At 32.2% G+C, this 71896-nt stretch overlaps 5 protein-coding genes and 1 long non-coding RNA gene across 19 annotated transcripts in view; 4 read left to right on the top strand and 2 right to left on the bottom strand.

The window, feature by feature from the left end:
- The window catches only part of LOC133669731 (septin and tuftelin-interacting protein 1 homolog 1), a 4652-nt gene extending 2056 nt beyond the window's left edge, over positions 1 to 2596 (top strand). For 2 of the 7 annotated variants that reach the window (XR_009833961.1, XR_009833962.1), the window contains exons 3-4: positions 1 to 1055; positions 1734 to 2596. The exon at positions 1 to 1055 is cut by the window's left edge and continues 1406 nt beyond it. Coding sequence is in view for 1 of the 7 variants with exons in the window: in XM_062089974.1 (XP_061945958.1) it covers positions 1 to 948 (948 nt within the window). In the remaining 6 variants the exon portion in view is untranslated. Of the gene's footprint in view, positions 1250 to 1733 lie in introns of those variants that run through there. The other 5 variants (XR_009833966.1, XR_009833963.1, XR_009833965.1 and 2 more) reach the window with 5 other exon arrangements.
- An 8719-nt stretch (positions 2597 to 11315) lies between these two features.
- LOC133669616 (uncharacterized) lies at positions 11316 to 14872 on the top strand. 6 transcript variants are annotated; one of them, XR_009833922.1, is made up of 4 exons: positions 11316 to 12132; positions 12571 to 12649; positions 13233 to 14324; positions 14420 to 14872. It is a non-coding gene; the product is annotated as an uncharacterized LOC133669616 (long non-coding RNA). The 6 variants fall into 6 exon arrangements; XR_009833923.1 differs by having other exon boundaries at positions 11316 to 12259; XR_009833921.1 differs by having other exon boundaries at positions 11316 to 12312.
- Positions 14873 to 20926: 6054 nt separating this feature from the next.
- LOC133669665 (cytochrome P450 94C1-like) lies at positions 20927 to 23048 on the top strand. The gene has a single exon (XM_062089890.1). The coding sequence runs from the start codon at positions 21125 to 21127 to the stop codon at positions 22625 to 22627; it is 1503 nt and encodes a 500-aa protein (XP_061945874.1). The 5' UTR covers positions 20927 to 21124; the 3' UTR covers positions 22628 to 23048.
- A 9281-nt stretch (positions 23049 to 32329) lies between these two features.
- Positions 32330 to 35114, top strand: LOC133669051 (uncharacterized). Its single transcript, XM_062089058.1, has 5 exons — positions 32330 to 32461; positions 32533 to 32677; positions 34002 to 34072; positions 34201 to 34299; positions 34385 to 35114. The coding sequence occupies exons 2-5, from the start codon at positions 32569 to 32571 to the stop codon at positions 34694 to 34696; spliced, it is 591 nt and encodes a 196-aa protein (XP_061945042.1). The 5' UTR covers positions 32330 to 32461; positions 32533 to 32568; the 3' UTR covers positions 34697 to 35114.
- Positions 35115 to 37260: 2146 nt separating this feature from the next.
- On the bottom strand, positions 37261 to 41867 carry LOC133669096 (RNA polymerase sigma factor sigA-like). Of its 3 annotated transcripts, none has more exons than XM_062089115.1 (10): positions 41659 to 41867; positions 39950 to 40783; positions 39387 to 39585; positions 39178 to 39270; positions 38747 to 38875; positions 38471 to 38524; positions 38314 to 38391; positions 38161 to 38223; positions 37716 to 37828; positions 37261 to 37612 (listed from the first exon to the last, which is right to left on the bottom strand). In XM_062089115.1, the coding sequence occupies exons 2-10, from the start codon at positions 40627 to 40629 to the stop codon at positions 37504 to 37506; spliced, it is 1518 nt and encodes a 505-aa protein (XP_061945099.1). In that variant the 5' UTR covers positions 40630 to 40783; positions 41659 to 41867; the 3' UTR covers positions 37261 to 37503. The 3 variants fall into 3 exon arrangements, with proteins under 3 accessions (XP_061945099.1, XP_061945100.1, XP_061945101.1); XM_062089116.1 differs by having other exon boundaries at positions 39950 to 40780; positions 41659 to 41841; XM_062089117.1 differs by lacking the exon at positions 37261 to 37612 and having other exon boundaries at positions 37783 to 37840.
- A 1443-nt stretch (positions 41868 to 43310) lies between these two features.
- Positions 43311 to 56879, bottom strand: LOC133669199 (dual specificity protein kinase YAK1 homolog). The gene is made up of 19 exons (XM_062089250.1): positions 56353 to 56879; positions 56096 to 56250; positions 52731 to 52930; positions 51536 to 51689; positions 51333 to 51442; positions 51105 to 51174; positions 50936 to 51018; positions 50768 to 50846; positions 50641 to 50681; positions 50399 to 50521; positions 48015 to 48165; positions 47705 to 47819; positions 47519 to 47601; positions 47347 to 47421; positions 46727 to 46801; positions 45739 to 46547; positions 44383 to 44535; positions 43639 to 43934; positions 43311 to 43555 (listed from the first exon to the last, which is right to left on the bottom strand). The coding sequence occupies exons 1-19, from the start codon at positions 56408 to 56410 to the stop codon at positions 43485 to 43487; spliced, it is 2901 nt and encodes a 966-aa protein (XP_061945234.1). The 5' UTR covers positions 56411 to 56879; the 3' UTR covers positions 43311 to 43484.
- Positions 56880 to 71896: the final 15017 nt, after the last annotated feature.

The following is a 71896-nucleotide window of genomic DNA, read 5'->3' as shown; positions in this document are numbered from 1 at the left end:
GCTGTGGACTCATGGGACCCTCGTCGGGAAACCGTTCCCATACATGTTTGGGTACATCCATGGCTGCTGCAGTTGGGATTGAAATTGGAGGGCTTGTACCAGATGATACGAATGAAGTTAAGTATGGTTCTTGATGCGTGGCACCCTAGTGACGCATCTGCTTACACCATCTTATCACCTTGGAAAACTGTGTTTGATGCAGCCAGTTGGGAAAATCTTATGCGCAGATTTATAGTTCCCAAGTTGCAGGTTGCATTGCAGGAGTTCCAAATAAACCCGGCTAATCAGAAGCTTGATCAGTTCTATTGGGTTATGTCATGGGCTTCAGCTATTCCAATTCATCTCATGGTTGACTTGATGGAGAGGTTTTTCTTTTCGAAATGGCTGCAGGTTTTGTATCACTGGCTCTGTTCAAATCCTAACTTACAAGAGGTTCATAAATGGTACATTGGTTGGAAGGGACTTCTTCCACAAGAGCTTCAGGCACATGAAAATATTCGTTATCAGTTTACTCTTGGACTCAACATGATTGATCGGGCTATTGAAGGTATGGAAGTGGTCCAACCTGGTCTGAGGGAGAACCTCAGTTATATTAGGGCACAGGAGCAGAGGCAGTTTGAGGCCCAGCAAAGAGCTGCAATGCATTCTCAGTATCAAACTGCCGCTGGCATGGGTAGCACAACGCAAATGGGTGGTTTTGGTGGTGGTGCAGTTGAGATGACTTTGAAAGAGGTTGTTGAGGCCCATGCACAACATCACAGCTTGCTCTTTAAGCCAAAACCTGGCAGGATGCATGATGGTCACCAGATATATGGGTATGGTAACATGAGCATATATGTCGATTCAATACATGAAAGGTTATATGTCCAGAAGGAGGAAGATTGGTTACTGACAAACCTTGATAATTTGCTTGAGATGCATAATAATTCTCTTAAAAAGAGACGGTGAGTAGTAGAGCCTCGATGATGTGTTAGGATGTGGGGGTTAACGCCGGACTGGGAAGCCATTCCTTAAGTTCATAGGTTGTATGTTTTATGCATAAAGGCATTGAAGAGGTTAGCTATTTCTTATTCTTTGAGCTTGTCAGTGACTGAGATGGCTTTGTTGTAAGAAATTATATCATTTTTTCCTGACATTATTGTGATGCAATACTGCTTAACTTATCTTAACTGTTGCATTTTCATGTTAGCTGGTCTTGTAAATATTTTGTGCCATGATATTCTTAATGATAATAGGTCTTTTCTATTCACTTAGCTTGCAGCGGATGTTCTTTGTTTCTTTGCTTTTTAAGCCTCTCTTACTTTTTCCCATGGATTTCTTTATCATTCTTTTATCTCTGTTTTTTTTTTCTATGTTGTTTTGGGGATTGGCATTTTTTGTTTTTATCTATAATCCTGAATTTATGCAAATTTGGGTTAATAGATGTAAAGATGGAAGATATTGTTCTTGTATAGTAACTTTTTTGACTCATTTGTGAGTTTGAAGTGTGTTGTGGTTTGAACAAATATTTTGAAGCTTAGAGCTTGAGAAAATTATTTAGAGAGGAAATTCTGCTGTTTGAGCTGTCATGTTTTCCTAAACCGGAAAGGAGGACCCTTTAGTAGCAGTTGGAATATTTAACAGTCTAGGTCTCGTGTTAACATACTTGGTAATGCGAGCTTTTCCAGAATCTTTTTTCTGCTCTATTTTTACTGTCTTGCTTATGTTTTTGTACTTGTGTTTTTATAAACTAGATAGAATAGAATGCAGAATTCTCATTTGAATATAAAAGAAGATATTTCACTGGTGCCTGAATTGGGATTCAGCTCTACCATGAAACATGGATGAAGTATATATGAAAGCTTCATCTGATGGGCTACTGTTGTGTCACTGGAATAAAAGAGAGGGAATAAGGAGCATCCATTGCTTTGTTCTCTATAAGGTACTCTGTTCTTGTCTCGGTGCACGAGCCTTGGACAGTTTTAAGGGAGATGATATGGACTAAGTAACTTCCAATGATGTCATAAAACATGCCGATATATTATCTGGTTTTGTTGTTGTCTCTCCTCTCTGATGATACTCTCTCCCTTGAGGTTATAACTGCTTTTCATTATTTACTTCGATTATTGGTTATTTGTTGTGGACTTGGTGTGCAACTTGAGATATGTTTAAATTTGACTGATGAATGTTTTAGAATGCATGTAGTTCTACTCTCTAGAGTTTTTGATGAGGAATGGGCAGTTGAAGAGACGATGCAGGAATTTGATGACAGGGTTTCCAATGCAGTATGTGTGGAAGTGGAAGGAGCGAAGGGGTTTTGAAGCTCCAAAGATTTATTCGTGAAGCTCCACGAGGGAAATTCCAAGTTTAAATCACTTGAATCATCCATGTTCGGTTTTTGTATTCCTATGCTGGTTCTCCTGGCCTTTCTCTAATTTGGTTTCAGATTCTTTTTTCGTACATATACTTGCGCAGGTGCCGGCTTCAGATTGACTTTACTGAGCTCATATCAGACTTCTGGGTGTATTAGTGACCAGTTCAACGAACACCTTTTTTTTGTAATCATGGCTCTAAGATCAAAATAGATACGTAAATAGAAGAATCCTTTTACATGGCATATTAGAACTGGAAAAGCAACAGATTCCGGAGGCTGCTTTTGGGGCGGGCGGGGCGGGGCGGGGCGGGCGGGCGGGCTTGTTTTCAGCAAAGCTGTGCACCTTGGTAGGCAAATAAAAAAACTCGTTGCAAATCCAAAATAAAGGGCTACACCTTACTCTATAAAAATACACGGGAAGCCCTTTTTTTTCTCTAAAACATTTTGGTATGCCAGTTCGCTTGCGTTCTGTAGAACATTAGAAGCCAATTCTCTTGAGCTGCTTTCTTAGATCACATTTCAATTTCTAGCGTTACACTTAATATAGATCCAGTTATAATCTTAGCAGCTTTGAGCTGATTCTGTAACTTAAAAAAGAGTTCATGTTCTTCCTCTTCTGGTGTAAAAAATAAAATAGAAGTAGAGCTATATCTCCCTCTTTATATAGCTAAATTGTCCCACGAGATTCCAAAAGAAAAGAGATAGTCGGCCTTCTTTCTTATTAATTTAGATTTTCTACCTTCTATTTTTATATATTTTTCTTTTCTAATTCAAGCAGTTACGTCTACCAATTAGAAATAAGGGTGTATTGAAATTTCATAATTTCTTATTTACCGAAATGGAGTAGTTTTCATTTCATTTCCCATAACAGAAACTTGTGCCATATAAGCGCTGAAAATGACATGCAGATTAAAAAATCAGAAAGATTAATATGGATTTTGATTAATATGGATTTTTCATGACATGTAGATTAAAAAATCAGAAAGATTAATATGGATTTTGATTAATATGGATTTTTCATGACGGAAAATAAAGTCTTTGGTTGTTTAGTGCATCTTCAATATGCACCTGAGGAGGGTGCTAGTTGTTAATGTTGTCTCATTTTGTAGTGATGATGTCACAAAATATCAATGCAATTTAGGAGCTTAAGTGTTGTTTTTTTAAAAAAGAAAAAGTACGATGATATTTTAGAGAAAAATTCTGAAAATATATATACTATAAAATATTGAGAATAAAGAGATTGTCCACCTTGCATCTAAAGGGTTCACGGGGTATTTATATCCCATGAATCTTATTCTTTTATGAAGAGAAGGGGTTGAGGTGTTATTTTGCTCTGATAGCATTTAGCGAGAGATAAACATCTCTTACACATCATTAATGAGAGATAAACATCTCTTACACATTATTATTATTGATGAAAATATGGTAGGTCCTTAAAAGGATTTTTATACACTTAGAGGTGTTGAAAGATGAACATTTTTTACCTCAACATTTTATGTTAATGATGATAACAATAAACAAATGAAGTTTTATAACCTAATAAGAGGCATAAAAAGATTGTCAGTTCTATCTATTTGGGCTTAGCACGTTACTAAGTCTAGACATGTTGGGTTTAACAGCTCACCAAACTCACATATACTTGGGCTCAATACGTAGCCAAGCCCAGGTATGTTAAGTTATCACCCTGCCTTTACCCCTTTCAACCATGGGCTTATTGAGCAAATAGATCATGTATGAAATACGTTGATACATTAGTAGTCTCTAAGTCTTTATGTATTAAATATACAAAGATCTAAAAGGTTTGATTTTAGTGAGAGTTGTTTTTTACTTGAGAGTTGTTTCTCTTACCAATAAGAGATTTTTTACCTTCTCATGAGATTTGTCTGCCTCACGTAAAACTGTTAGGATTCTTTGTGGCTAGGTTGCTTGTTCTTATTGAAAGAGATGGCTAGGTAGCCTCTTTTGTAACATCCCCAACATTTGGGTACAAATTTTTTTATAATAAATCTACAAACAATGTAATTTTTTTTCATTACTTGAAAAAATGTTTAATTACTTTATTTGGAAACTCAATTGGTCAACCGGATATATCAGGACCTTACTCTTAAGTTTTGATTAGTATCTATCTTAGGTATTACGCCAAATTAACAATATTTTTATTAAAATTTTAGCAGAGTTTCCTTTGTATTTTAAGCATTTCAAGTGTGAACATCAATAAAAAAAATAATAAAAAAAGAAACTTGATAACCGCATGTTCATGCGAAACCCATCAATCTATTCCTATTCCTGATCCAATCATCGTGGATCTCAATATAATTAATCCACAATACCACTAAAAACTATTAATCTTCACATTATCAATAATGTTACTAAACCATAGTGATGATTATAATAAAATCTACATTAACAATATACAAGTTAAATTAGTTGTATTATTTCTACACAAAATGCAATGTCATGCATAACATACATTTACAACTTTAGTTTTACGAGTTTCGGGTAATTAGTTACATAATAAAATAAAATATCTATAATTACAACCCTAAAAGTTAGATTATACATCATGCTAGTCCATATTTCCTAGATCTAAATCAAGGTAGCAACTATTAGCTATTCTTGACGAGCATGTGAATTACTTGTAACAAAATAAATGTCATTATTTAAGTCTCAAGTTAAAGTTTATCAGAACATTAAGGAATTTCATTTATACAATATTTTAAACTATTCTTATGATCATTTTAAACTTCTCATTACATTTACTCATTCATTCCCCAAACAATCTCATAAGGTTCACTACAAAATTAATAATTTAGGTATCCCCGTATGAAAACCAACAATTCAATATTTTTTCATGACCATCAATTACTCAAATAACCCATCCTGGTTACTAAGTAATCCGATATTACCATTCGGAAGCCAATAATCCGGTATTTCTTAATGAATATCAATCAATTCAGTCAACCCATTTTGGTTGCCAATTAACCCGGCGTTTCCATTCGGAAGCCAATAATTTAGTATTCCTTAATGAATACCGATCAATTTGGTTAACCCATCTTGGTTACCAGTCAATCTGGCATTACCATTTAGAAACCAATAATTCGGTATTCCTTAACGAATACCAATCAATCTAGTTAACCCATCTTGGTTGCAAATCAATACGGTGTTCCCATTCGAAAGCCAATAATCTGGTATTCTTTAATGAATACCAATCAATCCGGTCAACCCATCTTGGTTGTAAATCAATTCAACGTTCCCATTTGAAAGCCAATAATTTAGTATTTCTTAATGAATACCAATCAATCCGGTCAATCCATTTTGGTTGCTAATCAATCCTTACTTCATGTGTGTGTGAGTGAGTGTGTGTGTATATATCTTTCTATATCTATTAACAATATCACAATCCATTTTTTTTTGTAGATCAACTAATTTTACACGTAAAAGTAGCAAAAAAAATAAAATTAAAGAAGAAATTCTACAAGGTACTGAGTACCTACCTGCAGTCTGACTATGAGCGGCTCCACCAGCATGTTAAATCACCCCAACAATCTCCCCTGTATTGACATGTTTTTCAATTAATCATTATTTTCACATAAAAACACACTCCTTATTCATTGTAGCATTCATTATAATTATATTCGAGTTTTTCATCCATAGTTTTGAATCATTAAATACACAAGAAAATCAACTTAATTACAAAAAATTTCATGATTCCTTCAACTCTTACCAACTTTACACAATTCCATGAAATTGCAAAAATTACAATTTCTCTAAAATTTTGCAATTTCATCCTTGTAGGCCCCAACCATTCAATTACTCAATATTTTATCATTTCATTACTTCAACTCAATCAAAATCAATATTCACATAACTTATAGCCCAATGAATCAATACACATATTTATAGCACAATGAATGGACAATATCATAAATGCATAATTTCCTATTTAATTCTTTCTATGGTCGGCCCCTATAGGCTTCATAACTATAGATGAACTCTTTGTTCTTGAGGACATTGTTCCGGAGGAAACAATGGTAAGAGTCAATACACCTATAAAAATGAAAGTTGGGGGAAACTGTTCTTTTTTGGCTAGGGGTCAGACAAATCTGACTCTTTCTAAAGTAATTGCGGGTGCTATTGCCCGTTTCAAGAGAAAAAAAGTCTTTATCCCTGTGGAGACTGGTATGTTATCCTTATTTATGGAGGCTACTATGATGAAAATTCCTTTACCCCCTCCCCAATCTCGATTATATAGGTTGTAGATGTTGGGACCTATACCTAGGGTATTTTTGAGGGAGCTGAATAAAGGTTTGAAGATGCTTTTGCTGCCTTTATCATTAGTCAAGCTCTATTTACTTTCCTCGCCCTAATTGAGGAGGAGAGGGAGGCCATGGAAGCTTTCATTGGTAGGAAGTCTGGCTTGGGGGAGACTGGACTTGAGGTGGTGAGGTAGTCATAGAGAATTCTCACTAACCTTTTAGATATTTTGATGATGTCTAATGGGAACTACAACCACTATTTATCTTTGACTGGACAAATGGCTTTCAATATAAGAAAATTTTTTATCTGACTCCTTTATTTTTATGGTTTATTATTGTTGTTTTTAACAATTTTTTTGATAAACTTTTACGACGTATGTCAATTCAAAGAGGCATTGAATATCTGAAAGAAACTAGATGAGGGATGTCATCGCCAAGCACATGACAAACCAGACTACCTTTTAAAGGCTAAGAGATGAGAAGGTTGTCATGGAGGTAAAATTTGCAGCCTTAAATGCAACCTTTGGGAAGTAGAAAGAAGATATAAAAGGTGTTGTCCTTCAACTTAGCTTTATTGAAAATCAGCTTTCTTTGGCTTACAAGGAAGAAAACACCCTAAAGTAGAGGATGATGGAGTTAAAGGCATCTAAAGATGCTCTGCGGGTTGAGCTCTAAGCTGCTAGATATGAAGTGCAAAGCTCTTATACGAGATTGGAAGCTTAGAGGAACTCTCTCTCATCTGAGATTAAAGGCTTGAAAGAACTCTCCTAAAGAGTTTTAAGAGGTTTTTGGAGGGTTTGCAACTTTATCTGAGATGGTTGGGGATAAAATATTCCTTGCCAAGTCCAACTTGTACTTCTTTAACTAGTCAAGAGGAATGCTGATGGACTTCAATGCTACCTTTTATAGAGTCTCAGTGCCTAATTTTATTGACGTGTTTCTTGTTAGGGTTGCAGTTGCCTACCATAAGGAATACCTTGTTGAAGAGCCAATCCTATAAATCTAAGCTTCAACCCCAAACTCCTTTAGCCATGTAAACAACCTCGGTCATATGGGGTTTATTCTTGTAATGTTTCTCATTTTATGAATATTCTTCTATTTCATTTCTATATTAATTTGTATATTTTGTAGTAAAAATCATACTTATAAGAATCTTTAAAAGTTTGTATAAGTCTAACACTAATACTTGAAAAAATATTTAGAAGGAGATGCTCTAGATATATTATGTTGGTCCAACACCTATATTTGGAAAAAATCTTGAAAGTATTTCTATTCAAGTCTGGGCAATATTTGAACTTTCTAAACTTAGTAGGATTTGCCCTTGCCTAGAAATGAAAAGAAATCCAGGTTGCATTTATATCTTTACTTGTTTGAATAAATTCTAAATGGATCATTAAGATGCCTCTAGGATCACATGGAGATTGGTGCTATTGCAATGTAGAGATGAATTCAAATCTTTTAGGGAGTTATGGGGTTGTCGTCATATAGAGATTGTGTCAATCTCATCCTTAGAAAGTGTGAAATCATACTAAAAAGACCATGTCAACCACTTCTAATATAAATTTTACAATCGCACTAGGGTGACAAAGTTGATTCCTTCCAAGGTAAACTGTGCAATCGCACTAGGAAGATTAAATCCATCCTATTCTTGGAAGGTTGTGAGGTTGTGGCCCTTAAATATTATATGGAGAAAATAGAAATATTGTTATTTTGAACAAGTTGATTCATATACAAGAAACTTACAATCTTAGCCAATGACTATGGTATATTTTTATTTCCTTTTGAGGTATAATCAAATCGATGACTTGGATATCCAATTTATGTTGAGATCCTGGTCCTAATTTTAAGTGAGGAGAAATTGAAGTTTCTCCACTAGGTGTCTTTTAAGTAAATGATTCCATTTTCATTGGACAGTTGCCAAAGGGACTTCACATGTTTTTTGATTTGTACCACCACTCCATTTGAACTCGTTGAAGGCTTTCAAGCTCTCGAGGTTTCTATAATGTTCATGAGTCGATAAAAAGTATAGCCTAAATTTGCCTATCTCACCACGTCCTCGAGCAAATAAGAGAAATCATTTCGACTTAGAGCAACAAACATGCTGCATAGCCTTATGAATTTCTTGAACGAGATCATAAAAATGCTCACCATTCTTATGGTTAAGTGATGTTATAGCTTTGCAGAGCTTTTATTGGCTGATATACTGGTGCAAAAACAAGATACAAATTTAACAGTGAGGTCATTAACAACCATGTTAGAGGCTAGTTCTAGGTTATTTTACTAGCTCGTTGGGCTTGACTATTCCTTTGAATGGCTAGCACTACCTTAATGAGATGTCAAACATGATTGAAGGGTTGATAATGTTCTGATAGAATAGTCGTGTCATGATTGTCTATCATTGATAGTGATTAAAAATGTCAAAAACCACCACTAGAAGGACAGTTGATGACTTTTTTATTAGGTTTTAATAGACGGTTATATGTTGGATAATCGGTTAGTTTCTTGATTCTAACAATCTGATCCATTCTTCTTAGCCAAGATGGCTTGACTATTCTAGCCTGATAAGCCAAGATGGTAGGTGATGTTATAACCTAATTTGCTTTTAATTTAATTTTACAGGGATTAAAATTTAAAATTAAAAGATTAGAGATTTATTTCGATGAAAAATGTGATTTGTTAACTTGTGGGAAAACTGGAACTACAGTGCATTTTCGTCATTTTCTCTTTATCATCAAGATAATGATGGTTATTATTTTTTTCAAATTTGATTCTTAATCAAATTTCAATTTTTTTTAAAATGAATTTATTTGAGACTTTGTTTCTCATATGCTATAGAACTTTTATATTATAAATACAAATTCTGATACATAAAAAAATAATAATAAGAGGAGACATTATCATAAAACCTAATAGAGCACACGACACAATATAAAAAACCTAAACCTATTTTTTATCTAGTGTGTCAGCTCCCCCCTACAAGCTACAACTCTCTATCATTGGGAAAGAGCGAAAAAAGACTAGAGCCCATCTTTTTTCTCTCCTAGCCACCAGCCACCAGCAAAGGAAACTAGTGACCAAGCCTCCCTCAGCCAACTACCAACAACAACAAAGAAGCAGCACCCGAAGACCCAACAGTTCCAATCGCATATAGCTTCAAAACAGAGAATAGTTTTCCTTAGAACTCAGCTGCAGCAACAACCTCTTCTCTTCGGTCCAACACTTAAAGCAACACCAATATTGCAGTGCAGCAATAGCAGTAGCCAAATCTGTCCTCTCAGAGCAACAATAACAGTGGTAGCACGGAAGTCAGACACTTTCTCGGCCTCCATTGAAGCAACGTCTGGAAGTTCTTACTCGCGCGAGCAACCCTGTCTCCACCGTGAATAGCAAGTTGGATTCTCAACCTATGACCAACATCTCCATTCCCTTTCCATAATGACGAGGAGCAACATAAACCAAAAAGGAAAAAAGGAGAGAAAATAGAGACAAAAAAAGGAGATCAGGGAGAAAGGTGAAAAAACAGAAGAACAAAGGGAAGGTTGAGATGTTTGCCCAACCATCGGTCTCTAACGTCATCTGGTCATCTCCCTCGACTTTGCTTCCAGCAGCAGCACGCCCAGGTAAGCTTCCTTCCCTGCTTGCTAAAATAATTAACATGTTATTGTTGCATGCATGCGTGCAATAGTGGTTAGCCGGGTCACTGGCTTGGGCCAGTGACCAGGCTGGGCTGCAGGATCTAGCCTAACCCGCAAGACTAGGCTTGCGGGTAAGCTAGACCCAGCCCCTAAAAAAAAATAAAAATAAAAAATAAAAAATAGTTTTTTTTAATCCAAATTTTATGGGTTTACTCACTGACAAGAATACTATACTTTTTGGGTTACGTAATATTTACCAACGTCTAAGTTGAAAATATTTGTAGTCAAGTATTTACTGACGCTAGAGTCAGGAATATCCTAGGCAGGCTATGAAAAACATAAAACTACAAACTCTTAGCAATTTAAGACAAAACTAGTAATGCAACCTGCCTTAGATAGGACGCTAAAGATGTGATAATATCTTTGTTTTCGCGTAACCAATCCTGTACCATAGAATCTCTGTTGACCAGTTAGGGTTTCTAGTGACCATAATACTAGGTGACGACTCTTTAAACTAGACATTTTCCCCCAAAGAACAAGATGCTAGATATTTATTCCTTTTCAAACAAGAAACTTTTAATCTATCGCCGCGATATTCGAGTGTGATAAGTGACTTGTGCTTGCAAAAATCTTTTTTGATAGCTTTGAGGACTCTCCAATATTTATGTAAATATTATTTTTTAAAAAATATAATAATATTTTAAAGATAAAAACTTTAAAAATATACATGCTAAAAAAATATTATAAATAAAAAGGTTATTACCATATAACTGACATTTAACTAGTATAAAATATAGTGTAACAATCTCAGGTGCAACTATATAGCACATATTCATAGCAATTAGAAGAGGTAAATCAGTTGCTCATGGAACAATTAGTGTAACTAATATGGATAGCTTTGGTTGGAGGCAAATTGACTCGTCAATGATTAGTTTTCCCCTAAAAGACTAGGGATTATGGAGCAATCTATAACTGCTTGATTTTAGCTAAACAACCAAGCACATTTTTTTTTTGAAGGTGGTAATATTTAAAGAAGATATTATTAGTTTTATTTTTCATTTTTGTCTTCATCATATTGATGTCGACATGTGATAGATTAAGCTTCCGATAGAAAGATATGTTTTCAACAGCACTAGTTTCCTGAATATGATTTTGTATGGATGGGTGATCTCTACCATCTCCTGTGATCGATGGTGGAAGCTCTATTTATGGTCAAATTAAGCTCTCATGTTAAGCGTTTAATAATAATGGTGGAAGCTCTATTTATGGTCAAATTAAGCTGTCATGTTAAGCGTTTAATAATAAGAATTGATTGGGAACATCTTCTTGAATAGAGGTACCAATATGGCCTTAAGCCAGTTGATACGTCTCAGGTCGGTATCAGTATTAGAAGGTGGAAGCTCATGAGGAACTAGTTTAACATGCGTATTTCCAATTGAGTTAGTTGATCTATTGTAAGGAAGGGTTGTTGATCCCGAATAACCCACCTGAGTATGAGCATCAGAAACCATGAAGTTGTCTTTTTTCCATAGTATTGTTCTTAGTAGCGCGCGTCCCTTCTTTGGTTAGTTGTCTTATAGGGATTCTTACTAGAAACTACATTTGAGTCCCAATTTATATGTTAGACTCGGTAGCCATCAACGACATTTAATGCATCAAGTACTGTTTAGCGTTGGGAGAGCTGTCGACGCCTGTTTAGTTGGGTTCTAACTAATCTGGTCATTTTTGGACGGTGCTGGGAAAGAAATATGACTAGATAAATGCTTTTCTTCCATTTCATCTGATCTGGTGTTTGTTTGGTTCCTTTTCTAATGATTAAGTCGTATGTTAAGATGCCATGCTGTTGTGTGGGGATTGGGTTCTCATCTAATCCAATAGAAATGCCTTTGTAAGACACCCATGGTGTTCTGCTCTCTTTTATCTTTAGTTATTGTGTCGACTGTTCTTCTATATGGAATCAACTGAGTTCATGCTTCATTTCTTTGAAAAAAAGCTTCTGAACAGCCCCTTCTCAGGTCTGGTTTAGATGTGGGTTTTCACTTATCCTGTTAGGTTTTCATGTAAACAGGTGCTGGATTTTAAATTCTCTTAAAGCTTTCTTTATGAATTTGAACATATTTCCTTCTGTATTATCTGGATTGCATTTTTTTTTTCTTTTGAAAGGACTGTTGAGCTAGCCTTTCGATCATCTACTGTCTAGATTGGTTTCTGGTTTCGTCCCTTTTCATTTCCTTTCAAATAGGTGCTTGATTCTATTGTTTGCTTCTGTATTGCATTATGAGTTTAGAATTATGGGCTTACTGTTTTTTTGTTTTCTCTTCTTTAGTTGAGGTCTATGGTTGTGGGTTCTTACTCCTGCACTTTGCTTGCGCTGGAAAGCCTTCTCAGACTTTGGTTCATGGCAGGTACCATTTGACTCTCTATCTGATTCCGGTGAACTTCATTGCATTGTCCCAATGTTTTTTCTTATCATTTTTGTTGCAGCAATTTACATTTAGTTCTTTTGTTTTTCTGTGGGTTGGTATACGCTTGATTCTGCTTGCCTTTTTTTGTTTGTTATGATATCTGGTTGATGTTTTCAATTCATTATTGTGTTGTACTGGCCTTTCACGCTTGGTTAGGATATTGAAGTGTCTTGGTCACTCCTCTTTGTTGCTCTTGAATATATGATATATCTTTGCTTCTGCGTATCTGTTTTTGTGTTCTCTCTTCATGTCATGAATCTTTCAGACTCCCTTGGCTCTTTTTAAGGACTTGCAATCTTCATGGACATAAAGGAAAGAAAGAGAAGCTTCTTAATCACATTTTTTATAGTATAGATAGTTTCTTGGAATTGTTTTGTCATTGGTTAGCTTTCTTGCTTTGCTTGCCTCTTGATTTCCTGTTATGTGATTGCTGTGCGGGGAGGTGGTGTCTTTGCTTTTTCCTTGCAGTCTTTGGCATTGGTTATATCTTGACTCTCTTACTGTCATTTTTCCTTGCCTTTAGGTGCAATACAAATCGTGGGCTTCATGGGAGCATTTGGAGCATATAAATTAGTCCCAATTGTTCCGTCGTTTGCTTTGCACTTATCCTTTTCTTCTTCTTCTTCTTTTTTTTTTTTAATTTTTCTTAGCATGTTTTATATTTTTTTGTTTTAAGCATGTGAATTTCGATTCTTATGTGATAGAAATTAATTTGCCAATGCAGTTCATTTTATTTGTTTTTAGTTTCTTTGATTTTGTATTCCTATTTCATTTGTTTAAAACATTTCCTAGAATTAGTAAAAAAATGTAATTTTATTTTTCAATTTATACAAGTTGTGCAGCAAGTGCATTTCTTAGAGGAATGAGATGAGTTTAATCAAGAGATGATTAAAAACGATGAGGCTCGATATAAACTTGGTCCAAAAAAGAAAAAAAAAATACAACCTTAGCATTGGGTAAGAAACACTATCTTCATTGTTTTGGTCTTTTAACATGTTTTTCCGTATGTGTTTCTTTGTGACTCTCTGGTATCTGTCCTTTGTCTCTATGTTGCTTCCCTTTTTATTTCTATTTTTCCTCGCATGCTTTTCTGCTTATGAGTATTCAAAGGCTTAAATTGGCTCATGTTTTAGCATGGTTTGGCCTGAAGGATTCTGTTGAATGTGTTTGCTGTTGTTGCAAACAACCTTTTCCAGGTTTGTCTTTGGTCACCTGTTTTTTTTTATTGCCACGTTGGTTATTGGTTTTTTTCCTCTGGAAATATAAATTATGTTTGCCTTTTCTGCTTTTCATCGGTTACTATTGCTCTTTGCCTTTTCTACTCTCCATCAGTTACCATTTTCCTTTCCATTTTAGCTTTGTTGCTTCAATCGCAATTTGTTTAGTGGTTCTCACCTTTATTGGTGTTCACTTGCACTAACTTCTTGGTTTGCTTGAATAAATCTTTTCCTCCTTGCTTTACTTGCAGAGCTATTTTCCCTGCCCTTTTCACTTGCTTTTTACTCTTTGTCCAGATTTTCTTGCAGACGACTGCTCGCTTTTTAGGTTGTCCAGCCCCTCCCCTTGTAGCATCAAAGATTCAATGTGCCCAAACATTTCTCCTTAAGGTTTAAAGGTTCTTTCTTCTTCTTCGTCATCATCTTCTTCTTCTTTTATATATTTTTGTCTAATGCACTCTGCACTGTATCTTTATACTGCTGTTTGAAACAGATTGAGAAGTGCAACCTCAAAAAACTTCATCAACTATGTTAATGAGACATGAGCATTAGGGTGCGCAAGGATTTTAATCATGACATTATAAGCTCATAAGTTATGGTATGCAGTGATAGCGTTTGCCACCCTGTGATGTGCAGTTACTTCTGTGTAAACACATGAAAGAAATAGAGCAGCTTTATTTTTTCCTTCAGAACCAGTTTCCCGTGATGGTTATTTATCTAAGCTGGAAGTTTGGAAACTAGTAGTGTAATTTCTTGCATTATGTCATTTGGTGCCCTTCATTTCATAGCAAGGTGTCGGAGAGAACTGTACATGTGTTATCGAACTCAATTTTTTAGCTTTGTCATATGGGGATTAGATAGATTTGCACATTTTCTGATACTTTGATTCTTTGCACTCTTGAATCTTTGGCATACAAGGTTTTTAAGATTGTTTGTTCCAACCTAAGTCAGCCTCATGCCCTGCTCCAGCAATTCTGAACTTCTCATTTTCCCATATGTTTAGAAGTATTTGCTTAATGGGGCCAAGTTTTTTCGTTGGCTGACAAGACAAATATGTCATTAACTCCAAACCCAGTTTAGAACGACCCAAATTGATAGAGAGGTTGAGCTACTTTTTTCAGGCATTTTTTTGTCTGAATTATTTAATTTCTTTTTTGCTTGGTATCAATATGTATATATAAATAAAAAGTGAATTTTTGTTTCTCATATCCTTGTGCTCTAAAAGACACAAGAAAAGGAGCGCAAGAAACGTTTATGTTCTTGAGATGTCCTTGGCCATGATCTGAAACTCTTTATGCCTACCTGCACCATACTGCTCATTGCCAAAGGCTACAACACCTCATGCCTGGATAAATAGAGAGCCTGTCTCTCCTCTCTAAGTACATTGGTGGGCTTTGCCGCCTCTTGTCTTATCGTGCAGCATACTTATCAATTGATAACTTGATTTGAGGATTTATCCGATTAAGGAGTTGGGTTTAGAATTTTATGAATTAACTTGGAAAAATTAAAAAATATATTTAAAATTTTAATAATTTATATGAAAAAATTAAAAAATAATCTATGTTAATATAGACTATATATATTGTAAATAATAAAGTTTAAAAGAATATTTTAAAAAGTTTTTTATTTCACATTGAAAAGATATTATGTTATCTTTTTAAATTGAAGTATTTAAATCAAATTTTTTTTATCCCACATTAAAAAAATATAATTTTTTTTTTATGAACATAGAGTATATATATATATATATATATATATATATATATATATATATATATATATATATATATGAAAGGACTTTAAATTCTATATTAAAAAAAATAACTTCTTTCTTATGAACATAGAGTTTATATATTAAAGAGCTTCAAATCCCGTATCAAAAATGTATTATATTATCTTTTTAATTTGAAGTATTTAAACAAAAATTTTTTTTATCCAACATTAAAAAAACAAAAAACTTAACTTTTTTCTTATGAACATAGAGTATATATACGAAAGAGTTTCAAATCCTACATTGAAAAAATAATTTTTTTCTTAGAAATACAGAGTATATATACTAAAAGGTTTCAAATCCCATATTGAAAAAATAAAATATTTTTCTAGTATTTATATAGTGAACTTTAAAAAGTGTTAATACTCAACTAAAAATATATATAAAAAAAAGGGTATTGGAAAATAACAATATTTGAAAAAAAAAACATCGGATCTCGTCCGGGTTCACCCTAGTCGCTCGAGTCATGGGGCGACCAGCTGGGTTGACCCGGTTTTAACGGGTTGTTGCACTGGCCGATCTTTTGTCTTACCCGGACCGGTCTAGCCATCGGGTCGATCGAGTTCCAAGTCGACCCGCCGGGCCGGGCCGGTCCGAGTTTAATAAGAGTAATGTGTAGAGCTCTCTTCTTTCCGTTTTTGTTTTTCTTTTACAATATACAAATTGCTTATTATGAGCTTAGTTTGTTGATAAGCGTAGATTCATAAATCTGTATTAATAAAGATGAAAATCTGAAATACGTACATTGGATCTACGTCGAGATTGTCTCTTAAAGATGAAGTATGATCATTAGTCGCCAAAATATAATGAGTTGGCAAAGACCCGAGAATAGATTTCTTGGTGTGAATCATCTAAAAACTAAAAGACTGATCTTCATATTTATTATAAAATTATATTTTATAATATCATCTTTAGCTTACTTTCTTTCTTTCTGTGAAATAATATGCCTTTGAAAAATCATGAAACCGAAGGATTGTTCACACGATATGATATTTAATGGTAACTGATATTATTATTTTCCTTGTAAAATTTACAATGGCTCATGAAGATTACTGTAGTTTTTTTTTTAAATGTTAATATGCTCATTGGCTTCTAATTTTTATTTTGTTAATTTTATTGTTTAATATTTGATTGGTTAAGAATTAATCTTTATAATTTTTTTGATTTACTTTTCATGGGAGTATTCTAGTGTCAGAACTTTAGTCATATGTTCATTCGAGTTTATTTCAGTTAGCTTTTTCTTTTGTCATTTTTATTAACTATTTTTTTCAATTTCATTATTTTATATTGAGTTTTTTGTTAATTAGGCTTTATAATTTGTTTTGATTTATTTTTTTATTACGTTATCCGATCTTATGACCTTGGTTATAGATTCAGCAGACTAACTTGTGTTGACTTGAAATTGTTTTTTTAATATTTTTTTAAAATCCTTGTCCTTCATTATTAGGTTGGTTGAGAATCAGACATCATAATTTTTTTTGTTTAGTTTGATTTTTTTAACCACGATTGTCTTCTTTTTTATCATTATTATTATTATCATATAATTGAATGAAACAAGCTTATTGAACTCAACTTAGATTTATAACTTGAGTTGTATTTTTTTTTACTTTTTTAAAAACACACTAACTTTACATAAACCTTCTTTTTATATTGAAAATTATTTTGATATGGCCTTCGGCGTAACGCGGCCCACCAATCTTGAAGCTAAGAGAGTTGGAGGTTGCCTTACATGCCTCTACCTTTAGCACCTCCTTCCTAACTCTCATGCATGGGTAAAAGTCTTCCTCCATAATCTCTCCAATAAATACGAATACATATATATCTTCATTGATGCAACTATATTATTTAATAGTTTTACCTATATTTACCTAGTATTTTATCCATGTTTTATATATAAAATGTTTTGATAATCTTTGTTTTATATTTTGAAGGTACTTTTGGATATAAGATTACAAAGAAGAGTAAATTGAAGATAAAATTTAGACCATATTCCAACTTGTGTCGAATATTGACAGATTTGATCTCTGATAAATGATTTATATAGAACCTGAATTGTAGAGGTCGAAATAAAGTGATTATAGTGGCATTAGAAAACTAGCATCCATACCTTTCTATACACATATGACAAAAAAAAACATAAAAAGAAAGGGTATGGAAATTACAGTCTTCAAAGACAAGTCTCGTTTTTTGCTAATTTTGACCTTCGACCATTCCGACTTGAATATCTTGAGTTAGAAAAGTCCATTTGATGTAAACTTAATTTTTTTGGATTCCTGACTCAGACCTATCAACCTACCAAATATTAGCAGAAAAGGAGCTCATATGAGAGATATGATTTTTCTAAAACAACCCATAAATTTTATCAGTAGATAAGTTTTGTGAAGAAACAAGTTCAACTTATTTAAATGTAAATTCTCTACTTTGAAAATAACTATTTTTATTTTTTAGGAGGATCAAACGGATTAGAGGGATACATGGATTAGGGTTTTCTATCAAATAAAAAGAAAGAGAGAAAGAAACAAAAAGAGGAGGCAGCCATAAAAAAAAAAAAAAACTCCACCATTTTCTCCTATACCCAAAATTAATGATGTTCTCATCTGTTCTCTTCATTAGTTTTTTTTATAGACATGCAAGGCTAAATCATTTTTCTTAGTTGAAAGGATATAGAAATCTTTAGATTTCAAAAACTACGAGATCTATTCTATCTTTTCCTTTTAGTTTATATGATGAATATGAATGTTTTTCTATACTTATTTTTTATGATTGTTTAGTTTAATTGTTAGAGTGGACTCTAAATTATTATTCTAAACCAATCTACTACTAAGTTTGCTATCAAAACCAGAGTTGTGATATTTAAACTTGTGAAGTGACTAGGTTTAATAATCATGACGATTGTTAATCTCAGAGAAAATATTCAATTAAATCAAACATAGACTGCAAATAGTTATGTTGTCTAGATTTACTAACCTATTTAATTCTTAAGACTGTCATTAAATTAAATTACTAGTGTGAACACTGTAGTTGTTTAATGGTTAGAGTTAGTTACACTGCGGATCGGTTAACTGACTAATATTAAAAAAAAGATAGATATTCAGAATATAAATTAATGTATCATTTGAATAATCAATTTTGATTTCTGTATGTTGATGTTTACTTGAGACCAATGTTTTTCTCTTGATAAGTTTCAAATTTATTTAATTTAGCTTGATTATTTTATTATGTTTACCTTAGCATAACTTAAATAACTTTAATACCTTCAACTTTGAATCATTTAGTATAAAGACCCGAACTAGATCTTTTTTGTGAGATCGACTCCTTACTTACTCTATATTATTTTATTTATTTAAGTTAAAATAATTAATTTATATGAATACGAGATCATGACATCGCAACGTTTATCAACCAAGATCTCCATTGACATCCCTGAAGCTTGCAGATGCAGGAGTGTTTGATTACAATATTGAGGTCAGAATTTTTCATGTTTGGTACGGATAAGAATAAAAACACGTGGGTCAATTTTTGCAAGTTAGTGATTAGCGATCATGTGACGTGGAAGATGACTCTAGTGGACTTGCATACTTTGTTATTTGGGGGTTTTCATAAATTTTCACTTAGACGTGTATAATTAGGATATAAATCATGGTAAAAACATTTCATAAACCTTATATTTTCGAATTAATAGCCTAAAACCATTATTCACAGTATCAGGAAAAAAAATTCTTACCTGTGTTCTTCAGTTACAGGTGAGGGAGATGGATCAACACGACAGAATAACACCTGAGATTGGGAAAGCTAGGTTAGAACTGTTTAGTGTAACTTAAATTGAAACAAAGAAAACAAAAACCATAAATTAATTACATGAGCCATCGAAGAAAACAGTGCAAAACTTAACCCGTTTACAGAGAAGGGGTAAAACAGGATGTTCGATGGTGAAATCGATGGATCTGGTGCGATGTTGCCATGTGTCTCTGTTTTTGTTGGTTTGCAGAGAAATATTGAAACTGTTACGATGAAGGAGAAGAAGATGAAGAAAAAAAATAGGGTTGCTGAAGACGAGTGCGAAGATGTTGAACTGTTTCGGGTAAAGGAAGATGAAATCGATGAAGAGAGGGTGATTTTTGAACAGTTAGGAATCGATGTTATTAGGGACGAAGAAGGATACTGGAAGAGTGGAAGTAAATTAATTTTCAGCGTAAATGGTTGTTGGATCTGTATTTCGGTGTGGGGGGAGAGAGTGAAAATAAACGGTTCAGATTTAATGCAATCAACGGTCTACATAATTTTAGTTTTATATTAACATTTTAATTTTTTTTTCAATTAGCAATGGAAAATCCGTTGCTAAATTCAACGTAAATTTTGCAACAGATTATCCGTTGCTAAAGTCCGTTGCTAATATTAAAAAAATAATATATGTGTAATCCGTTGCAAATCCGTTACTGAATTTAGCAACGGAATTATCCGTTGCTAAATTCAGATGCAAATACCCCTTGTTTTTAGTAGTGTAAATAACTTTAATACCTCCAACTTTGAATTATTTAGTATAAAGACCCGAACTAGATTTTTTTATGAGATCGACTCCTTACTTACTCTATATTATTTTATTTATTTAAGTTAAAATAATTAATTTATATGAATACGAGATCATGACATCGCAACGTTTATCAACCAAGATCTCCATTGACATCCCTGAAGCTTGCAGATGCAGGAGTGTTTGATTACAATATTGGGGTCGGAATTTTTCATGTTTGGTACGGATAAGAATAAAAACACGTGGGTCAATTTTTGCAAGTTAGTGATTAGCGATCAGGTGACGTGGAAGATGACTCTAGTGGACTTGCATGCTTTGTTATTTAGCGCACGAGATCTTCATGTTATTCTGTCTTCGCTTTTCTGTTTTCTTTTTATTTATTTAATATGATAGTTATTTGTTTTAATAATTAAGCAGAGGGAGCCTTGCTAGGGTAGGGTGTCTTGGGATTTCTCGAAGAAAAATCAAGATCAAGTTTTTTGCCAGTTCATAACTGCAACCATTTCTACATGTAAGTTTTTTCAAAAATTACTTGGGAATAATCATGATGTGGAATCACTCTCCTTTGATGAAGTGTTTTTCTTTTTGGTATTCACACATTTTTAATGGAAAAAATCAAGACCACCCAAAAAAGGAAATATTAAAATATTGTTTTATAAATCTTATTCCAAATGAAAATACAGAGGAAAAGGCTCTGGAAAACTGTTTTTACCAATATTGATTTTTTTAAAAAAAAACACTTCAATTTCTGGCTTGTCTTTCTCATTGGTCTCTTCCCATTCGGTTTGATTCTACCCTCTCCCTATCCCTCTTCTTCTTCTTCTTCTTCTTCTCCTTCTTCTCCTCCTCCTCCTCCTCCCTCACCTTCTTCACCGCTTTTGTTTGATCATTATCCATCCATGGAGCTTGAATCTTCCTGGCTCTTGCACACTCTTTATGCCTTTTGTTTCATCCTTGTCTTCATCATCATCGTTTCTCCTCGTTTTGCTCTCTTTCTCTACTTGCTGCTACTAAAGCTGTGGTGCAACTGTGAGATATGTGATGCTTATCTAAACTTGAGCTGGGCCGAAAGTTTTGATAATCTTTGTGATTGGTATGCTCATCTCTTGAAACATTCTCCGACAAAAACTATTCCCATACATGTTCTTGGCAACATCATTACAGCTAATCCAGAAAACATTAAGTATATGCTTAAAACGAGATTTGATAATTACCCCAAAGGGAAGCCTTTCTCTTTGATACTGGGCGACTTTTTGGGTCGAGGCATATTCAACGTTGATGGTGACATGTGGAGGTTCCAGAAGAACATGGCAAGTCTAGAGCTCGACAGGCTCTCAATAAGATCAAATGCTTTTGAGATCGTTCGATGTGAGATTGAGAAACGCCTCCTTCCTCTACTAGTCTCCTTCTCGGGCAAAGAAGATGGGATTTTGGACCTGCAAGATGTTTTCCGAAGATTTTCATTCGATAGCATATGCCAATTTTCATTTGGGCTAGACCCCAAGTGCTTGCAGCTGTCTTTACCCATGTCAGAATTCGCTGTTGCTTTTGACCTAGCTTCCAAATTTTCGGCCGAGAGAGCCATGGCTGTGTCTCCCCTTGTGTGGAAGATCAAGCGGAAGTTGAATATCGGTTCTGAGAAGAAAATGAAAGAGGCTATCAAGATCATCGACATTTTAGCACAAGAGGTAATGAGGCAAAAGCGTGTCAAGGGGTTTTCAACTCATAAAGATCTTCTGTCTCGGTTTATGCGTACTGTAGATGATGAAACATTCTTGAGAGATATTGTCATAAGTTTCCTCTTAGCAGGCCGTGACACTGTTGCTTCAGCTTTAACCAGCTTCTTCTGGTTACTGGCGAAGCACCCAGAAATCGGTTCAGCAATCCAGGTGGAGGCAGATAGAGTTCTAGGTCCGAATCAGGAGCCCAGAAGTTTTGAGGAAATTCAACAGCTTCACTATTTGCAAGCAGCAGTGCACGAGAGTATGAGACTTTACCCTCCTATCCAATTTGATTCAAAGTTTTGTCAGCAAGATGATGTCTTGCCCGATGGGACTTTTGTGAAGAGAGGAACTCGGGTTACATATCATCCCTACGCAATGGGAAGGATGGAAGAGATATGGGGTCCGGATTGCCTAGAATTCAAGCCAGAGAGGTGGTTAAGAGATGGCGTCTTCTTCTCTGAAAACCCTTATAAGTATCCAATATTCCAAGGTGGATTTAGGGTGTGTTTGGGGAAGGAAATGGCCTTGATGGAGATCAAGAGTGTCTGCCTCTCACTGCTCCAACGTTTCCACTTTAAATTAGTGTTTCCATGCCACAGTACCCCACGATTCTCTCCCGGCCTCACCTCTACTTTTAGAGATGGGCTCCTGGTTCTGGTACGAGAAAAGGTAACTTAACCCTCCCATCGCAATTATATGGTGCACGTTGATTAGCAACTATCCAAGGGCGCTATTCGCCAATGGGGGTGAAGGCGTGTATTTCATGCGGATGTGACGTGCAGGTATAATGGCCTACATGTGCTCGAGCACCATAACCAGAATGACTGGTTACTGTCGGCAGAAATAAGAATTTATCTCGTTCCAATCAATGGTCAAGCTTGTTTTATTTCCACTGAAGATGCGTAAATAATGTAGTGTTGTAAGAAGACGTATACATACATACATACATACATACCTGCAGTAGCCTGATCTGCTTATATTTAGGGCACACAAGAAGCTTAAACCTTCCATTAATTATCTGTAAGATTAAGTATGGAAGCATGTAATGTTGATTTCTGGTATCCATTATCACTTGGCTAATTATATTGTATTTCTTAAACTCCTGTGTTAGTGATTCAACGCCTTCGTTTGGGATTAATTCAAGCTAGGGCTCCAGAGTCCCCGCCACATAGAGCATGTAAGCAGCTGCTTTGCCCTTTAATATCCTACGTACGTGTAGCGTTCTGTGACCTCTCCTTGTTGGCGTTGGTCTTATGCGCGCCAAGGCCATCATGTGAGGGGTTGGAGGCTGGTGAAGAGAAGATGGAAAAAATATTTATGATGTTTTGCCTAATTAAACCCTCCTTTAATCACTGTTAATTACTTGGTTTAGTTAACTTAATTTGTTTGCACGATGGAAACCCTATCGAGTGAGTTTACAACTTGAAGGAAGTCTTTTTAATTTTGATCTGGGAATTAATCCACTGCTATATTCTCAATCAAGAGGTTTTTTTTTTTTTTTTTGCGTTCTAAGGATTTTTTTAATAAATTTGAATTTTTTAATACATTTTTTATATTTTTAAATAATTTTGATATATAAATATTAAAAATAAAAATAATACTTATAATTTCATTTTGTATACAACTTCCAAATTAAGTTAAAATTAAAGTACTTCTGGCCCCTGTATTTTTAACTTAAATAATATAATAAAATTAAAAATTCATCTCAGCCAGTTAATTTAATAGTCTTCTTCGTTAAATAAGTCGTCATCATCAACTTTCCTTTTTTATTTTTGTTAATGTCATCACGCACTCTCACCATGCCCCGCCAGTAGTGACAAATTATATATAATTGGCTTTAAAAGGGGCTTTTTGATAAATTTTAAAACTGTGTTTCTTCAATAATTTTTAAAATTAATTTTAATTTTTTTTAATCTTACTCATGTATCCTCACAGCTTTTTAAAGAGTAAAACTAGTATCGTTCGGGATTTGTGGCTGCCTCTCCCGATAAATACCTTTTTTAAAGATCGAACTTGTGTTCTCACCCTTGCAGGGATATAGCAGTGCCTTAACCGCTAGACCAACACTCCATTAGTAATTTTAATTACCTTTAACCCTTCAAAATTCTCAATTAAAATTTTCATATATTTTCAAGGCTTTTCATCCATATATATTTCTATCAAAATATAAGAGCTAAATGCATAATTAATAAAGGTATTATTATATATACCATACATTTATTTTATCCTGTGACAATAATTCTCTTATGGAAATTATGAAGCATTGATCTTGTCATGAAGAACATATCGTAGATTGATCAAGTGAGTAAGCTAGAAAAGAAGCAACCGAGTTTCAAACAAGTAGAGCTACTTATTTATTATTGTTTTTAAGGATTTTAATATTGTTGTTGATGTTAACGTTGTTATGTTCTTCATCATTATTATTATTATGAAAATAATATTTTATTAGGATTTTTATTTCTAGGATAGTACTAGCTAGGGTTTCTTGGTATCTACTTAAATTGATTATAAACACCATATATATATCAGAATAAAACCTGTTTCGATCTTTTGCATATTTAAACCCTCTCCCATAACTTTTATTTCAAATTCTTCAACCTTCTCTCTATAGAGATTTACCCTCTTTTATAAGATTTTTTTATTGCTCGATTTTAGGCTTTAAATATGATTAATATATAATGTTTGATTCACGACGAAGAAGAACTTTAATGTAATGATACCAAAGAAGTATATATAGAAACCATATTATTGATCAAAGTGTAATTCCTGCAATCACACTATTTTTAACACCATTATAATATTATTAAAAAATAATATAAATCATGAAAATTTATTTAAAAACTTAATTTTTTTGGAATAAAGTAATTCTTTAATATGATATCTTAACTTTAATGATTAAATGATCACGAATTAAAATCTTACAATCTCTATTTATTTGATAAAAATTAAATATAAAATAATATAAACTTATGTAAGTTTTAAATTTAAAATACTTTTATTTATAAAAATATATATTAAAAAATAATATAAATTATATTTTTAATCTCACTCGGCATCTTATTTGTAGATAACTGAAGAGCCATCACCGTGGTTCTGTTTACAATAACTTTGGTTGAATTCATCTTTGAACTACTCGTTCAGATTCTGCATCAAGAGCACTAGTTGCTTCATTTAGCAGTAATATCTTTGGAGCCTTTCCTCGTGCTATTGCCACTCGTTGCTTCAGTCCACCTGACAATTGGATCGATGTCTCAGGATTTATGACTTCCATAAGCATTTATGAACTAATTAATGTCTTTACAAATGCAACTAAATCAAATATAAGCTTTAGAAATGCTGACAAGAACTTATTATAGTCTGCTGCTAAGATTTCTGTCTCCGTAGCATTTCCTTCCTTTCCAAATGAAACAACGTTGGCTTGGATGGTGTCATTAAATAGCAAAGGTTCCTGGCTTCTGGATCTTGATTCCATCTTGTGTTATAACCTGAATTAGAATCATAAAATATTTGTCAAGCATATATATAGATCCCAGAAAATCTGGACATCAGGTTTTGTGGGATACTTGAAACTGACATGTTGAAACTCAATTTCTTCTTTAAAATTTTATATTGTTCATCACTAGAGTCTATTTTGTGAGTTTCAGTCCAGAATTGCAAATACAGATCCTTTGCTTTCATGAGATCAGGACAAAGGGAATACTTGTTTGAGACATCCTAAATGATGTCATAGTGAGATCGATTTTAAAATACCTGCGAAACAACAAGGAGGAGATAATTTATAATTCGGAACTTAAGGAATCATTTTACTTCTCGTGTGCTGATCAGTTAGGCGAATGTTTGAACAGAAACTTTTAGAGACTTACAAGGCAGGGAAGAGACTTACGCGAAATACCTCAGAAAAAGCTTTGTCGCCGGAATTGACGACAAGACAGGATCCAGTGTAGAAACCGGTAGCACAGGAAGATAAGTGCAAGAAAAAAGATAGTCGAAATCCCATCCCACTTACCAGCCATTGCCTTTTTTCCTGTCTGCGTGGGGCCTTGACGAGACTAGTGGTAAAGTTCCATCACTTTCTCTTCTGCACAGAAAGATGCGACTGTTGTAATAAATTTCGTACTGCATCACTGCCTATAAAAATGGCAAGGTTGGAAAACTCCTTGCAAACCCTGAGGCATATGTAAGCTGATTAATCCCTTACATGACAGAAGAATGGAAAGAATGTGCATGTTAGATAACTTTGTTCAACCAGCCATTAATTCCTCGCTTCGATGGTGATCATGATTATTAGAGCATGTCAATGGAGAATTCTTTAAGGTTTAAAAAGTATTGGCAAGTCATTTCTTGAACCACAATCAGAATCAATAATAACATATATGCAAAAAACTGAGATATAGGGCAACAATTGAAGATTTTTAAGGCAAAGAATCATCTTTTCCAATCAATATTGAATGATTAATTTTAGAAAACCTCCAAAGATATTTGAGATTCGGGATTCAAGAAAAAAAAAATACCAAATAACAACTAGAATAATAAGAGGCAACAACTTCAAGCACTTTAAATAGAATTTGAATTACTTAGAATGAATATAAAAAAATAAATAAAATAAATTATTTTTCACGAATGATAAAAATCATTAACAAGATGTGAATTTATAGTGATAATATTTATCACCATCATTTAGAAATTTTTTTTTATTATTGATGCTAAAATTCAATTTTATTATGTGATCAATAGAAGAATCTACATATATTGATAAACTTTTTATTGATAAATTGCAAATTTCCTTATTAATTATTAAGCAAAAATTGAATTAACAAAAAAAATACAAGTTTTACAAATTTTATCTAATAATTTTTTTTCTACCTCACAAATAGAAAGGTGATCAAGAAAGAGAAAAAACCACAAACAATAAATTGTAGATTTTCACATCATAAAAAAGTTGCTACAAGTGCTTAATGCTTTTAACAATTGATGTCAAAACTTTTCAACAATTGGTTGCTTAACTTACGTCAATTAGGAGAGCAACATAGCAAGGAAAAGAACTCAACAACAACTCATTTTTGAATAAAAATACCACAACGCAGCAGCACCCACGGCAGCAACGCCATCAACTCATGTAGCAGCTTTTTTCTCCCTTAATGAACCTCAGCAAGGGGGTGTCCAAGATATTGATGGGTCAGCGTGGGAGATTTTCAGGGGCGAATTAGTGAAGATTGATCAAATCAGGATCACCAAAGTGAAAGGAATGTCAAGATCAGTTTATTATTTGTCTGCAGGCAAAAATAGACTCTCATCTACCTAAAAAAAATCATGGTTGAAGAAATAAAGCTTGGGGCGATGAGCAAAAAATTAATGGGTGTCTGCACTACAGAAAAACTTGTTTAAAGAAGAGTATCTTATTGCTAAACCGAGTGTTTAAAAATATCATTTGAAAAGAGAAATGATTAGATATTAGTTGAATCTTAATTTAAGTAAGAATCATTGATTAAAAAAAAAAGGTTGTGCTTAGAATCCTTGTTTTAACTAGTTAATTAGAATTATTATTAGATTATACTTTTTTATATATAAATATAAAGATTATGTATATAGAATTTAAGAATGTTAAATCAATCGATAAACATTGAAAGGGTCAAAGAGTTATGTGTTTAGTTTCTAATATAATGAATTTAAATATATTTTTTATACATTAAGGTAATGTTTTACATTGTGATATTAGTTATTTTTTAAAATATATTTTATTTGAAGATATATTAAAATAATATTTTATAATATATTTTTAAAATTTTATTTTTAATATTTACGTCAAAACATATAAAAAATAAATTAATTTATAAAAAAGTTAATCCTTTAAAAACACACACACGAAGCCACCATAAAAACAACCACGATATAAAACAACAAAGGCCCCCCAGTTTCAATGTCATCCATGAGTACCGCTCCACTCAACCTGGGCCCTAAGAATATAGCAGGTCTGGGACTGCAAAGACAGTTTTTGAGCTGGGTAGGTTTCCAAGATTGAAGGGATCATAGCTTATACGAGGAATAATGTATACAAAAGTGTAAAATATCAGAAATCGACCACATCCTTTGTCTTCATCCATGTTATTCTGGCAATGGCTGGAAAGATTTAACTCAAGCACTCTTCCAGCTGGCTTCATATTGCTGTCTAAATGCTTCTAGCTCCATATCTAGCTTGCTAGGGGACCGCATGATATTTGTTGTTGATTGTCATCCAGCCTGAAGATTGTTCTTGCTATTAATATTAGTTGATTAAGGGTATGATTAACATAAAATTAATAAGAGGCACAGAGTGGAAATCATATTAGAGAAGTATTGATTAGTCATAGATAATGTTTGTGAGGAAAGAAATACGCCACTGATGAGGCCTGCAGAATCGGAACTGGGATTATTCAACTAATTTACTTTTAAAGCACGTTTGATTCCCTGATTACAGTTTTTTTTTTAACATTAAAAACTACCAACGTTGTTAACATTTTTATTATCCATCAACGAATTTTTTTTACTGCAACTGTTTAAAGTTGATATGTGATGAGAATACAAAAATCATAGTGAATATTCTAAAAGGAATTATTTCTAAAGATTTTATATATTATTTACAGTGTGTTCTACAACCTTCACTTAAAAACTGTATTGATTTTTTTTTTAATGGATCTTTTTAGGGGATGTGAATCTTCTCTTGAATAAATACCTGCACAATGTCTTTTATAAACCCTTGTGAATGTTGATGAGGGGCCCTCTGAAGATCAAATCGGTACGAGGTATTTTTATGTGGTAAAAAGATATTAATAAAGGTATTAATGAGTTTTTATGAAGATAAAGAGAAAGAAGGAGAAGAAAATATAGAAGTTAGAGAAGAAGAAAGATGTTGTTTATGTCTCAGAGTATATAAGGCTTCGAACCTTTTTACTATATATTCATGTTTCCTTTTATATTACCCGGCTTAACCTGTTTCATACAACGTTGGAGGGATAGAGATGTAATCTCGTAATAGTAAAATAATATTATTTTATTGTCCATGCCATTACATTTAATTAATATAAATATGGACCACTTATTTGTATTTAATCGGATGCGATGAATATCATAATTACTAGCCCAGATCCGAGGTATGAGAGGCTTAGTGTGAAGTTACGTTTTAGCTATATACTAAACTTGAAAGGAGTTGGGTTCAACTCATACGCTGAACTCAAGGGGAGTTGGGTTCAACTTATAATTGCATCCAAGAATGGTCAGGCACAAATGCACCATGACCCAACATGGGTTTGGGCGCGAACACATCCCGACTCAATGTGGAGTTGGGCGCAGACGCGTCCAGACCCCATGTGGAGTTGGGAGCGGAATCGTCCTGCGCCCAACTTGGAGTTGGACAGAGACGCGTCACGATTCAAATTAGAGTTGAGCGCGAACGTACCCCTGCCTAATTTAGAGTTGGGCGAGGGCACGCCATGGCCCAACACGAAGTCGGACGCCAAGAAATACATAATCTTATTTTGGGTTGTGACTTTTGTGTGATGACCTTCAATTGAGGAAGTTTTTTTAGAAAACCATGGCCCGTTAATATGTTTATCTAATAAATTAAATTAAAAATATATGTGTTTTATTGATTTTAATCAAACATTGAGACAAGAATTTGAAATAAAAATATATATTAAGATTTTTTTTAATCTCAGGTTGCAGGGAGCATTAATATTTTTTATTTAATTATATAACATTATTTTTTTATTAGAAAATAAATAATTTAAACTCCATTGAAAAAAAATTATAGTATAATTCCTCTTTTTTATTAATATATATATATATATATATATATATATATATATATATATTTAAAAAAACATATTTTCATGAGTTTTTAATTTAATAAGAAACAAAAACCATGTGGTGGGTAGGGCACAAACATAAAAAAAAATGACATAGCCTTGTAAATGGGAATATTCTCTTTCAAATAGTGGTGGTTGGCGCCCTTGAAATAATCGGGAATATTACATTTATTCATTTAAAAGTGACATACTAATCATCTTTTGTCTTTTGAGAAAAATGATAAACAGAGATAAGCAACGTGCCACTTAGTTTTTTCATTAAAAACAAGTGACAAGTCATATGCAACCTAAAAATTAGGGATTTTTAATTGGGATTTTGTAAATTTTGATTTGGTCCTTGTTTTTTTCAATTCAACGTGCATACCCTTAATTGACTCTGAAACTTCTCAATTGTTGCAATTTCACCCCTGAAAACATAGATTTAAATCCTTTAAGTTGAGTGTCTTTTGCTCTTTGGTCATTGGTTTTCAGATTATGTAATTTGACCTCAATTAACCATTAAATTTTTAATTTTTTTCAAGTATACTCTTGATTTGATTAATTTCAGTCCTTGAACTCACACACCTTATGTACTTTAATTCTTAGTTTAGAAATTCTTCAATCTGATTCTCAATAAGCTTTTAATCTATAAATTTTTTTCAATTGAACTCCTGATTGTATCAAATTTGCCTTTTCAAATTTTAATTGTTTCTAATCTGAATTACGCTTCCAAACTTTATTTTTTTTCAATTGAGTCCTTGATTGTATCTGATTAAGCTTGTAAAAATTAAATTTGATCCTCCAAAGTTCTAATCTTCTCAATTAAACCAAAACTAGGCTTCTAAACTTAATTTATAACCAATTAAGTCTTTAATAAAATTAATTTGACATGTTAAAAGTCTAATTAAGTTTGTGCACTTAATTAATATTTTTATTTTGACCTTAATTGATTTTCAAACTTAATTAAGTCTTTTGATTAGGCCTATGATTAAATCAAATCAACCTATTAAAATCTAATTATGTTCTTAGACTTATTTTTTTTTGCAAATTCATCTAATATTCATTTAAAATAACTTTGAATTTGCATTGTCTTTCACATTTAGATCCTTCAATGGTGCAATTGAGTTTCCAATATTATCAATGATCCATTTGTCCCTCCATCTCTCATTTATGCATTTAGATCCCTCTTTAATATGTTTTTGTCAACCAAGTCGCTTGCCTCCTATATATTTTTTTATTTTTATTTTTCAAACTCTTTTCTTTTGTATTATTTAATTTAATAAAATAATAATAATTTTAGGGAACCATAAATTGGGCTATGACAAACCTCAACAGAAAAATTTATAGCCTTAAAATATATGAAAAAAATTCTCTTAGAGAAAAAAAAAAACTCAAAATCACAAATTGCCAAGCCTCTTTTTGGCAAGATGAAAACTAAAAATCATCAGCATCAAACTCATCTAATTGAAAGGAACCTATAAACACCAAAATAGTTGTTTTTTATTATTAGAATTTTGACAACCAACAACTCTCTCTCTTTTTTTGTTTTTAAATGAGTTTTTCTCTCCTCTCTCAACCCAGAATAAAAAAATGAACAAAATGAACTTTTGGATAAGAAAATGCTTCATGAATTTTCTTTGTATTTTACATTTTTTGTCTATTAATCCCTCTCTAATTTTATCATCATACTTTTAGTTATTTTCAATTAAAATATTTTTGGACCTAATTCCATTTTATAAAGTTAAAGATTGTATTAGAAATACAAAAATAAAAAAGAAAGGACAAAAATTGTAAAACACACACACATATATTATGATGCTTCATTGTTCATATAAATAATAAAATATCTTTTAAAAAAACCTCAAATGTTTTAGTATTTATTTTTTTTAATTTAATTTAATGTCTATACAACCAATAATGTTTATACCTTTCTAGGATCACCAATATGCCATTCCAGCATCACCCAAATACGCATGTATTACCGTAGAATGTTATTCAAATAAAATCAAAATAGTTTTTTATATATATTTTTAATTTAGTAATTTATATATATTTATATAATGACTTGGTAATTTTACCTTGAAATATTTAAGTTACAAATTTGCAATTGGACTCTTCCTTTCCATCATTCTTTGGAATAATTTAGAAGCCAATTTAGAACCGTATATTGGGCCTTTTAAAAAATTAATTGGGCCCCAAATTTATATATTCACTCTCAATTGAACTCCAAATCAATTAATTTGATCAATAAAATCATAAATATTTAATAAATTCTTAGCCAAGTCTTTTTGTGATGTTCATCAACATTTTTCAAATTAATGTTGTTTTAGTGCATAAATATGCAAATTATACTAGAAATATTAATGCTCATTATTTTTTTTTTTAAAATCAACACCATTGTAATGCAAAAAAACATGCATTAGACAAATTATTAAAATAAAATTAATAAGAGGACACAGTTGAGAAATATTGAGATATTTGGGGTCTAATTGATAAAACTAATAAGTTTGGGATGCAATTCAGAATGAGTATATAGATTTAGGACTAAGTTGAGGTTTCCTCTATTATATCTTCTTTGCTTCTGGCTGTCTGTACTTATCTAACCCTAAACGCACAAAATAAAAACTCTCAGGCATCAAACATCAAATTGGTTTTAAAAGCCCACTTTAAACCCTAAAATCTAAATTCGCAGGTACATATCTGAGTTTATGTATGCAGTTATGCTCTGGTAGGGTTTTTGACCTATTTTCTTTCTTTTTGCAGCTAAACCAAGTAAGAAAGAGAGAGAATAAAAAAGCTATGAAGAAGAAAAATCAAACAAGTGGAAGTGGAAGTGGAAGTGGCAACATGGATGACAAGGATCAAGAATGGGACATCAAGAAGATTATGAAAGACATCGAGTTCTTCAGTAATTACCTTTTTTTATTCCTTTCTTTATTCTCACCGTTTTTTATAACAATTTTGTTCTTCAGTGTTTGCTATCTGCTGCATTATAATTATACTTTATGTATCTACGAGAAAGTTGTGTGATGATGGATTGTAGGATGAGTTAGGGGCTATCGAGGAATTGTGGGTTTGAGGTTAGGAATTTCTAGCAAGCAAGGAGATGAGATGAGATTGAAGAGTGCTCATGTGGAAGAGTGCAATGATTTGTTTTGAAGTTGCTTTTGGGTGTTTAAACTACTGCCTTGTGATTTTCCACAATGCTATTACAGTGCATCAATTGATTAAACTGGATTTCAAGGTTTCGAGAATATATTTACAATGGCAACGGTTTTTTTGAGAATACAGTGTAAAACTTATGGAAAAAGAGGTTGGAAACGTAGAGTTATATGGTGTCATAGGCTACCCTATTACACCTTTGTAGTAGCATTTGGCAATGTGAGAGTTTTGAGCTTCCTAACATCAAAGCCCACATCTTCTGATCAGAATTTTATTTCCCTTCCCCTCTCGTGGTGGAATCCCTTTCCCTACATGTTTTTTTATTTAAAATGCATAATGTTCTGTATTTTTTTTCCGGCAACATTGGAGTTGTGTGCTGTTTTTGAAGCAGCTAGTTTCAGGCTCCAAGTCTATTTGTTTTTTCTATTGAGACTTTTTTTGCTCTTAATAAAAGCCAAATTGGATGAAGGAGCTAATAAGATGGAGCTCCTTTCTGTTTTGTAGAACCTGGAATAATGTCGTTTCATTGGGTTCGGTTGCATAATTTGATGATTGAGATGATTGATCTGTTATTCATGTGTGACAAGAAGCAAAGAGGATCTTTCATCACATGCTAATTTTTTTAACTTGCTTGTTCTACTGTTCAGACCCAAAGGATGGGCTACAGCTTCCAGTTTTAAACATGCCACAAGGAATACAATATTTTCTTAAACAATGCACTGTATTCTTTTGCCACCATTTGTCATAATTGTATGGGTTCTTCTGTTGGGCATATAAAATGGACTCCGTGCATTGTGAAATTTTTTTTTTTCTAGTTTATAGCCAGAGGAAAATTAGGTTGCATCATTTGGTAAAAGTTGCTGAATCTGGCTTTGATTGTGGACATGTTTCTGCTGTTAATTCAAACTTGGAAGCAATAAATATTGATCTGTTTGAGTTTGTTCCATTCATTGGGATGCTGCTTCTATCTTTTTGGTTCTTCATTTGCATCTTATTGTGATTGTTTGAATTTGTATTTACAACCAAGAAACTTTGTAGTATTTTTTTCACTTTAATGTTTTGTCTCCCAGGTGCCTCGCATATGACATGGAAAGAGAGGAAAGAATTAGAAAACCAGAAAGTAGTCTCTCTTGGTGGAAAGGTAAAATCTCTATGAGAACCAATCACGTCGCTTTGTAGTTAATGCAGTAGATATTTTTAATTATGGAGTCTATGCTTCTTCCATATGGTGCTTGATGAATATAGTCCTGCGCATTGTCCTAAACACAGCCTCCTAAGAAGCAAAGACTACCTTTAAGTGTAGCCCGTGTGCAAATGAAGAAACAAAAGGAAAGAGAACAGAAAATGCTTGAAATGAGGGAACAAGAGGTGGATTCTCCATGACCTTTCTAATTCATGATTGATCTGATTGTAGAAATCTTGTTGCTCTGACTGTAACTATTCTACATTTTAGAATATCGTTCTTGGAAGATTTGGAGGTGGTAGTGGTGCTAGACGAACAGTGGAGAAGCGCAAACTTGAGGACAGGGTGCTGAGGTCAACTGAAGGTCATTTTAAAAATGGCATACTTGATGTGAAGCATTTGTTGAGTCGAACGCCATCTAGAGATGATGGTTCTAGCAGTCATATGGTCAACAAAGGGAAGAAGCACAGTGGCAAAAGGAGAGATGATGGTTCTAGCAGTCATATGGTCACCAAAGGGAAGAAGCACAGTGGCAAAAAGAACAAGGGAAAGAAAAAAGGTGGTGGGAAGAAGCGCCATTGAAAGCGGGCCTACTTTGAGCTATTTCAATAACAGCAGTGATAGAATCTCAGTGTTGCTAATATCATCTTTCAAAACCTGGATCTTGAAGGGTCCTTACAAGATCCTTGATTCGGTATTGGCACAATGTATGATGCAGAATATGCAGTTTATGGTACAAGCATCGCTGAGCATTTTTTCTTCTATTTTAAAGATGAAAACAAAAATTTCGAGCGGTTGCGTTTTGTTTTGGTTGTTTATAAATAGCCTTCTCTAATTGCTGGGTTCAATTTCTCGAGGATAGCCTTCTATGTAGCATCTGTTCTTTGGACTCAGACCATCCGTTTTGCATTTCTTCACACTCTTGTTAAACACAAGACCGATATTGAAGATCTTGAGACCATGCTTCACTTATATATGCATGGGGTATGATTTCTTGCTATTTGTTGTATTTAAATATTTCAGTTCATCATTGTTGCCTTTTGTTTCAATCTAAAAAAGCTTACACGTGTCAGTTGAATCAAGAAAAAATGACTTGGAGATTTGAAGTAGTCGATCAAACTAGGAGCCATAATCGGTGAAGAACTAACTAGAAGTCTCCGAATGCCTCTTCATGGAGAAAGTCTCATTAAATTAAAAAATATTACCATAATTACATGTAGAATCACTTTGTATTATAATTACAATCTCTCTAAATAAAATAAATATTAAATGAAAAACACAGATGATGCGCACAATATTTTCAATTTTTTTGGTCTTTAATTTTTTTTAATGTTTTGTTCATGGAAATGATTTTTTTAAAATTTTATTTTTTAATACTATGTTGATTGGTAATTGAGCTTGATAATTTGTTTTGTGATATAATTTATCGGGTTATTCTTGTTTCAAATAAATATCCTGATATTGATATTAGATTAGTTCTTGATTTAAAAAAAACAAATAATTAATATATGTGATGTTAGGATTCTAATTAATGATATGTTGTTTATTTTTTTAAAAAATAATCAAGGAGATGACATGTAGCCTATTCAAATTAAAAAAATAGACGTGGGAACCTAAGGCGCTCCTAGGTTTATTTTTAGTGGGTAGACGTGCTGGGTTTTCAAGCTTGCATAACTGGCCCTTTATTTTTTGTTTCCTTTCCCACCAATTTAGCTTGAATTCTTAAAAATAAAATAATTTAAAATATATTTGGTTTATACTTTTCAATTATTAGATTAATTAAGAATATATTTAATATATTATTTTATTAAATTTCATTTAATTTTTACCTTGTTGTTAAATAAGATTATAGAAATCTCTTTAAACTATAAATAAGTGTTTTTTTTTACAGCTCATCATAATTAATTTTTTTAAAAAATTTAATTTAATTTGTTTGTTGATATTGTCTTTTTTTATCATATAACTAAATAAAAAATAGTTTAAAAAAGTAAACTTATTAAAGCTAAAATGATTCATGATCTAGGCCACATGTTTAATAGCTTGATTCAAATTAATCTAATATATTATCGCCTCAATGCTTATAAAAATAGGATGTCATACTAAATTTTATTTTAGTGAAGCCATTTTTTCTAATTCACCAAGTCGACTAGGTCACATTAAATCAATCTCCACATAGTTTGATTTGAAACTTAAGCTAAGCAAAGGTTTGTGTCAAGCAATTTTCCTATAACAATGCACAAGCATGGTACTATTCTCATGCTTTTTAATACACCTACATTAACATTATTAGGTTTTTTCTAAATAAAAACTATAGAATTAATTGCATCAAAATAAGCATGAATACATGGACTTGGACACCTAAAAGACATACCAAGGCATTTCTTAGTATATTAAACATAACAAAAAACACAACATAACTTCAATGTGATAGTCTTCAACATGCAAACGGCTCCATGAATATAAACAACCATAAGCTTATTACTTGGCCCATATAATTTATATCTATTTTCATAATTTTTTATTGGGAAATTTTATCTCCCACAAATCATGTTACAGTAAAAAAAATCTCAATTCCTTTATACAACAACCCTCTATTGGTGATAATAGAATGGAAGAACAGATAAAGTTGAATTATCTTAACGCTTAAGAAAGATATGGATAGAAATGGGACGAACAACAATCTTCCATACCTTTAATGGGTTGACAAAATATATGTAATTCCTAGAGAAATAAAAGTACAGATTTTAAGCAATTTTTTTTAAAAAACAACCAACCAATCAATTTTTGTTTATAAGCAATTATATATTATTTATTAACTGAAGTAAAACACCATTAAATAATTTTATTTATAATATATAATTTTATTATCATGACCAATATATATAATTGCGGACAAGGTACAGGTATGACATCTTCAATGAGTTGTTCATGCCACTACAGGTAGGTAGACTACTTCCGAACTCAGTCCTTCGTCTTGCTAAAACAGTTCCATGAAAAAAAGTCTTTTGTTCCTACGAAACTTGTACAGTATACCAAGTGCAAAATTCTCAAGATCTTTCATGGAGAAGAGATTTCAAGGAAAGGAGAAAGCCAATAATAAAAAAAAAATACAAGAAAAGGATTGTAACTTTCTACTAAAGAACGACTGATAAGAAAATGATTTTGATTTGACATACAGAACTTTTTTCTCCTTGTGATGAATACACTTTTTCTTAAAAGAATCTGCTTCGGCTTACAAGCTCTTAATCAATGTCTGAACTCTACAGAAAGTTCAGGGTTATAGGCATTGGAACATGACCTCCTATACTTCAGATTTATAAAAAAGAAAAAAACAAAAGAGTATGAAATGGAAGATAGAGTTTTCCTTTCTGTATGTATACACACAAAACTTAATGTTTGACTAACATGGCCTCCAGCTTCCCCTTCCTCGCAGCATGTTTCAGTTTCTCAAGTGCAACGAGTCCGACCTGCCTAACTCTTTCTCTGGACAACCCCATGCTGATAATAGCAAGAATCAACAAACTATAAATTTCATGGCACTCAAATCTAGTCCTCATTTATACAAAGTCAGCAAGCAGAAGCAGTGCAAAAATTTACTCACCGCTTGCTAATGTCCTCCCATGTGAGGCATTCTTTATCTAAACCATGGTAAAGACGTATAATCTCTCTTTCTCGTTCTTGAAGAGCTGAATCGATAAGCTTGTTTACTTCCTCCTGTCAAATACACTACTCAACAAATTAGCCTTTTTTCTCTTACAATCATCTGGAATCCGAATACAGGAGGATGAGTTATATATATATATATATATATATATATATATATATATATATATATATATAATTGTGCCTCTCAAAAAACTCAACCATCCTTTTGAAACTCTACACAAAATATCTCACTTAGTATGGTTCATGTTTTTTGAGTTTCTATGCTGTCTACAGCATCACCTCATGGTAAACCTAAGCTGTATAAGTTAATTGCGGGTTTGTTCTTCCATTCAAAAGTTTTTCCTTCTCATTACAAATTCTTGTTTTCTTGTTCTTTTTACCTTGAGTGCCCACTCATCTACTCCATGCCATGGGTTGTTCTCGAGGCGATTATCTGCAATGTACTTTGAAAAAAGAGAGAAAGAAAATAAGTCAATGATGAAAAATAGACACATGAGAAGGATTTGCAGGACGGAGAGTTGAGCTTCACTTACACTATGGTGTGTTTCTCCTGGAAGACCATTCAAAGAGGGGAACGCTTCCCTATCAAGTGAGAAGACCTTACTGATAGCCTGCGTATGATGACATTGTTTGGTAGGCAGAAAGAGAGACTGAAAGGCTATAGAACAAGCAGATTCATAAATTTAGTACCTCAGTAGCATTCCTAACTTTCCTTTGGGACATATTCAAGCTTTCTGCAATTCTCTGAAGATAATAATGAAATAAGAAGATTCGTATGGGAAACAAGAACAAAACAGAATAAACAAAATTAAATATCTCCTCATCAAAGAAAAAGGGATTAAGAACGTTCACAAATGGTCAACTTTTTGGAAATTGAATGATGCACCAGCACTCAATTCTTATACACAGGAAAAATTAAGAAACTAAATTTCTGTGATTTTGATCCTGGTAAAATAATGCACTTACATCAATTGATGGAGTCACTCCTTTCTCTTCTAGTCTAATCTTCGCATTCCGAATTAGGCCTAACCTTTCATGCAAGTGATTAGGCAATCTCAAGGTTCTTGAATTCTCAACTAAAGCTCTTGAGACACCCTGTGTCCAAACAAAGATGTAAAAATGCATTAGTTTTGTAATATCACTGATGACTAGCTGGCATTATTATCGCAGCAAACTCAATTTTCAGGTACGAATTCCTTTGGGATAAAAAACACGGGCCGTGAATGCTAAACTTCATAGGAAGACAAGTTTTCGAATATAGGTTATTAGAATGTAATGATGCAAAAGATTTGTGTGGTTATTATCTATTGTGGGATATGCATACAACTGCTGGTGGTAATATCTGATGTTCCAATATATGAAGTTGTCTACAATCTAAAAGGAAAAATCAGCCTTACCTGACGTATCCACCAATAAACATAAGTTGAGATTTTGAACCCTTTGGAAGAATCAAATTTCTCAATACCTCGCAATAGCCCAATTAAACCTGCCTGCATGAGAAATATTACAAACATTACATGTAAGAGGTCGGCCACAACTCTATCCAAGCTACTCAGATACATGGATACCGGCATTTCATACTTGAAGTGAAGCAAAAGAAAGTAACCTGAACAAGGTCAGCCATTTCAGCACCCATGTTATCATTTTTTTGAGCAATGGACATAACCAGACGAACATTGCTCATGGCCAGCTTCTCTCTTGCCAAGGAGCATTGAATCAATTGTGACTGTAAGTCAGCACGAGAAATCCTCAAGGAATCCGCAAGTTGTTCATCTGAGGGCTCACAACCTAATCTCTCCTTCAGACTGAAATTTCCAGATTCGAATATATTGATCATACAGCAATGGAATGAAACAAAAATGAAAGACATGGATCGCATGTTTTATAAATGAGTGTTCAGCACTCTAAAGAAAATTAAATCATGATTTCTCTTCACATAAAATTGTCCCAAGTTTCGAGAACACGGAGCAAGGTGTGAATGATAAAGAAAGAAAAAATCATTGCCATCCATACCGTTGCCCTCAATTATATCTGCCTTTGTCACATTCAAAATCTATTTTACGTCAGAAAAATGCAATAAAGCTGCTTATCATAGATTCAACAAGGTGTGCAAACAAATAACTACACTGAACTACAAAACTTCTCTTATCATTAATATTGTATTCTCACCTGGATTTATGGTCCTCTAAGGAAAGACCAGCTCTAATTATCCTTGACAGACGCACAACTTCTGTATGGGGAAGCACCTCATCACTTACTACACCCTTCACATAACCTTTCAAACGATTCAGCAGTAGATCTGGACTAATATCCGACCTCAGCAGCTTAAAGTCACTACTACGTGACATGAATTTGCTTTGGTTCTGATTTTTTCTCTTGTTATTCAACCTTCGTTGTCGAGCAGACACCCCAGAACAAGTGACAGGTATCTTCTTGTTACTTCTTTTAATTTTTGAGTCACTTGAGTTTATCCTCTCAAAAGAAAGATTCCATTGCTTTTCTAGCATAGACTTCTGCAGCAAAATGAGAGCTTCTACTGAATAGTCGAGAACAGAACTTTCTTCTTCGAAGTCATCTAATGTCTTGAACCATGTTGCCAAAGTTGAAGAAGCAGAAGCAGTATCAATAAGTTCTTTAAGGGCTTTATTGGAGTAGGACGAGGGGAAGCTGGGGCCATATTTTGATGACTTTTTTGCAACAATCACACTCTTTGTTGTTGTAATTTGATGGTGGGCTATTCCATGATCATTGACATTGGAAAGCTTTTCTGTGAGGTCTGAATAATAAAAGGAGGAACTCAAGAGCCTCTTTCCTGTGGCGAGTCCAATAAATGAAGCTGTGGCCATCATATGGATACTTTCAGGTTTGTACAATAATCATCACAAGCTTTTAGAAAATTGATGAACCAGTCTACCGCTCTTCAAGCCTACTCTATTCACAAGGCTCCGTGCATGTACATATTGTTTAGGATAAATCTCCCTAAAGCTCACTTTGATAGCCCTTCTGGAATTAAAATCGAAGGAAATTGGGGGAAAAAAACAAATATTAGGCTCCTCAATAGGTAAAAAAAAAAAAAGAAGAGCAACTATATGTTTGGTAGATTGTAAAAAAATGTATGGAGACAATAATGATCCTCGTCGCATCACATTCCATAACAATCTACCAAATTTCGTGTAAGTTCATTGTATTCAAACTATCCAAAATAAACAACTACATGAGTATCAGGGAATGGGGTCACAGATATGGATATGCAGAGGATCAGTATCCAGAAACCAAGTAAATAGAGTTGAACCAAGAATTTCTAAAAACATCAATCTCCAATCATATAGGAAATGGAAAGAAATATAACAGTGAAGTTAAAAACAAAGATCCCATCAAATACTAAATACAAAACTAATATGATGCAAATTAAGTATTAAACCATAGTTTAATTTTCTTTACTGCATTAATAACAATTGAGATATATTACCATGCCCGAAACAGGTATGTGTTATATAACATCTTGAAATCAAGCTTTAGCCAATAAAGTGAGACTTTGATGTTAAACCATGAATGAGTGGAGGTCAGATACATTAACTCAGTCCCAATACTCCAAGTGTTGAAGTAGAAGCCCATATCGTTTGCAGAGCTAATGATCACAAATGGTGTTTACAGTTGTGGGTTATTCTTCATATTTACTACTATATTTTCAAATTATGAGCTATGCAAGCTCTTCTCTGTCTAAACTGTCCCCCAGAAATTGGGTTCCAAGATCCAAACAAAGTGGCCAAAAGAACAAGAATAATTCAGTTTACAGCAGAAGAATAAGGAAACGCAAAAGAAAATTTAGAGAGTTTTGAAAGAAGAGAAATGGTGTATAAAGTTGAAGAGCTGCATACCTGGAAAACAACAGTTTGTTAGGAAAACAAGAGAAGCAGAAGGTGATAGGGAAGAGGTGAGGATTCCAAAGTGAGCAAGGGGCAGAGTGGTTGTAAACTGCACCTAGCCTTGTTCCAACCTTATTTGTCTGAACGAATGATTTTTTTTTTTTATTATTATTTTCAATTTTATCCTGTTTTGATAATCTTACAACTATAATACGATGATTTCAGTAAAGAAAATGGAGGGTAAAAGCTTATATATATATATATATATATATATATATATATATATATATATATATATACATATAAATATATATATATATATATATATTTGTTTTTGCATTAAAAAATTATTTTTAAAAAAATATTATGCTAATATATTTTCAATTAATAAATACTTTAAAAAACAATCAAACATCTTCTTCTAAAATGTCACCACCTCACTTATTTTAACACTAAAACCAAACACTCTTAATTATATATATATTTCTTAATATTTTTATTTAATTTTATGCTAATATAAAAAATAAAATTTTAAAAAAATATTAATTCAATATATTTTTAAACTAGAAATACCTTCACAGCACTATACTGTTTCAAAGGTGGTAGAAGATATGGGAAGGGGAGTTGCTATTGGCCATTAGAGATATTGGATCCATGTTTGAGTGGCGTAGAGATTGCCATTTTGCCTCTTTCCTTTTCTTCTCTGTTTTGTTCTTTTCCTTGTTTTAATTCGAGAAATGGGAACTGAGCAAGAAATCGATGGGTCTGCTACAAATCCATGTGTCCCCGCTTCAATAAACTATGTGCTTCACACACGCTCTCTCCCTCATCTTTACACTTGCAGATATTTTGTAATTTTAATTTCATTATTATTATTATTATTATTATTATTATTATTTTGGGTTTCTAAATCTAAACCAGTCACACACCACAAACATTGTTTAATCTCAGAAGGTTGAAAATTACATAACTTCATGCTCGATGCGACTTGGACAGATTGGTTTGAACAAGTAGTATTTATTTTAATCTCAAAAGACAAAGTCCTTGATTCGTTCATGCCACCTTTCTTCCTTGAGTGAATCGTTTTTTCACAGCACAGACTCCTCACTTCTTGATTAGCCAACACCATTGGCCCAAGAGGAAGTATATCCTTATAGCTTCCTGCTTCACCTGTTTTCTCAGTGCCAAATTTGCCACTTCACAGCATGAAACTTGTGGGCTTGAAGAGGTTGTTCTCTTCAGGGTTTTGCCAGGCAAGAAGATGAATCCCTAAACATTACATCCAACTAAGGACTCGGAATCTTGTATTTGAAAAGTCCAATTTACACCAGCAATGTAAAAACTCTTCACTGCCAGCGAGCTGGGAATCATAAAATACCTCTATTTACCCCCAACAATCCACCAAATTCATTGTAGAGCTTACAGCAATCTGAGTAAATACGATTCAATTTACACTTGGAAACAGTTGACTCAACCTTCACATCTTGACTCCCAGTTGAATTCTTCCTCTGGCCTTAAACCTCGTTGATAAACTTAATCCTTCACATGCATCAAATGCAGTCACGATTGAGATGCATAAAATGAAAACCTGAGAAAGGGGTGTTCGGGGCCACATAATTGATGGAACCAAGAAACAAAAAGATTGCATGTCAAAAATCAGGGCATGAAAGAAACCACAATGATGAATTATATTTTATGCAAGCATAATGAATGAGCATGTTTCAGATGAGGATTTTCGAAGCAACAGCCCACTAAGTATGTGAACTAATAATGGGGAACAACTTTCTTCCAACACAATAACAAAATCATCACAGTAAGAAATTCAGGTGGCTACGAAACTAGGCAATCCTTTCAAAGTCTTTTCTTCCTCGGGATGGTGGTGGAATGCTATTGAAATTGGCCCTACGCCCTACAAAAGATTTCCAATAGTAGTTAATAAATTTCAATTCATGTGGATCTAACAAACAATTAAGCAACTCAGTCAGAAAGTACCCCATGGCATGCTGTTGTTCAATGAACTACTTCCTGGAGAACGTTGCCCCCCGGAATTGAAGCTGGAAGAAGGGGGCTGGACCTTGATATGATTCCATTCACTACCCCGAACAGTGGGCCTTCCATGACTAAACCGCTGAGGGGGTTGCTGTCCTAAACGGCTTGGAGAATTTTGTGAGATATGAGGTGTAAAGTATGAAGGCTTTGACATTGAACGACCATATCCAGCATGAAGATCATGTGCTGAAGGCGGGCTTCCCGCGTCAACATGTGAAAATGCATGAAAAGGCCCATTTCTGACATAATCATAATACAACCACAAAGGAGAGAAGAATAGTAAGAAATATTTAATAGTAAACACATAACACCCACTGGTCCCTTCTCGAGAAATAAGAAGGAAAAAAGAAAAATAAATGGTAGAAAACACGAATTATATATATAATAGATAACATGAAGCAACAATTTCAGCATTATCTTAATTTACGCTGATCAAATTTCAAATTTTGAAGTTTCATATATACAATCAGTCAATCAACAGTTTCTACATTTTCTTCTACGTTGAAATTTCGTTTGCTTGAATAGTGAAAGTTCTTGCTGCCCATTTTGCCCAATGTTTGATTTATGTTAGACACCACCGCTTGGGCAATAGTTAAAAAATAATAGTAATAATCATAACTTGAAAAAATTCAGGCAACCATGTAAATTGAGAGAAACTGTATACTTTTTACTCAACAAAAAGCATACCTTTGGTTTAATGAGCTGGAGCTTGCATTTGAGGCTCGGTTCGATCTTCCAACACCTACCACTGGAACACCAGAACCAAGATGCATGCTATTGCTAAACTCCGTGCTTATGGAACTCACATCAGAACCATCCTCTTGAAGAAGAAGTTCATCACTGGAAAATGAATAACAGATGCCACACTAAGAGATTAAACAAACACATGGTAGAAAATACAAGTGCATACTATTTTAAATTGCCCTTGAAATATTCTTTGGAGATGTGGTGACAGTTGCATTGCCACCCATGGCTCCACCAGTTAGTGTTCAGAAAAGAGAAGCAGTCAATGAAAAAGTAAAATAGCCAAAACAACTGTTATCTGATGTTTTTTATGCTTTTTAAATGTGCTTATTATTTCTTCATGAAATAGAAAAATAGCCTTCTACTTTTCATATGTAATATTTATTATGATTTTTACTTTTAGCACAACTCTCGCCCAAAATCTTTTCTTGCCACAATTATTTAGAAATAGCCACAAAAATGCCAAAAGTACTGTCAAAACAGATTATAAGCAATGTATTTATTGAAACTTTATTAACTGATCATGAACACTAATACCAAAGTCAAAATGCTTTGAGCTTACATCCTATTTAAACCTTGAATTAAGCAAATACATTAGCATGATGAAGAAAATACAGCTCCAAATTTAGCACTGGCTTACTCCTAAACGAGTTACATTATGAAATGTGATGTGAATAAACCTACCAATAAAAGATGAAGTCATACACATGACTGAATCCCAACATACAAGCAGACAGGCACCAACAGCCTAAAAATGGTTTAACAGGGGCAGTATGCTACATGGGGCAGATAAGAACCCTAAGGATGAAGTGCTGGTTTTAGTCATCTAAGGTTAACAGCTAAAGAAAAGCCTGAGGTTCCATTTAATGAAAAGATTGGTTTCTAACAGTAATAACGTTAGGGAAAAAAAAAGGACAACCATGAACTGCTTTCATCAAAGGCTAGCAATAGAGCAAATAAAGACCTTAAGCGGTGTGAATATCTCATAAAAACAACAGGGCGAATCATAGTCACATCTAGCTAAATAACAACTTTTATAACATGTCAATACACACAAAGTTAAATTTTTTAACATATTTGATTCAATAAATTCTTCTTTTTTACTGAAAAGAAAAAAATAATCCTAAGCAGTGGATGGACAACTCTCTTTTTTATGCTATGTTCAATAAAACCATCAAAATCTGTTCCTTCCAATGTTATTTTGTTTGCAAGTATATGTGAAGGTAATATGCAAGGTATCAATGTAACTCAAAAGAACATATGATAGAAACTAACAATATAAATAACTCTCATTGTTACCTGTAATTGGGATCCCAGTCCCCTGGATCCGGCAGTGAAAGGCTAGCCTCGGGCTTATCATGAATAGGCCCTGCACTTTGAGGACATTTCATATTTGGAGCAGGCTTAAACGAGCCTGGAATACTCTGAATGGTTGAGGGACCTGCTGCACTTCCACTGCCTCCTTGTTGCTGCATCCAGCTTGACTGCCGATGTGAGGGTGAACTACCAAGTACTGAAGGATTTTCCTCAGATTGGTTAGAGCAAGCACCATCAGTGGATTGTCCTTGCCAATTTGAAGATGTACAATCTTGAGATTGATAACTTCCAGAATGCCCCCAACTTTTTCTTCTATTAAATTGTGTAACTGCAGCCATTTTTCCTAGAGGCGATCCATGACTGCAGCTTCTTGCAGGGGAAGTGGGACCATAATGTCCAGGAGAACCAGCTGAAGCTTGACTGTAGGAGCTTGGTGGAGTAAACTGTGAAGGACTGGTTCCAAGGGGAAGTGGTGCAAAATTTCCTGCTGATGGACTCATACCAAGACCATTTCCATGTGAATATTGAATAAACCTCCATCTTGCATCTGGACTACTTCCAAGCAATGCCAGACCAGCCTGTGGATGCATGTTCATGCCAGATGGAGCAACTGGTGAATAATATGCAAACATATTACTGCCATCTCCATAGCTTCCATAGCTGCTTCCAAGGCCAATGCCATCATTATAGCTACCATGGCTTCCTACACTACCATAACTAGTACCATGACCATATGGAACCGCCTGGAAATGTGGGCTATTATGCAAGGAAACTCTGGCCCTTCCATGATTCTACATAAGAAAGAGAAGTTATGATTATATATTTTCCCCTTTTTTCTTATTCCCCAATTTTTTCATGCGTTTGCAGTGATGTAATGCATCTTTCTTATTTTGAAGGTAAGTTGTGGAGGAAAAGTGTTCAATCCTGGCTAGTTAAAAAATAATGGGAAAAAAAAAACATGTGAGCTCACATTAGGAGAGAGACCAGCAGCAAACCAATGCCCTCCACCTGGGTGATGGTCCACCTTGATATTTTGGGAAACAGGCTACAACCATAGAGAGAGATGAGTACACTATCAAAAGAATAATAATCATTAAATACACCTAAACTCCCAGAAAACTATTAGTACAACATATGATGCGAATAATAAAACAAGAAGTCTGACCTTTAGAAGGACAAAATAGGTAAAGGAGATAGAAAAACATGCATAGACAGAATAAAATCAACATTTTTTATGGAACATTAATTCTTCTTCCTTCATATGAGTTAAATAATTTCCTAGCTCATTATGCGAGAAAGATGATTGTGAACAAAAACCAACTAATTAAAATAGAGCAGATAGTTCTCTTGAACTTCATAATTATTTAGAAAACAGAAACATATATGAGCTTATTAGTGAAAGTAAGAATCAAACATATGGGCAGGATGGAGCAAACCAGGCAATACATGGATCAGTAAATTAATTATAAGAATTAATCCAGAAGAACAATAAGCTGGTTACTCTTTAATGAAAATATCACAATCTTCCAGTATGATCCCGGATTAAATCTTAGAATGTCAATGTAACAACTCATACACTACTCTACTTACCATACGAGGGGTCTCCACGGGAGGCTTGTATGGGCATATGAAAGGTTCCCCAGTTACAAAAGGATGTTTTGAAGCCTGCACATGAATGAATTATGCCTCCATGTATCCACAAATACAAAGTTATAATTAATTATGAAAGAAATTGCTCAAAACTAAGAAAAACTTAAATTACCTGAAAAGGGGACCACCGTTTCGCAGGATCAAACTCAACAAGACCCCTCAAGAAATCAATCAAAGCTAATCGTATTTGACTTTCTGTAATGTGTTTAACAACAGCAATTAGCAGCTTCTAGAAATGATAGCAACATATTAATTAAAATGGTTTCATAAAATCAGATTCTCCGGATATAAGAACCACCTTTCTTCATATCTTCCAGTGGCAAATTCTTTCTGTAAGGATAGTTTGTAACAATTGCCTCAAGGTTCATATGATGGAAATACTCCTTTCCAATAGATGGTTTCTTCCGCTCTCTCTGGAAACAAAACCAAAATCATCACAATGAGGATGAGAATAAAATGCAGCAAACAATAGAAAAGAATGGTATACCCTTGTCTATTGATATTAGCTCTTGAGGAAAGAATAAAAGGAAAAAAAATCACTTAGGAAGCTCTAACTTGTTCTTCTATTAATTGATTTTCCACTTCCAAACTACAACACGAACACTTACAGATTCATATTCTTCCACTGTTAATGCTTGGTATGCATTTCTTCCTCCCAAAGAAACTTCGCCACTCTCTAGATTCTGAACACTCCCAATGCACTTGAAGAACTTACTAACATTCTTTGCCTCTTTGAGGACATAATCAGGGGGTTGTCCTCTACAAAATGTCAACAAGAAAATAAGTTATTCTTCAAATAAATAATGAACACAAGTAACACAACAAATCAAAGCATTAAATACCACCCCCTACTAGTTCCAGTGCTCTAACTGGCATAGACAAATCACCCGCAAAATAAGACCCGCAAAATAAGATCAATTCCCAATAGCATTGGTTGCACCCCCGCTGCTCATGCGTGCTTTTTAACTTTTATAAATTAGCTTATTATAAGTAATAACTTTGGGGAAAAACAAGTACAATTTACTTATATGTGCATGTATGGTTCTTCAGAATAATTTACCCACACACGGCTGTATTGACTAAGATGGTGACAAAAATGGACAAGATAGTGATTGCATGGGCCCACTAGTTAACTTGCTTAGGGCCTGCTTAGCATAATTACAGGTATTAAACTCTCATAACAGTCAGTTATATCAAACTGCAAATCATAAATCCAACTTCGATAAATGAATTTAAAGAACTCTCAAAGGAGACACAAAAAGCTTCCTCAAAACACGTTAAAACAATAACAAGTAATAACAAATCATTCCCTTCTCTTTTGTTTTCTTCTCTTTTTTTTGGAAGGATTCTTAGAAAGCAGATTGAACTACAATATCAAATACTCTCCAGAAAAAAGAAGCAAGGAATGAAAAGTAAACATAGGGAAACAAAAAAGAGAGATAGGATCTATGTCATTCTTCTGACAGGAGAAGTCCATGGTTCAACAGGAGGCAGCTCACATGAGGGCCAGGGTCTTTAAACAGCATAGATGTAAAAGTGTTCAAGGTGCCGTGGACCTTCTTATATGCTGAATCATTGAGAAATTCATGAAATTTATATAAGTTTTCCTTTCTATTATCCTAGTTGAAGTACAAGTAGATGCAGATGATATTCAAGCCCCCCTAATTCACTATTACGTTGAATCATTGAAGTTTTCTTTGGGTTATTCTACAGGCTCCATTATATTTTCCCTTTTGTGGTAGTGCATCTGTTCTGCCTTGTACCACTGAAGAGCCAGCTAATTATATTTCAAAAGCAACTGCACAGAGCCTTGAACTTAATTCAATTGATCTTCTCCAACAATTATAATAGTATAGGTCTTTCAGAAACAATAGTCTATTGGGATTGGTCCAGCAAAGCATTTCATATTTCTTCCATTATATAGAGTCATAAGCATTTCAGGTCTGTGTCAACTAGCATCTAAAAGTAAAGCATGTGCAATAAAGAGATTAAGGTATAATTAGCAAATACATCTACAAATCAATTGGACTCCCTATTGAGGGAACATTTATGTAAAGTAGCAAATATATCTACAAATCAATCTGACTCCCAATTGAGGGAACATTTATGTAAAGCTAGCTAACATGAATGCTGGCATTCAGCAACAAGTTTGCTTGGAGAAATTATTTAATACGGAACAAGCTCCAAGCAAATGTGAAAGGACTTTCACAACCACAGCAATCAGACATCTTACAATTTCAGTTTAACTAAGAGTTAGATTAATGATGTTCTACAGTTGACTTATTTCCTAATCCAGCAAGTTCATGAGAAAAGATTACACCAGCTTATGTGACCCTTCATTTTCGTGCATGAAGACCTAATTCTGTCATTTTGCTATGTGCCATTGCTTCACTGTTAACTATCAAAATTCAATAATTTTTTTCATTCTACAGTTCATAACTTGAAATGATTCTAACTCCAGCTTCAGGAGTCTGATTTAAAAATAAAAAATAAATACGATGAGTATCAATATACTCATTTCAAGTTATCTCTTCCCGTACATACAAATGATAACAATCATGAAACCAAAAGATTGGCACACCCACTGGAAAGGGTGAAAAGAGGTGATGATCTGTTACCCCACACATGGTCCCACTGAAAAGAGTCTTGATAAGGAGATCCTTAAGATAGTTGGAAGCCTACCCTTCATTTTTGCATGAAGTGGCTGTTATCAAGAGCCAAACATGCACCCTTCTGGTTGTAAGGTTACCACTGCACCAATCAATGGCCCCTTGCAACACTGAAGAAAAATGATTTTTTCTTTTCATATACAGACAGTTATTTCCACAGTAGATCTATCAATAATCATGTCATTTTTCTTGTTTAATGGTCATTTTGTAATTCAATAAAACACATACAAAACAGAAAGGACATCAAATTCATATTCTTAGCAACACACTTACGATATTTGCAAATATATTTCACTCCTATACTGCTGATAGAGATGACTTACCCAAGTATTTCAATCATTCTCCTCAAGAGATCAAATTCTGAAGCACCAGGAAAAAGTGGCAATCCTAGAAACAATTCTGCAACTATGCACCCGAAGGACCACATGTCAATAGCCGTAGAATATCTAGAATAGATTAAGGTCCCAGATAACACCCCCATGATTCTAGGATGTGAGCATGAGTGTACACATATGATATAATATAATAAAAAAATCATGAAGCTATATTTTTACTGAAAGGATACTGACAACCTAGAAGAACTTCAGGAGATCTATAGTAACGGCTCTGCAGAATAAACAGAGATGCCATTACAGGTACTTAACAAGTTGATAGAAATAAAATGAAAAAGATGGAGCAGACATAAAGATAACCTGAATGTAGGAGTAAACAGTGCGGTCTTCCATGCATGCTGATCCAAAATCAATTATCTTAATTTCTGCAGGCTTCAAACTGTTTTTTCAAGATAAAAAAATTTCAGTTGAATAGAAATGAAATTTGTAATAGGTTTGAGGCTAAACACATCATGAATAATTAATTACCTTGTGCACAGAAGAATGTTTTCTGGCTTCAGATCACAATGGATTATCCCAGCATCTTTTAACAGAGCCAATCCACGTAAAATCTTTTTAAGAACACATTAAACAAGAAATGAGAACAAATTCAATTCTGATATAATGCAACATGGCAGCAATTTTAAAGTTGCCATACCTGCTTAGAGAATAATTGGACAATGCTCAATGATAACCCCCTAAATTGATTTATCTTGATAAGCTCATACCTGAATAACTTTAAAAGTCAAGTATATGCTGCTAAAAAGAACTTAAAAAAAAAAACAGATGACCAAAGATTCGCAGAAAAGGTAAGTCGGGAGAGCAGCTTTTCCAACAAAATGCAACTGCACACTAAATGTAACTATGTAAATAGCCCTTAACTTACAGATTTGTGTCAAGAAGTTCAAAACAGATACATAAATGCCGCTGGTATACAAAGTAATCATATATACGAACAATGTGATGCTTATCCTCAGGATCATACTTCTTGTTTAACTGTTATAGGAAAGCATGGAGCAAACATAAAGAGACATCATTACTAATATCACAACAAGTGTGGCACAAAGAGTGGAAGAGCTTTTTAATTACCGTTGTCAAAATAGATACTTCAACCAGAGCTTGCTGATAGTAAGCAGGTTGGTTTTTTATTATCTTCACAGCAACAAAACTGTTAGTTTCTGCGACCCAGCATTTAGCAACCTGCCCAAAAGTCCCATGACCAAGAACATCCTTGACTATGTATCTGCAGATATGATGTGATAAGTGAGTCATTGATCTCATATTTACTACCATGCAATCTAAATTGTGTGCTTCTGTTCTCGTCGCCTACTGAATGGAACTTCTAAAGAAGGAGAGGAACAAACAGTGAAAGTAAATATAGTATCAATGTTTCAAAGACTGAAGAATATTCATTCATATTGGAGGAAGGAAAACCTAAGAATTTAATGAATGTATTGAATTTAATATTTTCTCTAGATTTTCTTAGAATCTGTTTTGATTTCTGAACTTCTATCAAACTTCATCTTTCTTTCTTTCGTATATTGAATTTTGCTAACTTCAACTTTTTATTTTGTGGATGACAAAGCACAAGGCTCATAATGATTTAGAAAAGTAAAGTTATAATTGGGAGAGAAAAAACTGTAAATATTGCAGTTCCAGTGCACTAGGATATTCTGTTCTCCCAAAACACTCTCTCAATCAGAATAATTTAGTTCAATTGCTGGATTAATTATTATTAGGATTCTCGTTCTTCTAGCTCGTATAAAAGAAAAGAAGGCTTTTTTTCTTTTTCTTTTTCTTTTTTTGAGAATTCAAGGAAAAAAACAGGTCAGTGATACACACATGTGCATGAACAAAATCACCTAAAAACTTTGATAAGAAAAACTGAAACATCATGCATCCATAGAGAGAGAGGCTAATACATGAACAAACATTGGACTGCTTGTATCTAGGATTTGCAGAGAATGATTCATTACAACTACATGGAATTCAGACTAGAATTTGTCTATCATCAAAATCAAAACTCATTAAAAATTGCAAAAAGCGCAGCTTATTTTTACAAAGATGTCAAACAGGAATCAAAGATGTAAAGAAAACTAAACATATGGGTCAAGGACTCAAGGTCGTAAGGGACTTTATATGAATTGTTTTTTTACCAATTCACTCAAAATATAATGCATAAACTTTTTTTGTTCAAAACCAAGTACAGGAAAAAAAAAAGAAAAAAAAAGGGAGTTCCAGAAAAATAAATGCAGAGGAATCAAAACGACAAACATAAACAAACCTTCTCTGTGTGTCTAAATTTACCAAAGCAAAGTTCACAGTCAGAATAAGATCTGAGTTCACATTATCATGGCCGTCATTGAGGACTCCAGCTGATGGGCTGGTCAAATATCTTTTTGGATTTAATTCTTCGGAATATTTAAATTGTGGATTGCATGTCTGATATGTTTCGACAATGTCTTTGGTTAGCCTTGCAACCAACTGCATCATTAAAAACTTAAGAGTCAGCGCAAAAGTGTACCTCAAATAATTTTAACTCAACAGTACTCCACTACTCAAACAAAATTTGGTTAATAAAACAATAATAATGTTCACTTAGCCAAGCTAGAAAATAAAATGGCAGTTCAAATGGATTCTTGCAAGACGATCAGTGCACGAAAGATGAGAGATGATACAGCAGTAGTTAATTAACCATTCGCATCTATATGCATCCTTATAGGCAATGTTAACCAAAAATAGAATGTATCCTTAACAAGTTCGCACTGAGACTTCAGATGCTAATATGATGTCTGAATAATGTCAAGACATGTGTTCGCATATATGTTATATGTGATCTTTCCATGAGTGACATTTGGAGGATCTTTCACTGCTGCTTTTGCTTTCTAGGACAATTGTTTGGGAAGCTGGCAAGAAAAAAGGTCCTTGACTTAGCCTGGCCGAATGAAAGATCATAGGAATTCCGGATCAAAGTTAGATAGACACGATAAAGAAAATTCTCAATGTCTACAACTACCAAAAATGTTACTAACTTTCTTTGTTTCAAATGCGTCGAAATTGTAAGAAAAATGGTCCTCAAATGTCGGATGATGGGGCCAAAATGGATGCTCAAATTTCAGAAAGTAAAAAAAAGCATCCGGCTCACTATACGACTGGACTCTTAAAACTTTCCAGTTTAATTTGAAATTGTTCCCTTTATTGAGTATCCAAGCTAGGGGAGGGTTACATATTACATGTGTCACACATGCAAAAGATAAACCAGTCCTTAAAAAAATAAATCTTTCTAACCCTCTAAATCCAGTTGTCACTCTTCCCTTTACTTGCTCTATTGTGCATAGACTTCAACAGATCCAAAAAGAAGGTTCTTACAAAGACATATAGGGAACGATCATGAACTTCGGGTCATGGATTGTGGCAAATACTCTTTCGAAGTAAGCAGTTCAGGGTTTATTTATTTATTTATTTTTGTGAAATCAGCAGTTTAGGGATTAAAGCAGGATTTTACGAAAAGTCCTAGAAAAACAGTTGTGACAGTTCATTGTGAAGAAAACAGTATCCGCCATATAATTGATGTCAGCTCCTCTTAACTCTTGAGACCGAAATCCCTATAATTTTCAGGCTTCTAGGGAAATAACATAGTTAGGGTACTCATACTTAAAAGTGTGTGTTATGAAACAAGACTTTTAATAGGATTTTTTATTATTATTATTATTATTTGTAAAACCAGCAGTTTAAGGATTAAATATGAATTTTCACAAATTACTGCTATGTAAATAGTTGAAGTCATTGTGAAGTCAAATAGCGTCAGCAAGGATAATTGGTGTTATATATACAAAGGATCACAAGAATGGATAACAATAGAAGCTAGGGATTCACATGCAACCAGTATTTAAAGGTTCATAAGAATTTAGATATAGGTTATGAGTTCTTCTCTTCATGGGTTTTGATCCAGAAAGGACTATATTGTATTTATTTTTTGGAGAACATTTGATTTCAGTTTCTCTTTAACTCCTAAGACCAAAATCTCCAAGGAATAAGGATGGTTTGGACACTCATACATAAAAGGAGTGTGTTGTGGGACATTTTTATTGACTGGAGATCTAAAGATTCACAGATTGGATAGGGGGAGGGCTAAAGCTGGGGAAGATGATGAGGCTAACCAGAAACCTATTAACAAAAATATTGTGTTTACAGCTGAATCTTTTTATGAGGCTCTATTACAAAATATATGTGAAGTGGAAAAACTCAGTTCCCCAGGACAGAGCTACACAGAAGTGTAATCCTCCTAGATTTCTCCTTTTGCATGGAAGGCAGCTTGGGGTATGATTTTAACTATGGATAAAATCCAAATGAAAGAAGTTTTGATCGATTAGTGTTTTTTGTTCAAAACAGTTGCTGCATCTAATCGATCATTTATTTGCATGGACTAGGAGTTCATGGTGGTTGGCAAACAACGCTGTGGGTTTCTCTTGGTCATGGTCACTCCAGGACGAGGGTTTAAAATTTTGGGAGAGGGTTTCACTATTATTTTAGGCTATAAAGCACTAGCAATCTTAAAACTTAAAACTGACCAAGTCACGAAGCATGTAAATCTAAGTGGCTCAACAGCAGTAACATAAAAATATCAGCAAACATGAGACATGTGAAATATATAGCTCCAAGAGTTCCAACATAAGAACTCAAAGGCATCCAACCATTGGCTCCATCTTTGATCATCATGGTCAATCTTCTGCTGTTGTAATAAAAAATAAGGGTGGATCAGAGTCTCCCTGTCCTCACAAGAACTAAGAACTTGATAGGAAACATATCAACATGATCATATGGTTTTACATGGTTAAAGTTAAAAGTGCTGCAAGGGAAACTCCAATCTGGTAACAGTAGCAAATTTCGCAATGAAATGCTTTAATGATATGTGTCCTAGCCAAATTCAAAAGAAAGGATTTCTTCCCTCCCCCTCAAAGGCAGGATAAGGATCCTCTAAGCTCTCACATCTGCATTGTAACTATCAATCCCAAGTCTACACTTTCCATTATTAATCCAGAAATGCGTGCAACTCATTAGTTTCACAGTTTAAAGTCCAGAAAATTGTCTTTATTATAACTCCTCTTTGGGGATTATAACATTGTGTTACTCTTCACAATGGAAAATACTACTGCAGAAACAGAATAATGTTGTAGATATTTCTGGAATGTCATATGACATCACAACCTCAAAAAAGCCTACGCCCTTCCGGCCATAAGCATTCCAAGGAAAATATTCTTGTAGTTATATACAGAGCTTTCTTTCTTGTTCATTTTTTCCATAAATCAGCAAGACAAACATCTGCCTTTTAATTAATAATCTCCTAGAAAACACAGACAGATTCCATAAACAGCTACCATTAGGCCTTCATAAATATTTTACTTTGAAATGCAAAAGCTAAGGCAGTTAGATAATCTCAATGGTATACATGTAGACTAGTGCACCCAGTTATCACTCAAGCTATACCACTTAATTTTCAAATCCTAAACTTTTTACTTCAACCTTTGTATTAAACCCAAAACGCTCATATTCAGCATGCAAATTAAAGCCCACATAAACCACCAACAAAATCAATCAAATCAACAACATAATCCAAAATGACAAAAGTAAAGGAATAAAAACACTTACAGGTCTTCTTACAACAACACGTAAACTTTGCTCCTTGTTGGCAGGTTCACTCTCCTGCCTGTACCGTCCAAATGCCAGCTGCCTCGGCCGCCATGGAATTGATGGCTCATCCAATTCATTTGAACCGACTTCATCCATTGATTCCACAACTGTAACTAAAACCCCCTAACGATCAAACTTGAATACCCAATTTCTTCATCTATATAACAAAACAAAAACAACCCAGAATTTGATAGATGATCAGCAATTAAACCAACCCATTTGAGTCTCTTTAGTTGAGAAATCCAAGAATCCACCAGAAGATTCTAATCCCATTATCTCTCATTCACTCAAAAAGAAAGTCAAGAATCAAAAGATGCATCTTTACTTGATCCATTTAAGAGATCAAGAATTCACACAAGATTCAATATTTGATTGGAATTCAAGAGATTTTTGCTATTATTGCTATCGATTCTTGACAAATATATAGATGATGAAAACACGCAAAGCTGTGAGGAAAACAAAAGTAAAAAGGAGAAAAAAAACAGGATTAAAGAAAAGGAATCAAAATAAATATGAAGAAGATAAGTTAGTGTATTTTTTATTATTTAATAATAAAAATAAAAAGGATTAATTGATGAATAGATACAGGATTGAGGGCAGATAGTTTTTGAGGGAGGGAGGGATTCTGCTGTCTGTTTGTTTGTTTTTATGGAGTAATAGATAGAAAGAAGGAAAGGGGAAATAATTTCGTTCGTTGGTGTTTGCGCTCAAAAATGATGACAGAGTTCTTGTTTTTTTTTCTTTTTTTAAGATTTATGTTTGGTTATGGACTCTAAGAAAGTAAATTATAAATTAGTTCCTCTATTTCTACATAATTTCTCTAGTCTTAAAAACTAATTAATTAGTTTTAAATCTTAATTTAATATTAACAAGATTGCCTTATTTTCTCATTAATCTTTTTATATTATTTCATTTTTCTTTTTATTTCTTTAACAAAAAAATAAAATAAACTAAAAATAACATGAAATTGATAAAAAAAAAATCGATTAATTAATTTTTAAAATTAAATGGACTATTTAATTTATTTTTTTTAATCTAGAATAATAGGGTGTGAGTTTTTCATTGTAACACTGGACATAAATTAATGTAAATTATTACAATAAAATTATTATTTTGTCCTTCATTAAAAAAATTGGATGCGTTTTGTGTTAGGGGCAATTCAGTTTTTTCTAATGACATATTGGTTATTAAAGAATTGTCGAGGGGTATATTTTTTTTTCTTTTTAAACATAGTAAAGTGACTAATTTATTCTAACGTTAAATAAATTAAGAACTGTTGACCAATGATATCTTAGTCTTTTTATTATTAAAAAAAAGAAGATATTTTTACCTTTGAAATCAAAAAACAATAATTCATACACCCAAGGGCTTTTTTGTTCTTTTAAAGAGGTTTTTTATTTTTTTGTTAATTCTAAATTCATGGAGGGTACTTTGATTTTTTTTTTCCTTTGATTAAATAATTTTTAAATTCAAAAAACTATTAAGATGTGCTCTTCAAACTCAAGCACGAGCATATGGCAACAAATGAGTGGTTTGTCACTGGTTGTTTCTTTTTTTTCTCTCTCTCTTCCTCAAAAAATATACATTGGCTCTTTTGTTTTTGATATTTTAATTTTAATCCTTATTCTTTTGATTTTTAATTTTTATTCTTAATTCTCTTATAAAAATTTTGTCTGTTTTCAATTTAGTCCTTCAATTACAATTTTTCATATATTTGTTTTAATTCGGTCTTTATTATTTTGATTTCTGATTTTTTTAACCTTTTTTTTTAAGTTTTATTGTTTTTTAATTCCATCATTCAATCAAAAGTTTATGATGTATTATTTTTTTTTCAATTTCAACCTCTTTTTTTTCTTTTTGTTAAAGTTATTTTTCTTTTCAGTGTAACCCTTCAATCAACATTTTTTTCATTGTCCTCTAATTTATTTTTCATTTTGATTTTTACCCTCATTCTTTTAGTTACAATTTTTTGTTTAAGACCTTTTTCTGCTATTGATTTGTTTTTTGTTTCATCCTTTGGTATTTAATTTGTTGGAGATTGGGTTTCACATTTTTGTTCATTTATGGTACTTTAAGTCTAATAAACCGATTCATGAGTTTGAAAAGTTAATGTGGGTCAAAATCCTTTTATTGGAGCATTTTCTTTTTAAATTTTATTATTTGATGTTTTTTTTTCGAAAAAAGGATTGGCTTTGTATTTTTTTCAATTTCTTTTTATCGAGTTATCCATGTCTCATGAAATAGATTACGGGTTTTGCAAGTTAACCCGAGTTAACTTGCCCTTAATTGCTCAGGTTACATGTTTATCATGCTAACTTGAGTTTACTCGAGCCTTTTCTTCTTCTTTTTTATCCAATTTCTAACTTTCAAGATTTTTTTTTCTCAAGTTATCGTGGTATTTTTTTATATAAAAACTTTATATGTTTACTATCATTGCTTGTTTTTCAATCGTGTAATTAAAATATAATTGACTTATTAAACTCGATTGACCCTGTAAGCCAAGTCGTTTGTTTTTCTTATTTATTTTAAACGTGTTTACGCCACTTGGACTATCGTTGTCTTTTTGTTATTTTTTTATTCTATTTTTGATTTTTTTTTAATTGAGACCTTTTTTAATATGTATTTTATCAAATAATTTTTAAATTTATGTTTCAATTAATATCTCTCCTTTATGTTTTTTTTTTTTGCTTATTTAGCATTTTTTTTAGTAAAGGTTTTTTAAAATTATTTTGTATGTGTTTAGTTTTTTAGATATTTTTTTATTCATATTTGTTTTTGTGTTTTAGATAGATGAAATTTATTTTTAATAATAAAAAGCATTTACGTTTAGATAATATCTCAAATATAAGAAGCATTACATATTATTGTTTTTATTTTATTCAATCAATTTCATATATATGTCTATTTCTATTATCATTTGATTGAATCAAAAAAATTAACTTAAATAAATAAATTCATTAAATACAAATGTGTTTATTGAACTTATTTATTTAAATCAATAAAAGATAAATCCACACCCTAAAAAACTCTTGACCTAAAAGATAAATACAAATGAAACTAATTGAATAAACTCTCACCTTAAAAAACATATTACGCAAGGTCCAACACATCAACAATATTATTTAAAAATAAACATTTTTATTTTAAAAAATAAAGTTCTTTTGTAAAAAACAAAAAACAATTATAGAGGAATTAGAAAAATATCTTGAAAAAAACTAAAACAACAAAATTCTAAAAAAACTTATATTAAAAAATAGCATGTAAAACCCGTGACCTAGGACATGAGTCCCTGATAAACCCACAAAAAATAAATTGAAGATAATTACAAAACCAATATTTAAATAAAAAATTAACGCAGAACCATAAGATCGTACAAAGTCAAATCCGTGACAAATCAAATGTCAAAAGATGAATCAATGAAAAAAATAAATTACATAAAAGGATCTAAAAAAATGAGGGAGAAAACAAAACATTAATTAGAGGGAAAATTAAAATTTTCTATTTGAAGATTAAATTGAATTGAAAAATAACTTTAACAAAAGAGAAAAAACAAATCAAAAGAATGAGGGTTAAAGTGGAAAAAATAAAACCAAAAAAACTTTGATTGATGGAAGAAATTGAAAGCCAAAAAATCTTTAAAAAAAAGCCGAGGAAAAGTATAAAAAAATAAGGACTAAAATAAAAAATATATACATGAGAAATTGTAATTGAATGACTAAATTGAAAAAAAAAAACTTCTATAAAAGGACTAGGAACGAAATAAAAAATTAAAATAATGAGAACTAAAATTAAAAATAAAACATATGAGAAATTGTAATTTAAAAACTAAATTAAAAAAAACTTTTATCAAATAAATAAAAATGAAATAAGAAATTAAAAGAATGATGACTGAAAATATAAAAGGAATAAGAATGAAATAAGAAATTAAAAGAATGAAGACTAAAATAAAAAAAATAAAACATAGAAGCAATTGTAATTGAAAGATTAAATTGAAAAAAAACCCTATATTAAAGGAATAACAATCAAATTAAAAATTAAAAGAATGAGGAAAAAAATTAAAAAACAAAAAATAAACATTATAATGGTTTGCTTTATCTATAAAAAGAGAGAGAAAAAAAAACAAAAAGAAACAACCATCAATAACAATCTGACAACCATAAACTGTCACATGCCACTTTGTGTAGAAGAGGACACGGTTGTATATCCAGAAATATGATAGAAGGCCAAATTTGGCCTTCAGGTGGTGTCCCACACGCCACCTGAGTGGCGCAGACGGCACTCATTAGCTAAAGCATGCTAAACATACGACAACAATTTTTTTGATTTAAAAATTTAAAAATAAATGTGAAAATACAAAAACACCCCATGACCCTGTTGATTATACAAAATACATGTGTGAAAGTACAAAAACATCCTCAAATACAAAATTATTTTTTGTCATCTTTTCTAAGGTTAAATGCGTACTTTTACTATACATAGATAATGGAAAAACAATAAAAAACCTTGTTCAACAGCCAAACAATTTTTTGATCTTGGAGGCAAAAAACTATTTTTAGTATTAAGAGAATTTTAAAAAGTCAAAAAAGCTTTTGATCAACAGTTTTAAATTTAATTGACTCTATAAGTACAAAAATATTTTTATCATTTTAAAAAAGAAAAAGATACATACGCCCATAGATAATCTTTCTAATGATTAATAAGCTTGTTGGAAAGACCAAAACCCCCCCTAACCATCTCTATGATGAGACTCTTGTTTGAAAAATATTTTTTTTATAAAAAAATAATTGGTTGTGGTAGATGTGGTTTTTTTTTTCATTTTTCCTTTTTTTATTATAAATAGTGTTGATTGATTTTTCTTAAAATTTTTAATTTTCTTTTTTCTTTTTATTACAAATAATTGGTTATAGTGGGTTTAGTTTTTTTTTCTTTTATTACAAATAATCCTAATTGATTTTTTATTAATTTCAATTTTTTTATTTTTTTATTTACAGGTTAGGTTTCTTTTTTCCACTTTTATTACAAATAATCCTTTTTTCCCTGTAGCATAAGTTCGAGCTAATAGTTTCGTTAAAAAGATGGACTGGAAGGTTAGTGCATGGTTAAAGTAGATGAGCTAGCATGGAATAAAATTAAATGGGGGTGCACAATGATTTGTTTTTTGCGTTTTTTCCTATTTGAGTGTATATATTGATGTTTTTTTAAAAAAAATTAAAAAGAAATTTAATAAATATAACTAATTAATTAATCAGGTGAGTTTATATATATTTCACTTATTAGTTAGGTTTTCTTTTTAATTTTTAGTTTTAATCAATTAATTAATTGATGGAAAAGTAAAAATGTTGAAAAAGACAAAACCATGGTTATTTTGGATATACCGACTTGTTTTGGAGATAATTAATATGTTGGGAATTTAAATTTGTAACACAAGCTTATAGTAATCAAATAAAAAAATAGTATAGGTATTTAAATAAAAAAATTATAAATTACAAGTATTTTATATGCTACTCTCACAAAAAAAAGAAAAAAAAGAAAAAATTAAGATAAAATCAAAGGCCACCTAACGGGGAGTTAATTACCATATCATTATTTTGATAACAAAACTAATAGAAGTGGTTGATGGCAATGTATATATTATTTAGCAAATTGGTTGGTTGCATGTAATATTAACTTTGTCTATACCAAATATATTTTTTATTAATAAAAATATTTTTTATCTTTAATATTTATTTATGTTTGATTAATAAGTTTAGAGTAAAAATAAAGTTTTTGGAAGAAAAATACTTTAATTTTTTTTTTTAAGTTTTTAATTATGAGATTCATATTGCATTAAAATATTATTCCTAAATGTTCCTAATTAATACTCTATTAAGACTAGATATTAATTGGAGGAGTTGAGACTAATATTTATTATATTCCTTTTCTTTTTCTTTTTTTATGAAAGGAAGCAACTATTCTCATAAACTAAGGTATGAAGAATACCTGGAACTAATATGTAGATGTTTGTCAAATAACATGTACAATGAACTGACTTGTGGCGTGGCATACATGGTGTCAAATGGAGGATCTGCCTCCTAGATTGAGGGGGAGGGGGGTTGGGATGTATTGGGATTAATCATAAAATTATGATTTTGAAGGAGTCGTCACCTAGTATCATGGTTACTAAGAAATCTAAAGGTCTGCGAGAGCCTAGGTAAAAGGACTAGATATGTATTAGAAAGACGCATCACCCTCAGTTCACCCAACCTATGGTAAGCCACATTGTTGATCAATTGTTTTTTTTTCTAGGTCATATTTCTATTTGTTGGTTTGTCTAAGGTTCAGAATAGATCATTTTCAATAAGGAGGTCTTTGCTTTATTAGGATAAAACTTAATTGTTCTAAAGCTTAAATTTCAATGTTGTATTTATTTCTACTTTGTATATTTAATACTTGGAGATATACTTTACAATGTAATTTTATATCCTAAATAGTAAAGTCTACATATAATTCATAATATTTATCTTTATTAATTCATTTAATTTAATACCGAGAATATACATTATATTGTAAAATTCATACCTTGAATATTAATGAAACAAATTAATTTTTATGGTGTTTTTGAAATTTTAGTCAAATCTTAATGGATAACCAACCATAAACTTCTTATGATACTCATTGATTGATTTTTGCATTTTTCAAAGTATGATAAAAACACAGTTTTTATTTTTATAAAATATGCATTAAATGTTTTTTAGAATTTGGCGTGCACACAAATAAAACATATTTTTTGAATAAGATTTTTTTTTTGAATTTTTGAAGAAAAGTGAATATTTTTATTACTGTGTCAATATCTTATAGTGTAAGTTTATAACCCAAATATTAAATGAAAATGTTGGAAAACACATGAGGGGCCCACAAATAGAATTAAAATGGTCTCGGAATATTTTTAGAATTTTTGGAAATCATTTGAAGTTTGTTTGGCAAAAGCACAAAAAAAAAAAGAAAATAAACATTGCTAGTAAATTAGTAGGACATGTTTGCCAAACACGTCCTTAATTAAAAATTAGAGGCTTAAAAATGCCCTTAGACTGTATTCGGCAAACATGTCTTAAGGAAAAAATATTGCGTTTTTTCTTTGATAAAGTTGAACATGCCAAACACGGTCTTAAGTTAATGGACTTAGCCTAGCCACGTGGGGTGGGCTTCCTGACTCAAAGGATTAAAAACATAGTCCAGAAACAAAAATAAAATATTGAAAATCAAATGAGGTTTTTTTTTTTTTACTTGAATCTTATCAAGAATAGTGAAGAACAACACGAAGAACCCAAAAAACATGGATTTTAATTTAGACTAAAGTATGTCAAATTAAATGTATAAAGACATATAAAAACATTTTTCAAACAAGAATTTGAAGCTGGATCATCACAATGAACACTCAATCATCATTATTACTTGATTTTATGCGAAAAATAAAATGATAAAACCAAAGATTAAATATGCACGTATATTTAAGAGCCGATAAATGATAAAAAAGACATGTACATCAAGAACCTAAGACAATCTTCAACTTATGAATACTAAACCCCAAAACCTAGCAGTAAGCCTAAACCCCAAAAAAAGGCATAAACAACCTAGAAACAACCGAAACCTAACAACCAAAGCTTAATAATGCTCAACACAACTTGCTTGAATCATCAAAACAACAAGAAACAAAAAAACCAATGGTAAAATAACAAGCAAAACCAAATACTGATATCAAACAAAAACACATCTCCCTACATATAAATATTGTTTCATTGATTAAATTCATTGTCACTAAGCTCAAACATCATGCTTGCAACTTCAAACAAACCTAGCAAATTACTTAGAAATAGCCTAAACTACAACAACATCAATACTTAACATATCTTGCCATGACTTCATAATTGACTAATTAATAATTAAAACATGCTAAAATAATCTCAAAGTTAAATTTAACACTACAATAAACAATCCTAAACATCAAACCAAGCCTCAAACAAAACTTGAACATGCTTTTATATATTAGATCATATCATAGCTAAGCATTTATAAAATATCAAATAAAGCACATATTACATCAAAACTAACAAGTAGCTTAAAGGGGAATGTATAATGAATATCCAATGCTAACATGTCGTAAGGAAAATGAAAAGGAAGGGGGTGTGCTCATTGAGTTTCATCCCCCATCAAAGTTGAAAATATACATTGTCCAACTATAATGCCTTTTAACTAAGGATTTTCAAACCAACTTTAGACTTGTAATGATGGCTTACTAAAGGTTTTCTATTATTTTTCTTGTTTGGTTAATGGTTTGGCTAAAGTTTTTCAGGTTTGGCAGTGTAATAGTACATGTTTTCCCTGGTTTCTCCTCTTTTCCATGACCTTTTACATGGGTTTTTAAAGGGCAATAGGGATTATCGAAAACTTATGAGTTGAACAATCATCACCTTTTGTTGTTGAAGATCCCACCCATCTATTGATGTCAAGGATCAACCTTTTACAACATTTGAGAGCTAACAAGGGGAGTACACTAGCTTATTTTTATGATTTCCTTACAGGCATGACTAGTTGGGGTGTGGGTTTTGGCCTCATGTACCTATGCCTTCAAGGCTGTAAAAAGATCTTTTGGTTTGTTTAGGTAGGAGTATAAAAGGTAGGAGTGAGGGGATATGTGTTATTGTCTTGTTTGAGGAAGAGATGAGGGAGAAACGAACACTACAAAGGTGGCAGCAAAACCATGTTTTTTTTTTCCAGGACTTTTTAGGGAAGAAGATCAACAGGGGTCAAATGACCCCCTTTTTTTTATTTTGGATTAAAAAAAAATGATGTCATTTTGAACCAAAATAAATCATTTTAGTCAAAAACACCATTTCATTTAAATGAAACGTCGTCATTCTAATAACCCTAGGTTAATTAAGGTTTTAATTCTTCTTTTTAATTTCAACTCTCAATCTTTTAAATTTGTTTAATCAAACCCTTGATTAATCTTGATTTTAGGAATCAATTCAATTTTACCCCTACGAAGTTTCAAAAGGGCTCTTTTATTTTAGCATTTTAGCATGTTTTTCAACATGGTCTCAATTCATGAATATTTTTAATTTCATCTTTAATTGCCCCTTAAAACTCTCAATTATCTCAATTCATCCTCTGTTTTATTCAATTTTGATCCTTTTATTTCAACACCTTTTGCATCTTGATCATTGGTAATAAATTTCTTCAATTTGGCCTTTAATTAACCCCTAAATTTTGATTTTTCTTGTAATTTTGCCCCCGATTTCACATGATTAAGTTTGTAAATAGTAAATTTGATCCTCTAAAATTCATATCTTCTTAATTGAGCTTGAATTAGGCTTTCAAATTTATTTCTTCCCTATTTAAGTTCTTAATAAAATTAATTTGACCAATTAAAAGTCTGATTAAGTGTTTGCACTTAATTAATTCTTTTAAATTTAACCCACATTAATTTTTATACTAAATAAAATTTTTAATTAGGCCCGTAACATATCCCTAGATTCTTCTTTCTAGGTAGTCGAAATATTGGCTCGCAAGTCACCATAAGTTGGGATATGAACCTGGTTATGTATTTCAAATGTCCAAGAAAACTTCATACTTCTTTCTCAGTCTTTGACGCTGACATAGCTTGAATTGCTTTAATTTTGTCTGGATCAATCTTTATTCCTTGGCTGTTCATTATGAAGACCAACAATTTTCCTGTCTTTACCTTAAACGAACACTTTACGAGATTTAATCTTAATTGAAACTTCCGCAATCTTTCAAACAACTTTCTCAAAACTTGCATGTAATCTTCTTCTTTCTTTAATTAAACAAGTATATCATCTACATATACCTCCACTTCTTGATGCATTATATCATGAAATAAAGTGATCATTGCCTTTTGATAAGTGGTTTTGACGTTCTTCAATCCAAATGGAATCACCTTGTAGCAAAAAGTTCCTTAAGGTGTGACAAAGGTAGTTTTTCGGTCTTCCCTAACCATTCTATTTTTTTATATATCTTGAAAACTCATTCATGAATGAATAAGTCATATTTTTTGCAGCATTATCAATTAAGACATCTATATGAGACAAAAGAAAGTCATCATTTAAGCTTGCCTTGTTCAGATCTCTATAATTCATGCATATCTTGATCTTACAATCTTTCTTAGGAACTACAACTACATTAGCCACCCATATAGGGATAATGGATTATGTACAAGAACCTTGCATCCCATTGCTTTTGAATTTCAGCCTTTATTTTGAGTAATATGTCCCGATGCATTTGTCTTGTCTTCTATTTGATTGGTTTGTTTCCTTCCATCAAGGGAATTTTGTGTACTCATGCAACAAGGAGATTATACCGTCCTTTTTCTAAGTTAAATAAGAGTATCAATATTCAACTCTTTCTTATCTTGTTCAATACTTACATTTATTATTTCTAATTCTTTTTTGGCAGGTTTTCAAGTTTTCTTAGATATTTAGCTAACTTGATAAACTCTTTTAAGCAAGGTTGTCAATTCCGTTCCGTTTCACTCGGAATGACTGAAACATTTCATACCAATTCAAAAAATAGAACAATTTTCATCTCATTTTAAATCTCGGTCCGTTTCGGATTTTTCGGCTAAATTTCAGCCGGAACGTTTCGATTTCATTCCATATGTTCCGTTCCGCTATTAAAAAGCCATTGAATTAAATTAAACATTGTTCAATTTAATTAATTAAACCACCCAAGAAAAGCTCTTTTTCATTACTATTTTCAATAACAATAATATTAATAATAATATTAAAAATTATTATTACTATTTTCATTAACAATGATATTAATTTTTTAAAATTAGATTTATCACTAATATATATGGTTTATATTCATGTTGTTGTTTTTTTTCATGTTTATACTTTGTAGGAATTTGAGTAAAACAAGAGATGCTTTAGATTCCATTAGTTTTAATAACATTGACCTAACTTTATATTTAAAATATTTGTGTTAAAACATTTTACTTTCATAACATTTTGATATTTTGTTTAAATTGAATTCTTTAAGTTAAAGATCTATTTAATCTTGACTATTTAGAAATATTTTAAAATGTAAAATTATATTTGTTTGACATTGTGTTTGTATTGTATAATTTATAATTAATTTATCTTGAATTTGAATTATGTTTATGTTTGTTGAATATATATATATATATATATATATATGAACAATACAATCCCAAAAAGGCACACCGAATCACTCTAAAATTAAAAAATTTTATTTTAATTAAAAAAACAAAACACCTACTGAATGAAATTAACAACCTTGCTTTTAAGTTCTTTTTTTTTTTTTTCCATTCCTCATCATTTATTGCAATTAAATTATCAAAGTTCAGGTATTTATTCTTAGTGTAACAGGTATATGCATTAGTAGAAGATTCACTTTTAAAATTCTTGAAAGTACAAAGTGTGCTTGTATAAGTGTATATTTGCATAGAAAAACAAACAAAAAAGACACATTTTGAACAAAGAAATGTATAATCTCATTAAAATAAAGGCTCATAGCTTATGATATAACGAGTAAGATTGCCAAAAATTTCCTTTCGTTTTTGAAGAGACAGTGACGAGAAAAACAAATAAAAAAGGGGTTTGGTTGCTGTTGGTGGTTAGACCCTGGCTGGGTTTTGGTTAGTGTTGAAGGGCTGATGATGAGAGGCTACTGTTGTGGTTGAAGATGAAGTAAGGGAAAATGATGGAGGGTCGAATCCTGGACAGCGGTTGATTTTGGTTGAAAAGGTGATTGTGTTCGTTGAGGGAAAGGTCCAGCTACTAGTATTTTTGTTTTTTTTTTTTAGTGAAAGGGAAATGTGAGAGCTATTGTTGTTTTTAGTGTTTCTGGAGGGTGAGGATAGGTTGTTTTTTTGGTTCCTGAAGGGTGAAGATAGGTTGAGTTATTTCATGGTGTCTGTAATTGTTATGGTTGACAGTGGTTTGAGGGAAGAAGATGGTTCTTGTCTTTTGAATCAAAGGCTTATGTTGGTTAAAAACTGGAAAGATTTCTAGTTTTTGGGTCAATGAGAGCCCTGTTCTTGGTGCAGGCTGTGTATAGTCAATAACAGTTGGTCCCCCCGTATGGTGATGATGAATTCCCTTTTTACGGAGAGAAAAGGCTGGAATGGTGGGATTTAAATGTTGGAAATCTAGGGCTTTTATTGCGATTGAATGAGTTCTGGGGTTTTCTATATTGAATAAGAGGCCCCCCTGTCGATGAATGCCCTGTGTTGGATTTTGAAGGAGAGCCAAGGCCAGGATTGTAGGAATTTGGAAGAAATTCTCTGGTAAAACTTCGGGGATTTGATCCTTAAAAAAAGTTTGGGCATGATTTGCTGAATAATTGACTGTAGATAATCAATCTTGGCTAGAATTTGCTAATTAATTGCTTGGAAACAATCAGATTTGGACAATTAGGAAAGTTGAATCTTAGGGATTAAATTAAAACCAAATTAATTCAATTGGACTGATATGATCAAAATTGGACTAAATTGAATCAAATGGATTGAAATGGGTTGGCATAAAAATTCGAACAAACATTCTTTATTCTCATTAAAGTCCTTGGATTTTGGATTTTTTCAATTTTATTCAATTTTTCCTAAATTACCTTTTTCTTTTCAATTATATCCCTAATTGAATCAATTTAGACCTTTAAATTTAACAACCAATTACAAATTCATCCTTGGTTTAAAAAATTATGCAATTTTGATCTAACTCTCCATTCTTATTTTCTTATTCAATTAAGCCCTTAATTGATTTTCTAACTTGGCTATTTATTTCAAAATAATCATTGAACTTCAAATTTCTTTATATCTCCATTCTGATTATATCCCTAATTGAATTTCTAATTGAATCAATTTAGACCTTTAAATTTAACAACCAATTACAAATTCATCCTTGGTTTAAAAAATTATGCAATTTTGATCTAACTCCCCATTCTGATTTTCTTATTCAATTAAGCACTTAATTGATTTTCTAACTTGGCTATTTATTTCAAAATCATCATTGAACTTTAAATTTTTTTATATCTCCATTCTGATTATATCCCTAATTGAATCAATTTAGACCTTTAAATTTAACAACCAATTACAAATTCATCCTTGGTTTAAAAAATTATGCAATTTTGATCTAACTCCCCATTCTGATTTTCTTCTTCAATTAAGCACTTAATTGATTTTCTAACTTGGCTATTTATTTCAAAATCATCATTGAACTTCAAATTTCTTTAGCCATATTAAATCAACTTAAGCTCTTTTATCATTTTCTTCTTCAATTAAGCCCTCAATTATGACCCAAAAATTCTCAAACATAATTTTTGCTCGTGGTACTCAGTTATCAGTCCAATTTCAACTCCAACTATATTTTTATATTTTTATTTTGTATTTTTTATGATTTTTCAAGATTTTTTTAACACATAAAAATTAAATAAAAATGAAAAATAATGAAATGTTTAAAATTAACTAAAAAGACCTATTTTTTTGGATTTTTCTATTTTTTTTTCAAAATATACAAAAATAAGGGGTCAAAAATTGAGCTACAACAAAAATAGAGATCCTTTTCTTTTTATGACGTCTTTTTATAAAACATATCAATGCATTTTCCATTGATCTTTCCTAATACAACAATAATTATAGACTAGTTGATATAGGGTAAGCAATCTCCATAATTTTGAAAGTAGGAGATGAGTGTGGATTAGGAACAAAACTTCATGATGTCATTTTAGTATTTCATAAAGATGAAAGTGGTTTAGGGATTTTTATTCTCTCTAAATGAAAACTCCAAGTTTTTCAAAGAAGAATGAAGATGTAGAATTGAATTACAATAAAACAGTTGGAATAAGAATTGAGTTATGTTTGAAAAAACCTAAACATCAAGCCTAAAGGCTAGAGTTTATGTGATTTTTGAAAAATAATAATATGGTTGATGTGTTAGATACATTTTAAACATGGTCAATATTTTTGGGTAAGTAATGTCACTTGCCATATTATTAGTGATCGATTCATTCGATCAATTTCAATACAAATATGACGGGGAAATACTTATGATTTAATAAATGAAAGAATATTGGGGCATTATTAAAAAAAAAACATAAGAGATGAGAATAATATTCGTTCTTGTTTAAATAGGGAAATAAAGGATGAAATCAATCATGAATAGTAGAATCTATCAATCTTAAAGATTCTTAATCGACCCATGTCTGTAGAAAGTAGTTGATCAGATGATCAAGAGTCACAATTGACCAAAGAAAAGTTATCGACCATAAAAGCTTGAATTCACATGAATGATAAAAGGGTTCAATCCTTTTCAGAGCGGGAGTTCTTGATAGGTTTAACTAATCTAGTGGTTTAGCTTATTTAGGAGTTCATGTGATTATGAACATTAAGAAGTTTAGTTCATATTAGAATTCAATATACCTCCCTATCTCATGAAAGTTACTTGTATCATATTAGAATTATATGGTTAGATAAAATTCAAATATTGTACTGATATAAATAGGAATGACCAACCTGTTCAATCCTATATAGAGTAAGAGTCCTTAATATATTTAACTGATCAAACAGTATAGCTTAATTAGGAATTCATATGGTTATCAATAAAGAAGAAGTTTAGTTTGTATTAGGATTCATTGTAATTCATTATCTTTTATAAGTTACCTATATGATTAAAATTACATGGTTAGATAAAATTCAAACATTATACTGATACAAATAGGTTCATCCAGCTAATAAAAAAGATAGACAGTCATATTTATACAATTTATTTCTTTAATTTATCTTTCTTCAATTATTGATTTTATTTACAAATTTATTTATCTCTTTTGCTTGTAATTATTGTTCTTCTTCACCTATTCTTTTTCTCACATGATGCTACTTGGTATAAACATATATTTTTTTAAGGTTTAAAATCTTGAAAAACCTAGTCTTTTTGATTTTTCATGACTGCTACTTACCTTTATTCCTAGCTATAATTTGTCCTTATTTAAAGGATAACTAATAATAGGCAGCATGATTGATAATAAGATTGATGATTGGTCAATGATTCATCACATAATTATATGTTAGATTGACAAAACACAGTCATACATAATAATAATGTGGTCAATTTGTTTTAAATATGACTTTTGTTTTTTACTTACCTTTAAAAAGGATTTGAAATGGCCAACTAAAAAGTCGTTCTTCTTACTTTGTCTTTTTTTTTCATTATGGTAAAAAGAGCATTTCAAACTATGTGCACTTACGTTAGTTTCTATTTGGTGAATATTTCTCGTTTTTTGTGTTCTAAAGAGATCTTATCCACAAAAGATTATTAGTTTTATCCAATTCTTCTTTGATAGTCTTTCCAAGGCTTTGCAAAAATAATAAACTTATCATAGTGATTCTTTTTAGGGTTATCTCCTTTTGTAATTTTCATAGAAACCTCTAAGATTCGAGACTATCAGAACCTAAAAGAAGGACACCATGATACCTTTACTATGTGTGTATGTGTGTATACATATATATTATAAAAAAAGTCTTTTACTAGTGAGAGCTAAGAGAGTAGGGAAAAGATCTAAGATTGGGCAATTAAAATACGTAAGATGGCTAGTTACTGGCTTGGTCCTTGTTTTGATTTATAGAAGAACAATTAATCCATATGAGAAAGCTTTTTTTTTTAACATTCCTAATGGATTTGTCCAAATGATCATAGTTTTTCCTTTCTCATATAACAAATTCTTTCAAAAAACAAATCACCACATTTA

The sequence above is a fragment of the Populus nigra genome, chromosome 12 (assembly GCF_951802175.1).
Source record: "Populus nigra chromosome 12, ddPopNigr1.1, whole genome shotgun sequence".
Lineage (NCBI taxonomy): Eukaryota > Viridiplantae > Streptophyta > Magnoliopsida > Malpighiales > Salicaceae > Populus > Populus nigra.
Note: the sequence above shows the minus strand (reverse complement) of the source record. Positions and strands in the feature narration are given on the sequence as shown.

Excerpts from the sequence above, each read along its gene's own strand:
- LOC133669665 (XM_062089890.1), top strand. The coding sequence starts at position 21,125 with ATGGAGCTTGAATCTTCCTGGCTCTTGCACACTCTTTATGCCTTTTGT.
- LOC133669051 (XM_062089058.1), top strand. The coding sequence starts at position 32,569 with ATGAAGAAGAAAAATCAAACAAGTGGAAGTGGAAGTGGAAGTGGCAAC. Across the intron at positions 32,678-34,001 it reads GAAAGACATCGAGTTCTTCA|GTGCCTCGCATATGACATGG; the intron begins GTAATTACCTTT and ends TTTGTCTCCCAG. Across the intron at positions 34,300-34,384 it reads TTGAAATGAGGGAACAAGAG|AATATCGTTCTTGGAAGATT; the intron begins GTGGATTCTCCA and ends TCTACATTTTAG.
- LOC133669096 (XM_062089115.1), bottom strand. The coding sequence starts at position 40,629 with ATGATGGCCACAGCTTCATTTATTGGACTCGCCACAGGAAAGAGGCTC. Across the intron at positions 38,224-38,313 it reads CAGGAGAAACACACCATAGT|TACATTGCAGATAATCGCCT; the intron begins GTAAGTGAAGCT and ends CTTTTTTCAAAG. Across the intron at positions 37,829-38,160 it reads TAGATGAGTGGGCACTCAAG|GAGGAAGTAAACAAGCTTAT; the intron begins GTAAAAAGAACA and ends TGTATTTGACAG.
- LOC133669199 (XM_062089250.1), bottom strand. The coding sequence starts at position 56,410 with ATGGGATTAGAATCTTCTGGTGGATTCTTGGATTTCTCAACTAAAGAG. Across the intron at positions 56,251-56,352 it reads AACTAAAGAGACTCAAATGG|TTACAGTTGTGGAATCAATG; the intron begins GTTGGTTTAATT and ends AGGGGGTTTTAG. Across the intron at positions 46,548-46,726 it reads CTGCTGGTCTCTCTCCTAAT|AATCATGGAAGGGCCAGAGT; the intron begins GTGAGCTCACAT and ends TTTCTTATGTAG.